The sequence below is a fragment of the Cibotium barometz genome, chromosome 31, assembly GCF_041138505.1.
Source record: "Cibotium barometz isolate CiBa-2024 chromosome 31, ASM4113850v1, whole genome shotgun sequence".
NCBI classification, from domain to species: domain Eukaryota; kingdom Viridiplantae; phylum Streptophyta; class Polypodiopsida; order Cyatheales; family Cibotiaceae; genus Cibotium; species Cibotium barometz.
This window is the reverse complement of record NC_141076.1, coordinates 20281747-20353835: the sequence shown is the minus strand read 5'-3', so window position 1 is coordinate 20353835 and position 72089 is coordinate 20281747. Positions and strand designations below refer to the sequence as shown.

Genomic DNA, 72089 nt, shown 5'->3' with positions numbered 1-72089 from the left:
GGGTTAGTAATTAGCTCCCTGTGCGGATTTTTAAAGTCTCTCGGTGCTTAAGAGGCATAGAAAATCCCATTCTTTCCCATACCATTGTTCCCAAACATGCTCTGATGGGGAACAAACTTTGTAAGCATGCAGGGGGGGACCCACCCCCACATGCTTGAAAAGTTTGGCTACCATTGGAGCATGTTTGCACTAGTCTTAATCCAGATTTTTCAAGTCTCTTGGTGCTTAAGAGCCCTTGAAAAATCCCGATCTTCCCCATACCATCATACACAAATATGCTCTGATGGGGACCAAAATTTGCAAGCATGTGCTGGGGGACACACCCCCACATCCTTGCAAAGTTTGGTCACCATTGGAGCATGTTTGGGTTAGAAATTAGCACCCACTACAGATTTTTCAAGTCTCTTGGTGCTTAAGAGGCCATGGAAAATCTCGCTTTTCTCCATACCATCGTACCCAAACATGATACTAGGGGACCAAACTTTGCAAGCATGTGGGGGGGACCCACCCCCACAAGCTTGAAAAGTTTGGGTTAGTAATTATTGCCCAGTGTGAATTTTTCAAGTCTCTTGGTGCTTAAGAGGCCATGGAAAATCCCGCTCTTTCCCATACCATCGTACCTAAACATGCTCCGATGCGGACCAAACTTTAGAAGCATGTGTGGGGGACCCACCCCCACATGCTTGAAAGTTTTGGTCACGCTCGGATCATGTTTGGGTTAGTAATTACCGCCCAGTGTGGATTCTTAAAGTCTCTTAGTGCTCAAGAGGCCATGGAAAATCCAACTCTTTCGCATACCATCGTACCCAAACATGCTCCAATGGGGACCAAACTTTGGAAGAATGTGGGGGGATCCCCCACATTCTTCCAAAGCATGTGGGGGGATCCCCCCCACATGCTTTCAAAGTTTGGTCACCATCGGAGCATATTTTTGGATTAGTAATTAGCACCGCCCAGTGCAGATTTTTCAAGTCTCACAGTGCTTGAGAGGCCATGGAAAATCCTGCTCTTTCCCATACCATCATACCTAAATAGGCTTCGATGGGATCCAAACTTTGCAAGCATGTGGAAGAGATCCACCCCCACATTCTTGCAAATTTTGGTCCCCAACCATCAGAGCATGTTTAAGTTAGTAATTAGCTCCCAGTGCGGATTTTTAAAGTCTCTCAATGCTTAAGAGGCCATGGAAAATCTTACTCTTTCCCATACCATCGTACCCAAAAACGTTTCAATGGGGCCCAAACTTTGGAAGTATGTGGGGGCGACCCACCCCCACATTCTCGCAAAGTTTGGTCCCCATCGGAGCATGTTTGGGTTAGTAATTAGCTCCCAGTGCGGATTTTTAAAGTCTCTCGGTGCTTAAGAGGCCATGGAAAATCCCGCTCTTTCCCATAGCATCATACCCAAAAATGCTCCAATGGGGAACAAACTTTTGCAAGCATGTGGGGGGGACCCACCCCCACATGCTTGAAAAGTTTGGTCACCATCGAAGCATTTTTGCATTAGTAATTAATGCCCAATCCGGATTTTTCAAGTCTCTTGGTGCTTAATAGCCCTTGGAAAATCCCGCTCTTCCTCATACCATCATACACAAACATGCTCCGATGGGGACCAAACATTGCAAGCATGTGCGGGGGGACACACTCCCACATCCTTGCAAATTTTGGTCACCACCATCGGAGCATGTTTGGGTTAGTAATTAGAGCCCAGTGCGGATTTTTCAAGTCTCTTGGTGCTTAAGAGGCCATGGAACATCCCACTTTTTCCCATACCATCATACGCAAACATGATACGATGGGGACCAAAATTTGAAAGCATGTGGAGGAACCAACTCCCAAAGGCTTGAAAATTTTGGTCCTTGTTGGAGCATGTTTGGGTTAGTAATTAGCACCTAGTGGGGATTTTTTAAGTCTCTTGGTGCTTAAGAGGCCACCATGGAAAATCCCGCTCTTTCCCATACCATCGTACCCAAACATGCTCCGATGGGGGTTAAACTTTGGAAGCATGTGGGGGGGGAAACCGACCCACACATGCTTGCAAAGTTTGGTCCCCATCCAAGCATGTTTAGCTTAGTAATTAGCGCCCAGTGGTGCGGATTTTTAAAGCCTCTCGGTGCTTAAGAGGCCATGGAAAATCCCGCTCTTTCCCATACCATCATACCCAAATATGCTCCGATGTGGAAAAAATTTTCACACCTGTGTTGGGTGGTGGGACCCATCCCCACATGTTTGCAAAGTTTGGTCACCATTAGAGCATGTTTCGGTTAGTAATTAGCGCCCACTGTGGATTTTTCAATGCTTGAGAGGCCATGGAAAATCCCGCTCTTTCCCATACCATCATACCCAAAAATGTTTCGATGGGGACCAAAAGAAAGCATGTGGGGGCATGCCACCCTGACATGCTTGCAAAGTTTGGTCCCCATTGGAGCATGTTTCGGTTAGTAATTAGCTCCCATTGTGGATTTTTAAAGTCTCTCGGTGCTTAAGAGGCCATGGAAAATCCCGCTCTTTCCCATATCATCATACCCAAACATTTTTCGATGGGGACCAAACTTTGCAAGCATGCGGGGGGGATCCACCCCCACATGCTTGTAAATTTTGGTCACAATAGAATCATGTTTGGGTTAGTAATTAGCACCCAGTGCGGATTTCTCAAGTCTCCTTGTGCTTAAGACGCCATGGAAAATCCCGCTCTTTCCCATACCATCATACCCAAACATGCTGCGATGGAGACCAAACTTTACAAGCATGTGGGGGGGACCCACCCCCACATGCTTGAAAATTTGATCCCTATTGGAGCATATTTGAGTTAGTAATTAGCGCCCAGTGTGGATTTTTAAAGTCTCTTGGTACTTAAGAGGCCATGAAAAATCCCTCTCTTTCCCATACCATCGTACCCAACCATGAGCAGATGGGGACCAAACTTTGCAAGAATGTGGGGGGGACCCACCCCCATATGCTTGCAAAGTCTGGTTACCATCAAAGCATGTTTAGGTTAGTAATTAGCTTCTAGTGTGGATTTTTCAAGTCTTGCGGTGCGTGAGAGAGGCCATGGAAAATCCCGCTGTTTCCCATACCATCATACCCAAACATGCTTCGATGGGAACCATACTTTACAAACATGTGGGGAGGATCCACCCCCACATTCTTCAAAAGTTTGGTCCCCATCGGAGCATGTTTGGGTTAGTAATTAGAGCCCAATGTGGATTTTTAAAGTCTCTTGGTAATTAAGAGGCCATGGAAAATCCTGCTCTTTCCCATACCATCGTACCCAAAAAAGCTCTAATGGGGAACAAACTTTGCATGCATGTGGGGAGACCCACCCTCACATGCTTGCAAAATTTGGTCACCATCGGAGTATGTTTGGGTTAGTAATTAGCGCCCAGTGTGGATTTTTAAAGTCTCAATGCTTGAGAGACCATGGAAAATCCCGCTCTTTCCCATACCATCGTACCCAAGAATGCTTCAATGGGGACCAAACTTTTGAAGCATGTGGGAGCAACCCACCCCACCTGCTTGCAAAGTTTGGTCTCCACCATCGGAGCATGTTTGGGTTAGTAATTAGCTCCCAGTGTGGATTTTTAAAGTCTCTCATTGCTTAAGAGGCCATGGAAAATCCCGTTCTTTCCCATACCATCATACCCAAACATGTTCTGATGGGGAACAAACTTTGCAAACATGCGCGGGGGACCCATCCCCACATGCTTGTAAAGTTTGGTTACCATCAGAGCATGTTTGCGTTAGTAATGAGTGCCCAATCCAGATTTTTCAAGTCTCTTGGTGCTTAACAGCCCTTGGAAAATCCTGCTCTTCCCCATACCATCATACACAAACATGCTCCGATGGGGACTAAACTTTGCAAGCATGTGGGGGGGGGACACACCCCCATATGCTTGCAAAGTTTGGTCACCATCAAAGCATGTTTGGGTTAGTAATTAGCGCTCAGTGTGGATTTTTCAATTCTCTTGGTGGTTAAGAGGCCATGGAAAATCTCGCTTTTCCCCAAACCATTGTACCCAAACATGATACAATGGGGAACAAACTTTGCAAGAATGTGGGGGGGACCCATGCCCACAAGCTTGAAAAGTTTGGTCACTGTCGGAGCATGTTTGGGTTAGTAATTAGCGCCCAGTGTGGACTTTTCAAGTCTCTTGCTGCTTAAGAGGCCATGGAAAATCCCGCTCTTTCCTATACCATCATACCAAAACATGCTCCAATGGGGACCAAACTTTAGAAGCATGTGTGGGGGACCCACCCCCACATGCTTGAAAGTTTTGGTCATGCTCGGAGCATGTTTGGGTTAGTAATTACCGCCCAGTGTGGATTGTTCAAGTCTCTTGGTGCTTAAGAGGCCATGGAAAATCCCGCTCTTTCCCATACCATCGTACTACCCACACATGCTCCGATGGGGACCAAACTTTGGAAGCATGTGTGGGGGACCCACCCCCACATGCTTGAAAATTTTGATCACCCTCAGAGCATGTTAGGGTTAGTAATTACTGCCCAGTGTGGATTCTTCAAGTCTCTTAGTGCTAAAGAGGCCATGGAGAATCCCGCTCTTTTCCCCATACCATTGTACCCAAACATGCTCTAATGTTGGGGAGGACCAACCTTTATAAGAATGTGGGGGGGACCCACCCCTACATGCTTTTCAAAGTTTAGTCACCATATCGGAGCATGTTTGGGTTAGTAATTAGTGCCCAGTGCGGAGTTTTCAAGTCTGTTGGTGCCTAGGAGGCCATGGAAAATCTCGCTCATTCCCATACCATCATACCCAAACATGCTCTGATGGGGACCAAAATGAGCAAGCATGTGAGGGGGACCCACCCCTGCATTCTTGCAAAGTTTGGACACCATTTGAGCATGTTTGGGTTAGTAATTAGCGTTTAGTGCGGATTCTTCAAGTCCCCAGATGCTTGAGAGGCCATTGAAAATTGTGCTCGTTCCCATACAATCGTACCCAAACATGCTCCAATGGGGACTAAACTTTGCAAGCATGTGGGGGGGGACACACCCCAACATGCTTGCAAATTTTGGTCACCATCAGAGCATGTTTGGGTTAGTAATTTTTCAATTCTCTTGGTGGTTAAGAGGCCATGGAAAATCCTGCTTTTCCCCAAACCATCGTACCCAAACATGATACAATGGGGAACAAACTTTGTAAGAATGTGGGGGGGACCCATGCCCACAAGCTTGAAAAGTTTGGTCACTGTCGGAGCATGTTTGGGTTAGTAATTAGTGCCCAGTGTGGACTTTTCAAGTCTCTTGCTGCTTAAGAGGCCATGGAAAATCCCGATCTTTCCTATACCATCGTACCAAAACATGCTCCAATGGGAACCAAACTTTACAAGCATGTGTGGGGGACCCACCCCCACATGCTTGAAAGTTTTGGTCATGCTCGGAGCATGTTTGGGTTAGTAATTACCGCCCAATGTGGATTGTTCAAGTCTCTTGGTGCTTAAGAGGCCATGGAAAATCCCGCTCTTTTGCATACCATCGTACCCAAACATGCTCCAATGGGGACCAAACTTTAGAAGCATGTGTGGGGGACCCACCCCCACATGCTTGAAAGTTTTGGTCATGCTCGGAGCATGTTTGGGTTAGTAATTACCGCCCAGTGTGGATTGTTCAAGTCTCTTGGTGCTTAAGAGGCCATGGAAAATCTCGCTCTTTCCCATACCATCGTACTACCCACACATGCTCCGATGGGGACCAAACTTTGGAAGCATGTGTGGGGGACCCACCCCCACATGCTTGAAAATTTTGATCACCCTCAGAGCATGTTAGGGTTAGTAATTACTGCCCAGTGTGGATTCTTCAAGTCTCTTAGTGCTAAAGAGGCCATGGAGAATCCCGCTCTTTTCCCCATACCATTGTACCCAAACATGCTCTAATGTTGGGGAGGACCAACCTTTATAAGAATGTGGGGGGGACCCACCCCTACATGCTTTTCAAAGTTTAGTCACCATATCGGAGCATGTTTGGGTTAGTAATTAGTGCCCAGTGTGGAGTTTTCAAGTCTGTTGGTGCCTAGGAGGCCATGGAAAATCTCGCTCATTCCCATACCATCATACCCAAACATGCTCTGATGGGGACCAAAATGAGCAAGCATGTGAGGGGGACCCACCCCTGCATTCTTGCAAAGTTTGGACACCATTTGAGCATGTTTGGGTTAGTAATTAGCGTTTAGTGCGGATTCTTCAAGTCCCCAGATGCTTGAGAGGCCATTGAAAATTGTGCTCGTTCCCATACAATCGTACCCAAACATGCTCCAATGGGGACTAAACTTTGCAAGCATGTGGGGGGGGACACACCCCAACATGCTTGCAAATTTTGGTCACCATCAGAGCATGTTTGGGTTAGTAATTTTTCAATTCTCTTGGTGGTTAAGAGGCCATGGAAAATCCTGCTTTTCCCCAAACCATCGTACCCAAACATGATACAATGGGGAACAAACTTTGTAAGAATGTGGGGGGGACCCATGCCCACAAGCTTGAAAAGTTTGGTCACTGTCGGAGCATGTTTGGGTTAGTAATTAGTGCCCAGTGTGGACTTTTCAAGTCTCTTGCTGCTTAAGAGGCCATGGAAAATCCCGATCTTTCCTATACCATCGTACCAAAACATGCTCCAATGGGAACCAAACTTTACAAGCATGTGTGGGGGACCCACCCCCACATGCTTGAAAGTTTTGGTCATGCTCGGAGCATGTTTGGGTTAGTAATTACCGCCCAATGTGGATTGTTCAAGTCTCTTGGTGCTTAAGAGGCCATGGAAAATCCCGCTCTTTTGCATACCATCGTACCCAAACATGCTCCAATGGGGACCAAAATTTGAAAGAATGTTGGGGGAGCCACCCCCACATGCTTGCAAAGTTTCATCACCATCAGAGCCTATTTTTGGATTAGTAATTAGCGCCCAGTGCAGATTTTTCAAGTCTTGTGGTGCTTTAGAGGCCATGGAAAATCCCACTCTTTCCCATACCATCATACCCAAGCATGCTCCGATTGGAACCAAACTTTGCAAGCATGTGGGGGGGGATCCACCCCCACAGTCTTGCAAAGTTTGGTCCCCATCAGAGCATGTTTGGGTTATTAATTAGCACCCAGTGTGGATTTTTAAAGTCTCTTGGTGCTTAAGAGGCCATGGAAAATCCTGCTCTTTTCCATACCATTGTACTTGAACATGCTTCCATGGGGAACAAACTTTGCATGCATGTGAGGGAGAACCACCTCCACATTCTTGCAAAGTTTGGTAGCCATTGGAGCATGTTCGACTTAGTAATTAACACCCAGTGTGGATTTTTCAAGTCTCTCAATGCTTGAGAGGCCATGGAAAATCCCGCTCTTTCTCCTACCATCATACCCAAAAATGCTTCCATGGAGACCAAACTTTGGAAGCATGTGGGGGCGACCCACCTCTACATGCTTGCAGAGTTTGGTCCCCATCATCGGAGCATGTTTGGGTTAGTAATTAGCTCCCAGTGTGGATTTTTAAAGTCTCTTGGTGCTTAAAAGGCCATGGAAAATCCTGCTCTTTCCCATACCATCATACCCAAACATGCTCCGATGTGGGGAACAAACTTTGCAAGCATGTGGGGGGGACCCACCTCCACATGCTTGAAAATTTTGGTCACCCCCATCATAGCATTTTTGCATTAGTAATTAGTGCCCAATCCGTATTTTTTAGTCTCTTGGTGCTTAAGAGCCCTTGGAAAATCCCGCTCTTCCCCATACCATCATACACAAACATGCTCCAAAGGGAACCACACTTTGCAAGCATGTGGTGGGGGACACCCCCATATCCTTGCAAAGTTTGGTCACCATCGAAGCATGTTTGGGTTAGTAATTAGCGCCTAGTTTGGATTTTTCAAGTCTCTTGCTGCTTAAGAGGCCATGGAAAATCTCGTTCTTTCCTATACCATCGTACCCAAACATGCTATGATGGGGACCAAACTTTGCAAGCATGTGGGAGGGACCCACCCCTACATGCTTGAAAATTTTGCTCACCGTCGGAGCATGTTTGGGTAAGTAATTAGCGCCCAGTGTAGATTTTTCATGTCTCTTGGTGCTTAAGAAGCCATGGAAAATCCCACTCTTTCCCATACCATCGTACCCAAACATGCTCCGATGGGGACCAAACTTTAGAAGAATGTGGGAGGGACCCTCATCCACATGCTTGAAAAGTTTGGTCCCCCATCATCGGAGCATGTTAGGGTTAGTAATTAGCGCCCAATGCCGATTTTAAAGCCTCTCGGTGCTTAAGAGGCCATGGAAAATCCTGCTCTTTCCCATACCATCATACCCAAACATACTCCGATGGGGAACAAACTTTGCATGCCTCTGGGAGGGGACCCACCCCCACATGCTTGCAAAGTTTGGTCATCACATCAGAGCATGTTTGGGTTAGTAATTAGCGCCCACCACCAGTGTGGATTTTTCAAGTCTCTCAATGCTTGAGAGGCCATGGAAACGGGGACGATTCCACCTTTTTTATTTTCTTTATGAATTTTCTAACAGGGTCAAGAGAACTAAACTATCCTTCACCTGATTAAACCAGAAAGAAGGAAAACTATTGCATACTTAACTTGAAGAAATCAACGCTTTCTTCCTAACTGAATCAGGCACAACCGTTGATCTAATCATTTGAGAAGTCTTCAGGTTTTTATTTAACTACTCGAGTTCTAAGCCTATTCCTATTATTCAATTTCATTATTAAAACTCCACTAATTCTAGCCTCCGGCCCATGGGCTATTAGCCACCACCCAATCATTGGAATCGGTAGTAGAACCAGACAATTACTCACCCACCCATAATTGAATGCCTTTCTTAACTTTTACTTTTCACTTTTACTTTCCAATACAGATATGCACACACTCCTCTTTAAAACTTTAACTTATAAAACAATCCATTGACATGATTACAGATGTCATAACTCAAAACTTCCATCCAATCCCTTGTTTCTAAAAAAAAAACAAAATCACTCTAGACTCTCCATTGAAACCAGCTAGTCAGCAACAACGAGATCTAGTAATAGATTACTATAATCATTTGTCCATCATACATATCTTCCACGACATACGCATGGGTGTCCTAGGCACCGCGAGCCGGTGCATCTCCTGTTCAGAACCCTCCACGATCCTCCTTAGGTCCTGGCACTTCACTCATCAGGGACCGTTTTGTCAGGCCTCGTCCATCATACTACCAGAAGCACACCATTTTAACTGTACCGAGGCTGGTCAAGACCTGGGCAGGCTTTGCCGCATGAGCTATCCTCCTTTGAACACTCCCCGCTACCTGTTGCATACCAAACTTCCCTTAAAAAAACACATATACCAAATGCTCTCTCCAGCATTCTGGCGTAAGACAGTCCTTTAAGAAAATAGGGTTTCTATCCAAGTTTTCAATTTGATTTTCTTTTGAATACAATGAGTACATCTTAAATCAGTATCCCCACCAAAACTTCTTGATCGTAAGTCTGAATTCCATAACAAAATTCCCTAAATTCTGTAACTTGATCCACAGATCAATTCAAAGGGTCTTAAACTTAGTTTTACGTTTGGCGGGAGATTTGAGTGTATTTTCCTAAACTGGTCACATCTTCTTTTCCTAAACTGGTCATATCTTCTTTCCTCAAAAAACTGACGAAGATTTTGGTCTTAGTCATAGTTAAGATTTTTCCTGAACTATCTTTCTCGAAAAGGGAGTGATATTTCAGTTATACTATTTTACTAAATTTCATTCATTGAATATTCACTTAACTGATTTCTAAATTAATTACAAATTTCGATGAAGAATAAATTATTCATTTATCTCAATATTTTGACTTCGATAGATTTTTTTAATTTTCTCTTTACAATCCGAGTGAATATAAAATGATAGAAATTTCTCTCTCAGATTTACTTATTCATTTATCAAATACTCATAGAAATTAAACATAGAATTAAAGAGAATTCTAATTTTGAAAAGAAATATCTTAATGCATCTATTTATGCATAAAAGTCAACGTCAATGGGAATAACACTTTTATATAAAAGAAAATCCTTTTATGCATCTATTTATACATAAAATCAATTTTAATAGGAATAACACTTCTAAAATAGAAAGAATTTCTTTATGCATCTATTTATGCATAAAAATCAATTTTTACAAGAATAACGCTTTTATAACAAAATTTTCTTTATGCATCTTTCTATGCGCATAAAATTTAAATTCAATGAAAATAACACTTTTATAATAATAAAAAATCCATTATGCATCTTTTTATGCATAGAAATCAAATTCAATGAAAACAACACTTTTATAATAAAAAAATTTTCAATATGCATCTTTCTATGCATAGAAATTAAATTCAATGAAAATAACACTTTTATAATAAAAAAAATCCAATATGCATCTTTCTATGCATAGAAATTAAATTCAATGAAAATAACACTTTTATAATAAAAAAAATTTCAATATGCATCTTTCTATGCATAGAAATTAAATTCAATGAAAATAACACTTTTATAATAAAGAAATTTCCATTATGCATCTTTCTATGCATAGAAATTATTTTTAATACATCATATTCATAGGTGAATATGTACATAGAGTAAATAAGAATATTTCTTTTAGAATGCACAAATGGTGGAAATTTCTCTTTTAGAATAATATAAAAATAAACTTTCTTTTCCATAAAATTCAAGAAAATGTTGCCATAACCTCCTTTGTATGGCTGACCATTTCTCAGTTTTTAACATTTTATTTTCTATTTAAATTAACCCCAATAAGATAAAAAGGACTCTAATCTACACAATTTTCAATTTCAAGAAAGTAAAAAATAAGAAAAGTTTAATCAATTTATTTGTTAATCATTCTAGGATAAAGAAAGACTGAATTGTAAAGAAGAGAAGGGGGTAGCCTTTTTATCAAGGCATAGCATTAGAATTCACTTTAATCAACTATTAAAAAAAATAAGGAAATCAGAAAACCATAGATTTAGAATTAAACTGTAGAAATTTTTAGCTTACATGGAGTTTGTAAGATTTCCTTTGGCTTGAGGGATTGAGGGTTCTACTCTTGTTTGGATCAAGAGTGGCCACCAATTACTTTGGAGAGGATTAATTCAAAAACAATTGAATTATAAGGAAAATTCAATGTAATTGGCTCTGGGTAGTAGGAGTAGAGTAACATTGCATTAACACTATTAAGCTTTTACAAAGAGGGGGGCTTCTATTTATAGGAAAAAGTGAGCCTCATACCAAGCAAACTGATTCTCGAATTTTCCAGATCAGTTTGGTCAATTTTTGACCATTTTTGGGTCAGTTCAGCAGCTTACTTTTTGGAACTAGACTTGAAATAGGAGAGAGGAGAGATGAAATATCTCATTTTATTGATTTAAAAAGGGGAGTAAGGATGAGAAAAAAGGCACCTCCTTCATGAGGGGGAGTCCCCACTTTGAGGTGTCAAAAATTAAGTTTTTTCAATGTTTCCTTTGGTCCTTAGTAGTCCACTCTTCATCTTATGTGAGCATTTATTCATTTTTGGGGGGTTTTTCTTTATTTCTCCAATTTATCTCCTCCCTACATTTGGATTAATTTTATTGGTCCCTCAGAACCTTAATCCAAAATTTTCAGAACATCTGGACCCTTAGGCTAAGGTCTTTTGAGCAAATTGTAATTTATTTCTAATGCGGCTTAGGAAATTCTTTTTAAACTTCTGTTTCAAGGGAATTTATTTTAATAAGAGAGGATATTTTTCAATCTAAAGATATCTAAAAATTTAATTATCTCTCTCTAGAATATTTTCTCTCTCTAGAGCAAAACAGTTATAGAAACAAGATCTTTTATTATTCTAAAAAGGGGATTGATTATAAGGGAAGATACTGGACATCTTGAGGGGCTAGGGAGGAATCTTACACCACTGAAGAATTCTACTTTCAAACACACCTACAAGGTTGCATCCAGAGCCTAAAGCAGAAGCAGTGCCAGAGCAAAAGAACCCCAAGAACTTGAAGAAGCTACATCGCTCCCAGTGCAAGTCATAGAAGTGCCATGTTAAGATGTCAAGCTCAACATGAGCTGACACTCACAAGGCACCTACATGACTGATCGACATTTATATCACTAGGGCGGGTTTGGTAGCTGGCACCGACATATCTTCGTTAGAGATTAAACTTGAAGATACTATGGATCCTACATCTCCTACGACGACGGTTGGACCGGCAACTACTACAATAGAAGTTGGTGCAATTCCTTCTTCGGTAGGTGCTTCTACTTTCTCTTTTCCGTCATATCCATTACCTTCTACGGATCCTTTTTCTCTTTCTTCTTTGTCCTTTATGCCTTCCTATCCACATGCTTCTATGCCCTCTATGGTATATCCCCCTACATCATCTATGCCTTTCATGGCAACTTCATCTACTATGATTCCTCCTTCTACTACTTCCACTACTACTCCTCTCCCCAGTCAATCATATCAGCCCTTTAACCCATTCACTTAATCTTTGAGCCTTCCAAGTCTTTCCGATTCACAAAAGCTTATCCCAAACAACTACCACACTTGGTCCTTGTTTATGTAACTTCTTTTGGAAAGCGTCGGGGTGTGGTCTATAATCACTTCTCCTCATATGGTGCCTTCTCAATATCAAACCTATATGGATGCACGGGCCAAAGCTTTACTTGTGCATGGCATGTCTACATCGGTTGTGTCTCAATTTCTTTCTACAAGGAGTACGGCTCAACAATTATGGCACGCTATAAAAATGCAATATGGAAGACTTTCAATAGTTAAGATGGCTAAGTTGGAAGAAGATTTGGATAAGCTTTCTATCTCCGAATCCGACAACATAGTGGAGAAGCTTGGAGAATTCAATCGAATTAATCAAGTGGCAACTTGAAGAGTTTGGTACATTGGTAAGCAATCCGGTCCACAAGCTACTTGGTAAATTACCGTCTTCTTTTGAATCGTTCAAAGATAACATCTTTCTTCGAGTTCCTTTCCCTTCCTTTGAAGAGACTATGGGTCTTCTTCATGATAAGTGCCTTACTCGCAAACAAAACAAAAAGGACTCAGCTTTTGTAAGCCAAGGCAAGGGCAAAGGCAAAGGCAAGGGGAATGATCAACGCAAAGGCTCTAATTCCAATGCTAAAGATTCTTCAACCAAAGGCGACAAGGACAAATCAAAGGATTCTTCCAAGGAGTGCACTTTCTGTGGTCGCAGTGGCTATACGGAGGATCGTTGTTTTGCTAAGAAGGCGGCATCCAAGAAGGTAAAAGCTGAACTTGAATCCAAATCTAAGGGTTCTTCTACATTAACATCTTCTCACGAGACAACGACAAAGACAAAGACAAGAAGGAAGATGGTAACGCCAAGTTTGCATATGTTGATATGTCTTCTACTTCTTCATGTGACACATCACTTGTGGTAATCAAAGATCTTGATACGCATACTGCGGATGAGTGGATTGCTGACAGTGGTGCTACCTCTCACATGACGAATAGTTCATCCTTATTGGAAAACCATAAGTCTATCTCTTCATCACTACACATTGGTGATGCTTCGTCTCTCCCTGTGATTGATATTGGTGATGTTTCTTTTGGAGATGCTATCTTACATGATGTTTTGCATGTGCCTAAGATGTCTGCCAACTTATTTTCTATCTCTAAGGCTACTTCTAAAGGTCTTGGGGTTTACTTTGATGATGAAGTGATTGAAATCATTGATAGACAATCACTTTCTTGTGTGGCACATGGTTATCAAAATGCTGGGCTTTATCAGATAAGCTCTTTTACAGCACGATTGCCACCACATGAGTCTCATCTTCATCAATTATTTGCTTCTCCTAAAGCACTTGTTTCTAATGAAGATAGTGATCTATGGCATTTCCGCTTTGGCCATGTTTCCCTTGCTACTTTGCAACATCTTGTCTCACATGACATGGTTATAGGTCTACCAAAGCTTCAGAAACCTCGCCATCACATTTGTTCTTCTTGTGATCAAGGAAAGCAACATTGGGCTTCTTTTCCAGAGAGGAGGCTACTCATAGGGCCACACGCATACTTGAGCTTATTCATGCTGATCTTGCAGGACCTATGGAAGTACAATCGCTTGGTGGAACCAAGTATTATATGCTTCTTGTGGATGACTTCTCTCGCAAATCATGGGTTTATTTCTTACCTAAGAAGTCTGATGCTCTTTCTCATTTCAAGCTTTGGCTTGCCCAAATGGAGAATCAAGCAAGTCAAAAGGTATCTTTTCTCAGGACTGACAATGGAGGTGAGTTTACAGCTTCAAAAGGCATACAACGACAAACCACCATACCCTACACTCCTTCGCAGAATGGTGTGGTTGAAAGAAAGAATAGAACGGTGAAGGAAATGGCCCTCTCCCTCTTACATCATGTGAAGCTACCTTCCTCCTTTTGGGGTGAGGCTATAGTGTGCGGATTTTTCAAGTCTCTTGATGCTTGAGAGGCCTTGGAAAATCTCACTCTTTACCATACCATAGTACCCAAACATACTCCGATGGTGACCACACTTTGCAAGCATGTGTAGGGGACTCACCCCCACATGGTTGTAAAATTTGGTCATCATTGGAGCATGTTTGGGTTAGTAATTAGCGCCTAGTGTGGATTTTTCAAGTCTTGCGATGTTTGAGAGGCCATGGAAAATCTCGCTCTTTTGCATACCATTGTACCTAGACATGCTCCGATGGGAACCAAACTTTGCAAGCATGTGGGGGGATCCATCCCCACATGCTTGCAAAGTTTGGTCCCCAAGCGGAGCATGTTTGGGTTAGTAATTAGTGCCCAGTGTTGATTTCTAAAGTCTCTTGGTGCTTGAGAGACCATGGAAAATCCCGCTCTTTCCCCATACCATCACACCCAAACATGCTCTGATGGAGAACAAACTTTGCAAGCATATTGGGGGGACCCACCCCCGCATGCTTGCAAAGTTTGGTCACCATCACAGCATGTTTGCAAAGCGGCCAACGTGGACTTTTCAAGTTTCTCGATGCTTGAGAGGCCATGGAAAATCCCGCTCTTTCCCATACCATCGTAACCAAACATGCTCCAATGGGGACTAAACTTTGCAAGCATGTGGGGGAGCCTACCCCCATATGCTTGCAAAGTTTTGTCCCCATTAGGGCCTGTTTGGGTTAGTAACTAGCGGCCAACGCGGATTTTTAAAGTCTCTTTTGGTGCTTAAGAGGCCATGGAAAATCCCGCTCTTTTCCATACCATCATACCCAAACATGCACCGATGGGACCAAACTTTGCAACCATGTGGGGGGGAGCCACTTTGCAAGCATGTGGAGCCACCTCCACATGCTTGCAAAGTTTGGTCACCATCGGAGTATGTTTGAGTTAGTAATTAGTGCCTAGTGCGGATTTTTCAAGTCTCTAGGTGCTTGAGAGACCATGGAAAATCCCGCTCTTTCCCATATCATCGTATGCAAACATGCTCTGATGGGGACCAAATTTTGTAAGGATTTGGGGGGCACCACACCCCCACATGTTTGCAAAGTTTGGTCCCCATCAGAGCATGTTTCGGTTAGTAATTAGTGTCCATTGCAGAGTTTTAAAGTCTCTTGGTGCTTAAGAGGCCATGGAAAATCCCGTTCTTTCCCATACCATCGTACCCAAACATTCTCTGATGGGGGGACTAGACTTTGCAAGCATGTGGGGGGGGGACCGACTGCCACATTCTTGCAAAGTTACCATGTTTGGGTTAGTAATTAGCGCCTAGTGTGGATTTTTCAAGTCTCTTGGTGCTTAAGAGGCCATTTAAAATCCCGCTCTTTTCCATACCATCGTACCCAAACAGATGGGGACCAAACTTTGCAATCATGTGGGGGGGATTTACCCCCACATGCTTGAAAAGTTTGGTCACCATCGCAGTATGTTTGGGTTAGCAATTAGCGCCCAGTGGTGCGGAGTTTTCAAGTCTCTCGGTGCTTGAGAGGCCATGGAAAATCCCGCTCTTTCCCATACCATCGTACCCAAACATGCTCCGATGGGGACCAAACTTTGCACGCATGTGGGGTGGACCACCTCGTCACGTTTGCAAAGTTTGGTGGTCCATCGGAGCATGTTTGGGTTTGTAATTAGCGCCTAGTGTGGATTTTTAAAGTCTCTTGGTACTTAAGAGGCCATGGAAAATTCCGTTCTTTCCCATACCATCGTACCCAAACATGCTCTTATGGGGAACAAAATTTGCAAGCATGTGGGGGGGACCCACCCCCATATATGCTCTCAAAGTTTGGTCACCATCGGAGCATGTTTGGGTTAGTAATTATATCTAGTGCGGATTTTTTAAGTTTCTCGATGCTTGAGAGGCCATGGAAAGTCCCGCTGTTTCCCATGCCATCATACCCAAACATCTGCTGGGGACCAAACTTTGCAAGCATGTGGGGAGGATCCACCTTCACATGCTTGCAAAGGTTGGTCCCCATCGGAGCATTTTTGGGCTAGTAATTAGCGCCTAGTGTGGATTTTTAAAGTCTCTTGGTGCTTAAGAGGCCACGAAAAATCCCGCTCTTTCCCATAGCATCATACCGAAATAGGCTCGGATGGGGAACAAACTTTGAAAGCATGTGGGGGGGTTACACCCCCACATGCTTGCAAAGTTTGGTCACCATCGGAATATATTTGGTTAGTAATTAGTGCCCAATGTGGATTTTTCAAGTCTCTCGATGCTTGAGAGGCCATGGAAAATCCCACTATTTCCTATACCGTTGTATCCAAACATGCTCCGATGGGGAACAGACTTTGGAAGCACGTGGGGAATTCCACCTCCACATTATTGCAAAGTTTGGTCACCATCAAAGCATGTTTGGGTTAGTAATTAGCGCCGAGTGTGGATTTTTAAAGTCTCTTGGTGCTTAAGAGGCCATTGAGAAATCATCATGGAGACGAAAACAATGTTGCACAAAATGTGCATCATGTGAACAATCATCACCGATATAGAAATGATACTCTTGAATAATGACACGGGCCTCAGGGATACTCGCTATCCCATCTACATGGGCCTTTGCATGTCGATAGCTAATGTGGACCACAATAGCAACCTGGTGAGTTAAGTAAGAGAGACGATTAGGACTCAAAAAATCAAATAAGTAATATAGCTCAAACACAAAACAAATATTATGAAATATAACCATTACCTGCTCCGAGAAGTAATACTCAGATTGTATCTCCTGAAAAGGTGTGAAGGTGCAGTTATCTGCAAAATCAACCATAGAGATGACCACACCAATAGGAAACTCTGCCAGGCATGCTTGGAACTGATGATCTTGCCACTTGGCACAATGACTGTGCAGTATATAGGGGTAGATATGCTCCCTAAATGTGGCTGTGAAGTGACAACGTGTTGTATGTTTGTCCATGAGCTACAACTTCCTGTACTACCCACCACTTTGGAGCTAGTGTGTCACTTACTCATAACATTGCCATGGCACTATCTCTTGGTCACTTGCATCAAGATCTACCATCTATAGATGTGCAAGTGAACCACATGATGTGCAATTTCTCTCCACATAAGGCATCCTATGGAACTGGGCATCCTCTGTGTGTGCACACAAAAGAGAGTGGATGAAATCACTGGGACTACGAGGCAACTCTCTATGCCCACTAAGAGAATGGAACACATCATAAAAAAGTTGAAACTCAACATGGTAGCGACAACATGTGTCACGCTGCTGTAGAGAGTACCTCACAAACCAAGGCTTACACCCCTCAAATGACCTTTGCCCAATTTTAAGCTCTCGATATGATTCCACAAACTAAGAACACAACTCTGTTTGGGTCATTTCAAGAAAGCAAGCACCGTGCTCAATGAACACTCCTCTTGTCACTCTCTTACGCAAAGCTTTCTTGAAAATTGGCGAGGCACGATAATTCTCCTCCCAAAAACTTTCTATCAAGGCTCTAGTGGTTTCATTTAGTAGGCGATCATGCCTTGCTACACGACCACTACTCGCCCACAAAGCACCAACCTCATTGGCATTAAACTTTGCCATCTAATAGATGCAACTCTCAGTGCGTGTGGTGCTATGGAAAGGATGCAAGATGTGGCACTCACCTTACCCCTCATTTGGGAGCTACTTATGGCTTCTGCAACAATAGCCCGTCGAGTAGCCAAAGCGTCCACAGAGAGTTCCTCTTCTTGTTAACTGTATAGGAACGATGAACACTTCATAACACCGCCATGCTAGCTCTCCTCTCTCTTCGACCTCCAATGTCAAAAAGCGCCATGCAGTTGGCCATGTTGGGCAGATCGATCAAAGCATCAATAAGCACACAGCAATGGAAGATTGCATGGGCACGACGATGCGCCCCTGACTTTGATAGTTCTTTCCTATATCCACACTATGGGCACCCAAAGGAGGGGGGGTGGGTTCTTGTGGAAGAGAAGGAAGGGCGGGTTCATGTGGATTATCTAAACTAAGGGGTAGTTGGGGGAAAGAGGGCGGAGGGAGAAGAAGTGAAAGAGGAGGAGCAAGGCTTGGATCATCACCAATGGAAGGTGTTGCTCCGTTGACGTGCTCTCCACTCTTTCTTTCTCTCATGAGCTACCCTTTTCCTCTCCTCCTCTTGAACTTGGTGGACAGGGGGATGTCTAGTCTTATCACATTCCGGACTCCTACAACTTTGAGAACCCATTCTCAAGGAAGCTAAGAGAGAAAAAATTATGAAGGCTCAATGATGGGATAGTACTAGAGATAAGTGTGGGATAGTACTAGAGATGTGTGATTATATAGAAAAAATAGGTTATCCACTTCAAATCTCATTGGATTTTCTATCTAAGGTTGATTGGATAATTAAGATAAACATAAAGATAAACTATTATCCACTTAAAAATTAATATTATTAATAATATTTATTAACAACTCTAAATATTTATCATTACTAGATATATAAATATATCTTTAAATTTATAATTATATAACTCTATTTTCTTTTATAATGTATTTTTTTCGAATTTTATTCAAAGGTTTATACTACATATAAAATATTTTTAAGAAAATTATTTTTTTAAACTAAATAACATGAACTTTAAAAATAATATTATTTATCTAATTTTAAAATATAATCCTTTAAAATTAGTGATTCTTTTATATTAATAAGTTATATATATTTTATTATTTAAAATTCTATATTTTATTTCTCTTAAAAACAAAACTAAATAAACTTTTTCAAAAATATGTTTTTGAAAAAAATCGAAAGGTGGGAAGGAGGTGCACTGTGTCACATGCGTGTATGACACGTGGCATTTTCTTGACATGTGGCACTATTGGCTAATGTGGTAATTCCATGATGTGGCATGCCATGTCACCAAGGGCGAGGTGGCATGCAAAGGTGGCAAGACGATGTGGCATTAATGATGACTAGGATGATGAGGTGGGGAGTCAACTAGGTTGACCATGTTGACATGGAGGGTGGAGGTGGCAAGGTGAGGTGGCAAAAAGCTGCTTATGTGGATCCTCTCAAAGCTAATGTGGACATAAAGTGGCATGCATATATAAGATTTGTGCCTACCCAAGCCTCACACATGGAATGATATTTCGGCTTTGAAGTTTACCAAGCCCAGATTTTGGAATGAAGGGATGTAATGCATGAAAAATATGAGTAATCACCATGTAAACATGATGCCTAAGTGTGTTTAGTCTCTCACCAAGAGAATGGAAATAGCCTTCCACAAGCCAAGAGAGAAGCCATGAGCTCCAAGAAACATAAGTTTCCATTTCTAAAAATGATCATCAAAAGTTACAACCATGGTCCAAGTCCCCTCTTTTATACATGGACTTGTCCCATTATTAACCCTATTGAATAAAGTTTCTACTTTATTACAAACCATCCCTTCCTAAAGATTTTGTCCTCAAAATCAATAACATGTACAATCTCAAAGTATGAGACTCTAATGTAATCAATGGGAAGTGGTTAAGAGTTCTCAAGTACATCCAAAGCACATATACAATGAAAATCCGGATGTATACAAGTCCACAAAGCTTCAAGCCCAAAGTGTATGAGTGGGACTGTTATGACAGCCCTTCTAGTCGATGAAGACCCTTGAAAATCCTTCATTTAGACTCCATATATTGGGCTGAAAATGATATGTACACTCAGCCATATGTAGCCCACATCATAATCTTTCATTAGGATACGCCATGAAGCTTGTTGGAGTAGAAAAATAGGCCCAATAGTAGACCTTCCCAAAGTTGTCCAGAAATTACAGCATGTATACTTCTTTGTGTTGAGTTTGAGAGAGTTGATGGATTTAGAGTTGATGAAGCTATGAGTGCTCCCGGAATCCACAAGAATATGTGCAACCCTCCCATTGATGGTCCCCACCAACCTTAGTGTGCTTGGGTTCTTGCAACCCGCCAACAACTCTTGTGAGATAGAGCATATGCAAGCTGAAATTTCTGCATTGGTAGGCATGTCTCCGTCCACAAGGCTTTCCTTAACTCCACCTCCCGGATCAAACGGAAACTCACCATCCTCCGTGATGAAAGAATGGTCTTCAAGTGACTCCTCATGTGCTTCTTCATTGCAATCCTCCCATTCCTCAATGTCATGAGAGTCATCCTTGTTCTCTTCCTCATCCATGAGGATCATAGTGGCCACAATCTTCTTTGATTTGCACACATGCCCGGGTGACCACCTCTCTTTGCACTTGAAACATAGCCCTTTGCTTCTCAACTCCTCAATCTTTGGATCATCCATTCTTTGAGTCTTCTTGAAGGGTTGAAAGGGCTTCTTCTTCATGAAGTCACTACCCTTTTTGGCATCAAATTGATGTATCTCATTCTTTGGCTGTCCACCCCCAAATGATGTAGGAGTTCTTGGATTAGAGGATGGTAATGTAGAGGTAGGACCTTTCCCAAAATTGTAAGAAGTAGTGGTTGGTTTGAGTGTGTCTTTGGTGAAGGTCATGGGCTGAGACCTCTTGTACTTTGGCTCATAGAGTTCGGCTAACCTCATAGCTTCTTTGAGAGAGCTAGGCCTTTGAGCCGACACATCCGCCTTGATGAAGTGTTCAAGCCCATGCACAAACTTTTTCATCTTCATGTCTTCACTCAAGCCTTCCACGTACATTGAAAGCTTCAAAAATCTCTTGATGTAACCTCTCACCATCATCCCCTTTTGAGAAAGCTCATACCATTCTTCATGGTATCGGTTAAGCAGTAAGGGTGAAATGAAGGCCAAGTTCATCTCCCGCTTCAATCCTTCCCAAGTTGATGGCGTGTTCCCTTGTTTGACCAAGTGCCTCCACCATTGATGAGCATAATCTTCAAGATGTAAGGAGGAAAATTGTACCATATCACGCTCACTTTTTGGGTAAAGTTGGAAATAGGTGTCAAGCTTGGTAGCCCACTCCTCCAATTCTTGCGGAGATGACCCGTCACCTTTGAACTTTGATAGTGAGACTTTGTCTTTGACATCCTTGGAAGATATGTGGGATGGGTTATCATGTTGGGTAGAGGGCTTGAATCTTTGCATCTTCGAGTATGACTCCATAAATTGTGCAAAGTCTTTGTAATCCCTCTTGATGATATTCGACAATTCCATCCACTTCTCGTGAGCATCCCTTTGTCTTTGGGCAAAGGACATTTGATTCCAATCGAGTGCAATCTCCTCATCATTCACAAACACCTCATCCTCTTCCCTTGAATGCATTGCCCTAGAAAAGGTAGGACCGTTTGATGCATTGAGGTGAGACAAACCCGAATGAAAAGAAGGAGGAAACATGTCCTTGACAAGAGGTCTCTGTGCATCCGCCATGAATCCCCGAGTGGATGCTCCCAATGGATCCTCTTGTACGGCCTTCATGGAATCCTCATTCAAGATGCCCTTGCCTTTTATTTGCTCATAGTCACCATAATTCCCATGCTTTTCTTGTGCTTGAGACTTCCCAAACTTGTCCTCCATCACACCAATCCGTGAGGATAATGTTTCAAAATGAGAATCAAGCTTGGAGTCTAAGGTCTCCAACCGTTGTACAAGCATTTGCATGAGGGTATCATGGTTAACCGCCGCTTGTGTCCCTTGAGAAATTTGATTATGTACATTGCCCCCATTGTCTTCATTGATGAATGCATCCCTTGCATCCATATTACCTTCCATGTCCTCATCACCAATGATCATTTCTTGCATAACATCCCCACCCTTGCGTGGTCTTCCCTTCGGCATAGTGAAGAAATGCAAGATGTTGGTAGAATGCCCAAATGATGTCGGAATTGGACAAAAGAAGGTTCTATGGGTAGGTAATGGTGTCTACTATCCTCCCAAATGAACACAGTAAGAATTAGGTGTGGGCAAGTACTCTCTGTTTTAGGGTTTGTGCGGGACAGCTGAAAGTAGTAATTTGGCTCTAAAACGCAAAATATACGTCGGAATTAGGATTTTGACAGCTCTATAGAAAGATAACGGAAGATAGAACCTACCCCTAAAAGCATTTTGATTCAGTCAAAGTGGAAGTATATTCTGTTTGACTTTGACTAGAAAGTCAACATGACTACTTTGACCGAGATTGTGATATTCGATTAAGGGGTTCTATGGCTCATTTGAAAACTCTCAAGGAGTAGAATAGAGTCGTGTAATCACTCGGACCTAATCCCAAAAACCCTAGGACTGAATTAGGGTTTTGTAAAATCCCAAAAATTTCCAAAATTCGGTCCCAAAGCTCAATCCGGCTACAAATGATTGGTGTTTCTCCCCTTGGTAGTTGTGAATAACTCTTCAAGTGTATCCATGGGGTAAATCTCCAATCAATAAGCTTGTTTTGGCTCCCTTGTTGGAAAAATTCCGCCAGAGTCTCCTTTGTAATTGGAACCAAATCTCAAACGAAAATGCAACTTCTCAAATCACAATGCAATACTCTTTGTATCCCACAATGTCATGAAAGATCATATGCACTCTTTGTCCATCAAAGCATTTGCAATATCCACACAATATGACGGAAAAGGGGCCCCATTGCCCAAATGCATCCATAAAGTCGATGGTGAGGATTGTTAAGGATGCGCGTTGAAGCTTGCCGATCTCCCGGCCAAGCTCTTCTCACCCCTTCACCGAGTTTTCCTCCAAGGTGAAGGTTGAGGCCATTTCTTCACACCGGTGTACCTAATCCCCCTTTGTACCGCTTTACCAAGCAATCACGGCACAAAGAGTTCAAGCCATTCTCCCCTTGGCCTCTCCAACCAATGCCAAGGTACCCTCACACATTGCTAGATTCTATAGAAACTTGAAGTGGTAGCAATGGTGAGTGTAGGTACAAAATGATGTGGATAATATCAAATGATAGAACAAGTTTGTTGGCTTACAAGTATTGAGCATGACTCATGCCCTTTTACAATTTAGAAGTCATCAATAAAGCATGGACTCATGCCTCAATCCATCATCCAAAAGCTCCAACACAAACCAACAATTCACAATGCCCTCACCATGGCATTTGCATAAGCATTTGTTAACCACAATCAAGGCATTTGCAATTGCATTCCAACAATCCCTTTCACATCATATTGACAAATGCATGCTTCCAAAACTTATGCTCTCTTATGCCCATGTGTAAAACATAGCATTGGCATGGCTATGTATAGCATCCATAGTGTCCATATGGCATCAAGATGAGCATGAGAGACTCCAAAAACATTGCATAAGCTTGCTATTCCATCAATGGCATGCCAAATGAGACATAATGAAGAAAATCCCCCAAAATGTGATCTATGAATTGGCCAAGCTCATGTGGAATCAATTCCTTTCACCATTGCCATCAATAATGCATGGAGAAGCAATATTGGCATGTGAATGGTCAAGCTTTAATGGTTAATTTCTGAAAATTAGGGGAGTTTGAATGTGTCCAACCCTAATCCATTCCCAAGCTCCACCAAATGCTTCAAACTTGCAAGAAATTGATCAAACCACTCACCAATGTCATCCGGAAAGCTTCAATGTAGAAAATGTTGAAGAAGCCTCTTGTTGAAGAAAAACGTAGCCTTTTTTTGCTCCCTGATTTGCAGCCAAAGAACACCATTTCTCCCTCTCCATTGGCCATGAAATGCTCCCCAAAATCTCACCAAAAAGGGCTAAAACACTTAGCAATCCTTCATGAAGCTTGTGGCTAAGCTTCATAGCTTGGAGGAGGCATGGAAGAGGCGACGAAAATCAGCGAAAATCAGCCCCAAAATTCAACGTGGAAGTGAAAATTCAGCCCCATTGCTAGTCTCCATGCTCATTGAGAGAAGAAATCACCATAATATGATGCTTGCAGTCATCTATGTTGAGTAGAACTTGGCAATGAAAGCTCAACTTTCAGCCATGGAGAAAGGTTCACAAGCTCCCAAATCTTGAGAAAAAATTTGCAAGAAAGAGGCTCAAATGAAAGATCTCAAGAAGCTCTACAAAAACCCTAAGGTTTGGCATCAAAACGGGTAAAGGAAGAGCATCCCATGGCTATGGAAAGCTTGAGGAAGAAGAAGATGATTACTAAACGTGATTAGCAAAAAAGTTAATTGCAATTAGTCACTTGCCCTAAGTTTTGGCCCGACTGCCCCAAATTTTTGGTCCACAGGCCCAAAATTTGGTCCAGAGGCCCAAAATTTGGTCCAAAAATGGCAAAATTGACCAAAATCACTCAAAATTCAAGCAATTTCCATGAAATGCTCACGATATCCATGAGATTAAGCAAGATTAGAGAAGATTTGTCAAGAATCACTCAAGGATTACAAGAAAATGAGAAAAAAAAAATTAAAAGAAACTCAAATTTTCAAGCAAATTTTCCCAACAACCCATGCATGCCCATGATCAAAATCAAGAGCTCTGATACCAATTGGAATGAAGGGATGTAATGCATGAAAAATATGAGTAATCACCATGTAAACATGATGCCTAAGTGTGTTTAGTCTCTCACCAAGAGAATGGAAATAGCCTTCCACAAGCCAAGAGAGAAGCCATGAGCTCCAAGAAACATAAGTTTCCATTTCCAAAAATGATCATCAAAAGTTACAACCATGGTCCAAGTCCCCTCTTTTATACATGGACTTGTCCCATTATTAACCCTATTGAATAAAGTTCCTACTTTATTACAGATTTCCAAACCTAACTAGGATTGGTTTTAAACTTGAAAACGGGAGAGTGGACCACAATATGGGAATTTTCACTTGGGAGGATTGAAAATGGACCTTCCCATACTCAAATTAAGCAAATTTTTTTAATAAATTCATGGCAAAGATTCAATATTTGATTTTCTAGAATTAAATTACAATTCATTTAATGGGCCTTTAACAATTATAACAAATTTTCCAAAGTAAAACTACAAAAATCCAACCGTTAGATTTGTAATTTTACCTTAGACCCACATTATAGTAATCTTTCCCAATCTAATAATCACTAGATCCATACAAATTGAGCATTTCAAATGGTAGATGTGGTGGGAGGACAAAATAGTATGTTTTTAAACAATTCTAATGCATTTTAAATAATATAGAAAATAGTAGAACACATCAAAAATTACTTGATAAATCAAGTTAAGCTCTATGTTATTTGAATTTGTGATATGCAAAGTGGGAACATCATATGAGTAATAATGTAAAAGTTATAGGCAATTTACTCACATTCAGTGTACTTGTCAAAACCTTCGATAGGGCCTATATACAATTTTGGTTCCCGAAGAAAAGGAGATTTGCAATTATTGGATATTCGATGAGATTATAGTTTTTGGATGCCCAACTTTGCATATGATGTTTCATTAGAAGACCTTGAAGTGAAACTCCTTGACTGCTAACTAGGAGAGATTGGCTATCTTGAAAAAATGCATGTTAACCTCATCTTGCAACCACCACTACAAGAGAATCATTGTTTTTTAACGCTTAGTTTTCACGACTGGTCCCGTCGTCGATATGTGCGTCAAAATAGACGTCGAAATATGCGTGGAAAAAGGCGTCGAAATACTCGTGGGAAAAGTAGTCGGAATAAGTGTCGAAATAACAATCTAAATTTTGTTTTTAAAAAAAATTTGAATTTATATATAATATTTGCTAGTTCCCATCCTGGGGTGTGTTTTAGCCTTCTATTTCTACCTTTGCAAGCATATGTGTCTATGAGAGAGAGAGAGAGAGAGCGAGAGAGCTAGAGAGAGAGAGATGATTAGAGAGAAAGAGATAGATAAAAAGAGAGAGAGAGAGAGGGGGGGAGCCGAGGGAGAGAGGAGGGTATAACTTCCATCACGCTCTTTGAAGGAGAAAAAATGCTAGCTCCTCCTCCTCATCACTAAGGTGCAATTAAGAAAGTGCTCTATTTTACAATGAAATTAAAGTTCATCATCAACTTGCTCATCCTCAGTGAGATCCATGGCTCCAAATAAATCTATTTCTAGAAATACTCCATCATTGTTGTCAATTGGTGGAACTGGTTGTCTTGTAGTAGTAGAAGGTAATTCATCCATGTTGTCATCCTCTTCTAGCTCTAGCATGAGAGTTGTCGATGCATCATGATCATACTACTCAGCTTGAATCTCTTCTTCTTTTGGATTATCTCTAGTGTCTGTTTCTCGTTCAAGATGAATTTGCTCAATGAGTACACCTTCATCCAATCCTAATCCCGTGTGAGCCTCACCTACTTCCTCAACTAGTATGTCTTCTTCTTGTTCTTCTTATTGTTCAATAGGTGCTAGTGGTGTATGCTCAACCATCACATGATCTGGGGAGAGTTCCTCATAGCATCTGGCAAACAGTCAACTGCTATTTTCACCTCTTTAAATATTTGTTTTCCACGTTGATTTATTTGGATCACAAACACCCATTTATGAGGTCTTCCATAAAGATGACTTGCTCACAGTGCTCTGGTAGCACAAATGTGTCCCTTTGGTCAGTCCATATCTTTGTGTGGTCTACTTGAAGAAATCCACACTTGTCTTTGTGTACAGTTACTTGCACCCCTTGAGTTACCAACTTGAACCATTTCACATTAAAAATGAACATATCAAACTTTCTGAATCTAACCTTGATAATATCTTGGATTGTTCCACAACAATCTAGCATGTCTACTTCAGTATTGCCATCACTTGCACTTGAACGACTTTCTTGCATGGAATTAGCCTTCACACCACAATCAAATGTTGTTCTCCTTTTATCTATTCCTTCTACTCAAAAGTGACGTCCGCGTGGCCAAATTGCCCCAAACTTACGATATTGCAAGCATAATAAATAAGTACTTTTATTGTATAAATTCACGAAAGCATAACATAAAAGACAATGTGTAGATATCTCTAACTCACATACATGGAAATCACAACCATATGCAAGCTCCTCCTCCTCATCACTTATTGATTCATTGCGTTTAGCTTGTAGTATGGTTTGCTCGAGCCATTTATTAGAAGGAAAGTCTAGAAGAAGTGCAAGTTCTATTGGGTGGCACGGTAGTGTGCGGGTTGTTCGACTCCTTTTAAAACCTCAAATGAGCTTGGTCCCTTTCAGCCTTCACCAAGTTATATCTCTTGATCCATTCTATCGTGTAAGGCATTTATCATGTCATCCATGTCATGTTCTAGTATTTGCTCGAATCTGCCTCAAGTTCCTTGGGTTGTTGGATCACCTTGTTTGTGGCTACTCTTGTTGGTCTCCATCGTTCAGTCGAAATCAGAGTCGAAATGTCAGTCGAAATAATCATCGAAAAGAACGTCAAAAAATGCGTGGTAAAATTACTTTTTCGACTCTTGTTTCAACGCTTATTTCGGCGCCTATTTCGACATTTGCACTTCGACGCGTATTTCGACGTTTAGGGGATTTTAAGCTTAGTTCTAAAGCGTCGAAAAAAGCGTGGATTAATGGCCCCGCATCTTGTAGTGCACCTGTTTATTTTTTAATGCATATTTTCTACTAATTCTACTCATGGTTTTTAGGGATTTTGATTTGGGCTCTATGTTCCTTTGAGTTTGATCACACAAGAAACCCATGAGAAAAGTCATGGGTATAACATGTGATATGCTTTGGAAAAGTGACCCCAATCACCTAACATTTTGGAATATATTGACTATCTTCATCTTAGACCAAGTCAACCCTATAAATATACACCTTTATCCCTTCACCGAAAGTAATTTATCACCAATATAACATGGTTATAAATCTCATGTAAGTACATAACCATTGATAAAAAAGGTACAAACTTCTTTTCTCTACACATTCAATTAGCCTTTCAATTCATTTGCTAAATCTTATGAAAACTATAAAAGCATACTTAAGACATATTTAGGAATTTTGGGAATTATTTAAGTCCCATTTTTTGTCATGGTACTACAAAACTTAGTATTTTTGTGTAGTTTGAGAATCAATATTATTGTGTGTCCCATTAAAATATATCACTTGACACGTATTTATTGGGGCGTGTGTATTCTAAGGCATAGGTACATTCATCAATTGCAACAACATTTGAAGCATGAGCAAAGAATGGCACTAAGCTTAGTTTGTATTATACAACATTCTTCATGCAAAAAAGTTCCTTAAATCAATAGCTCGACATTAAGGTTAAAGAATTGGCAATATCAACACTCGAAAAACTCTAAAATGCTCAAACATAAATTTTAGAATTGAAGGTACCTCAAAAGAGTGTGATGTTTAGAAACACCAAGATACAAAATAAAATCCAATTCATGTATTAATATAACTGCAAATATTTTACAATCCTTAGAAAAGATAAAAATCCACTACAAATATTATTTCAAGAGGATCAATGACTACAAATACATCCTTAAACATTGCATTTTCTCATGTATTGCTTCAATACATACAAGGTTTCTCTATCACAAGCTGCTTTATTTACCAATGTGTTGCAAGTATACTCTCGTTTGTTATTTGCATAGATCCAACCAAGTAACCATGCAGTGATTGTTCTCTGCAGAAAACTTTCAAGCTTCTCTGCTGATTGACTCTCTAGTTTTGGAAAAATCAAGTATGTTCTAGGCATATTCCACATTACTTTGTAGAGGGCTTCGTAAAAAATTCGGGTATTATTTCCATCCAAGTCATGAAAAAGTCTCCATGCTACATCCAAGTTCTTGTGGTAAACAAATTGATATCCTATTAGAAGATCTGTCTTTTGGCATGCTACCTGCCCTGCTATGACATTAAATTTTTGATAGTGTTGTGGGAAGCATAACTCAATAATACGACGAGTCCTCTGCAATTTATTAGTGCTCCAAATCCACACCTCAAACCATTGCATGTAGAAATCAAGGAAAGTGAATGCGTCTTTGCGAATGAAATGCCAAATATTTGTACTCTCCTCAATGAGATGTATATGTTTTCCCCAATCTAGATATACATCACCATGTTGCATCTCAATGGTCTGAAGTAAAATACCATTGAGCTAAAGGATTAATACTTTTCTTTGTTTCCTTGTATTATCTAAGGGTGGTGGAATCCTTTTGTTTCTAGGTTGTAAATGAAAACTATATGGTTCAAAATTTCCTGTTAAAAAAGAATCGCATGATCAATGGAAGAGTCAATATTTTAAATACCACATTGTATACAAACAACACCTATTTCATCCATGACATATATAGTCTTAAACCTTAAGTAGATAGATTATTCAATACAAAAGAAAATATTGTTTTTCAATACAAATCTTATACAAAGAGATCCAACCACAAAGATAAAAGAGAGACTCTTTTTACAAGGTTGAATAACAACCAATTGATAAGATATATTGGTGTACAAATTTGGTTCATATTCAAATATTAGAACCCATTTAGGTACATTGCTTTGGCTAAAATCATTTCTATCTCTTTCTTAACACATTTCCACCACTCTTGATGAATATGAACATCCATGTCATTGTGTCAAAGCACACGTTTAGCCCTCACTGATCTTTTTCTTCTACCTGCAACAACAAATTTGCTAGATTAGATTAACATTTGAGGATAGTTTACTTAATAACTGATAAAACTAGACTGATTCCTACCCATAAGCTTAAGTAAGCTTTTTGTAGCTTTGATATGTATGCTTTTGCTGCAACTCCGCTAATAAAATGACCACGATCATATCCCAAGCGAGTAGCATAAGCAATAGCAAGTTGGTTACTCAAATTTTTATTTTTGTGAGATAGTCTTATCAAGTTCAGTTGGTTTGAAGATAATAGTGGCACACCAAACTTGGATGCCAACATAGCTGGATCCTTACTTAAGGAGTGTACTACTTTCTTGCCCATACTTGCTTGAACATAGTCTAACTTGTTATTGTACAATGGCAGCTGTGAAGATGCAGAAGATGAGCTTTCCACTTCAATTGACTTGTTGTAAAGCTCTTCCCTTAGAACTTGGGCATTGAATAAGCACCATTCGTCCATTATGTCTTGAAACTTTGTAAATAGGTCATGCACCTATGTGATTGGAGATTGTCCTAGCCGATTGAGTGAAATAACAGATCTAATATCATCTGTATTATTTAGATTTAAAAGGTATGGTAGAAGGTCATTGCAAAGTAGGTAGTCAAGATTTCCTTGGAAACTTTCAGGATATAAGCAGTCAATAGCAGAATCATCCTTTGTCTTTCTTTTCTTTGCGAGTCCTTCTGCATGTTGCTCCTATGAACCTCTTGTGAGTCCTTCTGCATGTTGCTCCTATGAACCTCTTGTTGATGCATTTACCTCAAGGACATTTGGCAAACTAATGGTGGTGGCAACCTTCTCTCCATGCTTAAAAGAGCTAGTACTGGCACCTCTGGATGCTGCAAGTGCACTCTTAACTATGGCTCTCCCTGTCTTCTCCACAACTTTCTTAGTTGGAATCCTTGTTGATTTCTGTCTAGATATGAACTTCTTTGGTAAGCTCAAGGTCCGTTTTGCATGTCTCACTGCCTTCACTAGGTCTTCCACACAATCCACACCTGATTCTTCTTGATTAGTAAAGCTAGAGATCTTCAATCCTAACTTTACAATAGAATTTTCTTTTCCCAGTTTGCTTCCATTCATATCTGCTACATGAAAACTGCCCAATGATAAGCAAAACTTGTTTGCCTTTGTGGTCTCTCCAATGGGTAGTACATTACATGTAAATCATGGCATTGCTGTTGCATCCAAGGATGTCACAAAGGCAAGAGGCTCGAATCGGCTCGAACAGGCTATCACAAGGGTGTCACAAGGGTGTCATAAGGGCAAGAGGCTCGAACTTAAGTTCTAGCCTCTTGCCCTTGGTTGCCACATGGATGTCACGAGGGCAAGAGGCTCAAACTTAAGTTCCAGCCTCTTGCCCTTAGTAGCCACAAGGATCGTCCAGGCATATCCAAAGACAAGCCTTGTGACATCCTTGTGGCTACCAAAGGCAAGAGGCTCGAACTTAAGTTCGAGCGAGCCTCTTGCCCTTGGGATCATCTTAGATGATGCCTAGATGAGCCTCCTTATGGCTACCAAGGGCAAGAGGCTCGAACTTAAGTTTGAGCCTCTTGCCCTTGGTAGCCACAAGGATGCTACCAAGGGCAAGAGGCTCGAACTTAATTGCAAGCCTCTTGCTTTGGGCTCATCTTAGATGATGTGTAGACAAGCCTTGTGACATCCTTGTGGCTACCAAAGACAAGAGGCTCGAACTTAAGTTCGAGCCTCTTCCCCTTGGTAGCCATAAGCGTGTCACAAGGGCAAGAGGCTCGAACAGGCTGGAACTTAAGTTCGAGCCTCTTGCCCTTGGTCGCCACAAGGATGTCACAAGGGCAAGAGGCTCAAACTTAAGTTTGAGCCTCTTGCTCTAAGTAGCCACAACAACAATTGTCTAGGCATATCCTAAGACAAGCCTTGTGACAACCTAGGGCAAGAAGTTTGAGCCTCTTGCCCTTGGGCTCGTCTTAGATGATGCCTACATGAGCCTTGGTAGCCACAAGAATGGCTACCAAGGCTCATCTAGGCAGGGCAAGAGGCTTGAACTTAAGTTCGAGCCTCTTGCCCTTGGTTGCCATAAGCATATCCCTAGACGAGCCTTGTGACACCCTAGGGCAAGAGGCTCGAACTTAACTTCGAGCCTCTTGCCCTTGGTCGCCAGAAGCGTGTCACAAGAGGCTCGAACTTAAGTTCGAGCCTCTTGCCCTTAGTAGACACAAGGATTGTCCAGGCATATCCTAAGACGAGCCTTGTGACACACTTGTGGTGGCTACAAAGGGTAAGAGGCTCAAACTTAAGTTCGAGCCTCTTGCCCTTGGTAGCCACAAGCGTGTCACAAGGGCAAGAGGCTCGATCAGGCTCGAACTTAAGTTCGAGCCTCTTGACCTTGGTCGCCACAAGCATATCCCTAGACGAGCCTTGTGACACCCTAGGGCAAGAGGCTCGGTTGAAACTTAGGTTCGAGCCTCTTGCGCTTGGGCTCGTCTTAGATGATGCCTAGATGAGCCTTGGTAGCCATCCTTGTGGATACCAAGGCTCATCTAGGCATCATCCTTGTGGGGCGACCAAGGGCAAGAGGCTCAAACTTAAGTTCGAGCCTCTTGCCCTTGGTCGCCACAAGCGTGTCACAAGGGCAAGAGGCTCGAACTTAAGTTCAAGCCTCTTGCCGTTAGTAACCACAAGGATTGTCCAGGCATATCCTAAGATGAGCCTTGTGATACCCCTGTGGCTACGAAGGGTAAGAGGCTCAAACTTAAGTTCGAGCCTCTTGCCCTTGGTAGCCACAAGCGTGTCACAAGGGTAAGAGGCTCGAACAGGCTCAAACTTAAGTTCGAGACTCTTACCCTTGGTTGCCACAAGCATATCCCTAGACAAGCCTTGTGACACCTTAAGGCAAGAGGCTCAAACTTAAGTTCAAGCCTCTTGCCCTTGGTTGCCATAAGCATATCCCTAGACGAGCCTTGTGACACCGTAGGGCAAGAGGCTCGAACTTAAGTTCGAGCCTCTTGCCCTTGGTCGCCACAAGCATGTCACAAGAGGCTCGAACTTAAGTTCGAGCCTCTTGCCCTTAGTAGACACAAGGATTGTCCAGGCATATCCTAAGACGAGCCTTGTGACACACTTGTGGCTACAAAGGGTAAGAGGCTCAAACTTAAGTTCGAGCCTCTTGCCCTTGGTAGCCACAAGCGTGTCACAAGGGTAAGAGGCTCGAACAGGCTCGAACTTAAGTTCGAGCCTCTTGACCTTGGTTGCCACAAGCATATCCCTAGACAAACCTTGTGACACCCTAGGGCAAAAGGCTCGGCTCAAACTTAAGTTCGAGCCTCTTGCTCTTGGTAGATGATGCCTAGATGAGCCTTGGTAGCCATCCTTGTGGCTACCAAGGCTCATCTAGGCATCGTCCTTGTGGCGACCAAGGGCAAGAAGCTCGTACTTAAGTTTGATCCTCTTGCCATTGGTCGCCACAAGCGTGTCACAAGGGCAAGACGCTCGAACTTAAGTTCGAGCCTCTTGCCCTTAGTAGCCACAAGGATCGTCCAGGCATATCCTAAGATGAGCCTTGTGACACCCTTGTGGCTACGAAGGGTGAGAGGCTCGAACTTAAGTTCGAGCCTCATGCCCTTGGTCGCCACAAGCATATCCCTAGACAAGTCTTATGACACCCTAGGGCAAGAGGCTCGAACTTAAGTTCGAGCCTCTTGCCCTTGGGCTCGTCTTAGATGATGCCTAGATGAGCCTTGGTAGCCATCCTTATGGCTACCAAGGCTCATCTAGGCATCATCCTTGTGGCAACCAAGGGCAAGAGGCTCGAACTTAAGTTCGAGCCTCTTGTCGTTAGTAGCCACAAGGATCGTCCAAACATATCCTAAGATGAGCCTTGTGATACCCTTGTGGCTATAAAGGGTAAGAGGCTTGAACTTAAGTTCGAGCCTCTTGCCCTTGGTAGCCACAAGCGTGTCAAAAGGGCAAGAGGCTCGAACAGGCTCAAACTTAAGTTCGAGCCTCTTGCCCTTGGTTGCCACAAGCATATCCCTAGACAAGCCTTGTGACACCTTAAGGCAAGAGGCTCGAACTTAAGTTCGAGCCTCTTACCCTTGGTTGCCACAGCATATCCCTAGACGAGCCTTGTGACACCCTAGGGCAAGAGGCTCGAACTTAAGTTCGAGCCTCTTGCCCTTGGTCGCCACAAGCATATCCCTAGACAAGAAGCCTTGTGACACCCTAGGGCAAGAGGCTCGAACTTAAGTTTGAGCCTCTTGCCCTTGGGCTCGTCTCAGTCAGATGATGCCTAGATGAGCCTTGGTAGCCACAAGGGTGGCTACCAAGGCTCATCTACGCATCATCTGCAAGGGCAAGAGGCTCGAACTTAAGTTCGAGCCTCTTGCCCTAGGGTGTCACAAGGCTTGTCTAGGGATGAGGTTTGTCTTGCACAAAAAGGGGGTTTATAGGGAGAGAGATAGATAGAGACACAGGTTTCTGTTTAGGGTAGACTATGTATACCACAAGCGCAGCAGGTTATTACTGATGTCCACAAGCATAGAAGAGGTTTCAGTTTAGGATTTCCTATCCACAAGCGCAGAGGAGCCGCACAGCGTGCAACAAAGCCGCAGTAGTCGCGTGCAGAAAGTCTTCGAAGGTATCCTGTGTTTGATGGTCGCAAGCAGAAAGATACGCGCACAAAAGAGCTCCATATGGCATCTCAGAGAAAGCTCTCGATAGGGCCAAATTTACCACATGGGCCGACTTAATATGGGCTGCCGTTTTTAAAAAATATGGGCCGTCGGCTTAGGGCCGGCGGACCGGTGTGAACAGAACCCCACATAGAGGGGGAAGTGGCAAGTTTGAAATTCGAATTTCAAACTCTCTTCACTGTGCGGTCATGGCGGCCTCCTCTCTGCGGTAATTCTCTCTGCGCAGCAGCTCGTTCGAGCTTGAAACCTGCCCGCAGTAGCTCGTCTGAGCTTGAAACCTACCCGCGCTCGCTCTGTATGAGAGCCATACTCTCCGAGCATAAAACCTATGCTATGGCGCAGCTGCTCGGGTCCGCAGCAGCTCGTTCGAGCTTGAAACCTGCCCGTAGTAGCTCGTCTGAGCTTGAAACCTGCCCGCGCTCGCTCTGTATGAGAGCCATAAAACCTATGCTATGGCACAGGTGCTCGTGTCCGCAACAGCTCTGAAACTTGCCCGCGCGGTCGCTCTGTATGAGAGCCATACTCTCTGAGCATAAAACCTATGCTATGGCGCAGCTTGGCCGAGCATGAAACCTATGCTATGGCGCAGCTTGGCCGAGCATGAAACCTATGCTATGGCACAGCTGCTTGGGTCATGGCATAGCTTCCCTCCCTCCCTCCTCATACCCACCTAAGTAGGGTTTAGCCTCGAACTCAAGTTCGAGGCTCCTCTCTTTCTTCTCTTAAGTTCAAGATTCCTCTCTCCCTTCTCACACCCACCTAAGTAGGGCTTAGCTTTGAACTCAAGTTCGAGGCTCCTCTCTCCCTTCTCTTGAGTTCCAGGCTCTTCTCTCCCTGCTCCTCTCTCCCTTCTCTTGAGTTTGAAGCTCCTCTCTCCCTTCTCTCTCCCTTCTCTTGAGTTTGAAGCTCCTCTCTCCCTTCTCACACCCACCTAAGTAGGGCTCAGAGTTTGAGGCTCCTCTCTCCCTTCTCTTGAGTTCGAGGCTCCTCTCTCCCTGCTCCTCTCTCCCTTCTCTTGAGTTCGAAGCTCCTCTCTCCCTTCTCACACCCACTTAAGTAGGGCTCAGGTTTGAGGCTCCTCTCTCCCTTCTCTTGAGTTCGAGGCTCTTCTGTCCCTTCTCATACCCACCTAAGTAGGGCTCAAGCTTGAACTCAAGTTGGAGGCTCCTCTCTCCCTTCTCACACTCACCTAAGTAGGGCTCAGCCTCGAATTCAAGTTCGAGCCTCAAACTCAAGTTCGAGCCTTAAACTTGAGTTTGAGGCATGCCTATTAAGCACCCCTTTTGAGGCTTGCCTATTAAGCACCCCTCTCTCTCTACTCTCATGGACCCACCTCCAGATTCTCCTCAGGACTGCCCTCCCCTCTCACTTGCAAAGCTGGCCTTCAATCATAAGCCTACACTCTCTCCATGTGCTCCTTCCTTGCCTCTTCACCTACCCATTCTATCCATGGCGAAGGATCCCTCTCGGTAGAGAGAGAACCTCTGATGTATGTAGAGAGAGGGGGATGATCCCTCGGTAGCATGGAGAGAAAGGGGAGATACCTTTCTTCAAATTGTGCTTGCACACAGGTAGCATGCAGATATTGGGTCCCAGAGTTTTCTCTGTGAGCTTATTTGTAATCAATTTCAAGAAGCTGGGTGGTGCTTTTGGAGGAGGAGAGAATTAGGGGGGAGTAGATAGGGGTCTAGCTATTAAAAAGGGATTTTAGATAGAAGAATACCAAGTGGATGGGAGGGGATAGGAGGACAAAAGGTAGACATCTAGGCTCAAACTTGAGTTCGAGCCACCATGGGTTGATTTCTAGCACCTAGCATATGCAAGCAAGGCTTGAACTTAAGTTCGAGCCTCATGCCAACCTCCATGGGTTGGCCTAATGCAACTTAGCTTCAATTGAATGCTATGCAAGTATTTTGCATGTAAGTTTAGTTTGGTTGTGAATAGATTAACAAACAATTTTATTTACATCTCTTTATTTTCTCAGGAGCTGCAAGGTCATCAACAACCAAAATAAGGTGATTCAATGTTTCTTGTTGATGGTTCTACAAGGAAGGCTCGAGGGGTTATTCATTCCATAGATGCATCTCAAAGGTGTGGTTTCGAATTGACTGGTGCAACATGTGTGGCAATACATGTACTAGAAAGTTTTGATGATGCATTCTTCATTCCATTCATCACAATGGATGCAAGAACTATGTCTCAAGCAGTTGGAAGCATCATCAAATGGCCATTGAATGATATTGTTATGGAACAAAGGCAGCACTAATACAACATATGAGACTTTGGAGGATTTTCTTGCTGGTGAGAAAGATGGCTTGATAGATAGGGAGAGTTGGAAAGAGAAAAAAGTCATCCTTTGGGCTGACAATAGATCTGCAAAACTTGGTAATGGAGGAGTATTACTAGTCCATCCATATGAGGCTATAAATTGCACCGAGCTAGGTGAGAGTAGCTTGGGTGTCATCGTGGAAGGATCTTTGGATCCAATTGCAAGTGATATTTCAAGTTTGAGTCTGGTTAGTTGGCCTATTAGACAACTCACATTTGAGAATGGTAAACCCTTAATAAAAGACACAGGATCTTCTTCTACCATTCAGGGTATTCGAGATCTCCTCATGGAAGAAATGCGAGATCCCCTTGACAACCTAGATGATGACATAGATAACAACACTGAAAATAGTTTTGAAGGAGGTACTACTAGTACAGAACAAGGTGTTTTTCTTCACAATCAAAATGACAGAGAGCAAGATGCCATGGCCAGTGACTATGATATCATTGATGGAACAAACAAAAAAGGGAGCTATGTTCATAGAGTTAGGCCTAGAAAAACGTCAGAGAAGGCTCATGCATTTAACAAGCAATGTGATGTTGCAAATATTCTAAAAGTTGCAACGATTGATTGTTGTGAGAAGCGATGCTGCCAGATTGGAGATAGATCCAAAATCATGCAAGCCAGGGCAAACTTTTGGGGACAAAGCTACACTAGTCGATGCACATTTGTATTAGATTGCATGGGCATGTCTTATAGGCAAGGTCAAGATGAGGAATGCTTTAAGTTCAAATTTGATGGAAAGAAGGTTTGTAATAAAGCATGGTATGTAATGCATGGACTAGGGAAGTCAACGTTTTACAGATTGAGAAAGAAGTTCTTGGATGGCGCATGTAGTGGCAGTCATGGAAACACTGGAATAATAAGGAAGAGCATGACACATGTTGAGATGGCAAAATCACTCATACAAGGCTTCATAGATAATAATGCAGATCAGATGCACACATGTTGCAACAAATGAGCTGCAGAAATCTATATTATGCTTGGAGGAGCTCTTCAGAAATGAATCCAACCAAGTTCTTGTGCATTATACATGACAAGATGGACCAGAGTAAGACTGCTATACCACAAATCAAACTAGTTCCAAAATCTCTTAATGGAGTTGAGAGGCTTCCAATATCCTTGACAAGAATGCTCACTCATGGACATGGCCAAACAACATATGGTCACTTTGCATTGGGGTTATGGCCACTGGGGTTATGGCCAAGTGATCCCAACTTCACAATTGCATCTCTCTCAAAATGTCTAAGAAACTTAGAAAGAGGAGATAAACACATATTTGGTGACTTGAGCAGCTCAGAGAACTCAAATGCAGAACTACAAACAGATCGTTTTGATTGTGTTTTGTCTACCACTGCCCTCTATCACCATATGAAAGTGCTTAAGGAGGAAAATAGGTACTGCAACCAACAAAGTGCTCCAGATGAAGAGACGAACATGACAATTGTGGATACTGAGAATATTGTGTCTAGACAGGGAAATGAGGCAAAGACTAATCTAACCACGAATGTGGACACCGAGAATGCTGTGTCTAGAAAGGGAAATAATTGTCCAAGGATGCAATCAATCTTGCCTACTAATGCACATGTACAGGATGAAGGCGATGCCTCTGGGTTTGCCAAGAACATTATTATTGCAGCTTGACAATTGTGGTTCAGAAAATAAGAATCGATACGTATTTGCCTATCTATCACTATTGGTTGCACGAAGAGTATTTGACACAGTGCAGCTTGGTTTTCTTATGGTTGGTCACACTCATGAAGACATTGATGCGTTGTTCAGTCATTTTTCTGAGAAGCTAAGAAAACAATCCGTTTTCACATTTCCACATTTGATGAAGATCTTCAATGAGTGTGTTCTTTTCAACATTGTAATCAACATTGTAATCTTCAAGAAATCTCATTCAATATAAATGGTGTTCTTTTCAATTTTGTCACGGGCTAAGTCTCTTTTGTTACTTCCATTTTATGGTGGAAGCATGAGTTCGTGGACAAAAAAACTACTTTGTTACACCAAAGTTAACGTATAAACATATCCAATTTATAAAATTGCTATCATGTTATTTATCAATGGATTGGGCTTAAAGAGAAGAATATAAATCTATAATTTCTGCAAAAATCCAAGTTTATTTGCAAAAATTTTACAAGTCCCCACTTCCTTCTTGTGTGCACTGGTGGTGGGTGAAACTTTCAACTCATGTTACAAGCTCACATGGATTGAGCTTAAAGAGAAGAATATAAATCTACAATTTCTCCAAAAATCCAAGTTTATTTGCAAAAATTTTGCGCGTCCCCACTTCCTTCTTGTGTGCAATAACCTAGCACGACAATCTCATATCAAGTCCATGAGACACAAAGAATTGTCCCAAATTTGTGAAATTTTCCCTATTTTCCTAAATATGTGTTACTTAATAGAATAGACTTTATAGCTCAAATTAAGTAAAAGGTGTTGGGAACAAGGTACAACAAGATTATCAAAACATTATAGGTAAAATGTTCATGTGAAGGTTATTAATAGCTTGCTTTAATCCTTGTTTAGTGCTTATATAGCTTGTTATAATCCTTGATGACGATGAGTAATCACTTAAGTTGCTATGCCATTAATAACAAAATGGCCTAACTAATTTTGTCTTTTATGTGAACTTACTGGCAAGATTAGTGAGACAAGTTTTTTATTTATTAAGGATTTTAAATATAGGCTTCTATGTGATTTGAATAGCTAGGTTTGAGCTGAGTAATATGAGGAAGTAGCCAAAATGTTCCCTTTTGAATGGTGATTTTTGGATGATCTATTTAGTATTTTTGATTAAGTAACCACATCTTGTGGTTTGATTTATTGTTCTAACTAACTATTGTTCATACGCTTGCACAAGTGAAGCGAAAAATGAGGACTAGTAAGGACATCTAGAAGTACACTCCGTGACTTAGATATTGAGAGATGTGCATAGTAGAAGGTTGATGTGGATGAGGAATTGTGAACGTCTAATCTCATAACGTGTCGTGTGAACACTCGTACGATTTGGGCTTTCATGGCCAAGCAATAACATGTCTTTAATTGTTTTTCCTTTCATAACTTTGCTTGTTATGGTGTGTTTCCTTCTTCCTTTTGTGTTTGCTCATTGTAAGATTCTTCAAATTTCCCCATGATTGCTACCTTCATCATACTCTTCAAATTTCTCATGATTGACTCTTCAAGTTTCCCATGATTGCTACATTTATCATATTCAACATTGAGGAAGTCCCATGTTCCAAATTACAAGGGGCGAGTATGGGCATATATTTAAGTGCACACATTCCCATGTTTGAGTGAGTCTTCACACGTGAAAGGTTGAATGAACATGATAAATGGGATTATACGCACGTGATTATGGGATGATAGATGGTGCTTAAAAAAGGAGCGGATGTTAGGAGGTGGTCCGTGGCATCCATGCACTTAGGTCTAATAATAACAATCACAAAGATGGTTGAAGCTAAGCTAAGCTAATAATAATCAGCGTTGAATTATTCTGGGACATAAGGCGATAATAGATGGCCATAAGGCGAAACCATCTACGTGGTTCTGAACACTCTCTCTAAACATCTTGTCCTTCATTCTTTGATTTTGGAATTTCATAATATAAAATTGGATAGGCACGCCGTCTTTTCAAGTATGTGTGTGGATGCAAACTAATGATTCTTGAAGTCTATTACTTGAATGCTGCTTCTATCTTCAACGCACTTTATATTTAATTACATTTCCTGGCTTGATTTGAGCGCTCGGCTTTTCAATTGTGTATTAAGAACTCTAGGGCTTCCTTGGTCAGCCCTACCCCTACTTAAGAACAGCATCTGGCAGCTTTTAGGGTTAAAATTGCTACTGCAATTGATTGTCTAATTGTCATACAACCCTAAATCGACACTCCTTAATACATTAATCCCCACGTTAAGGTGCAAGGCTATCATGATTATGGAAAGCTTTCCCGCACCGTGTGACGACCATCTACAGCAGCCATGGCTGCCGCCTGGCTTTCGGTTTCATCCAACGGACGAGGAGCTGGTCACCTTCTATCTCTCCAAGAAGATCGAGGACGCCCACTTCGCAGTTCCAGAGATTGCAGAGGCAGACCTTAACAAGAACGAGCCTTGGGAGCTCCCCCGTAAGATTAGTTTGCCAGCATCGATTCCACTTAATAATAAAATAATTGGCAATCTAGAGAGGAAGTAAAAGACTGTGATTAACTAAGATTAACGTCTAAGAATGTAGACTGTGAATAAAACTAGGTGGTGGTAGTAATGTTCAAGATTAACAGGTTAGTTTTCTGTTTGTATGGTTGATAGGGAGAGCTACGATGGGGGAGAAGGAGTGATATTTCTACAGCGTACGTGACCGGAAATATCCCATGAGCAGGCGCGCCAACCGGGCCACTCAGGCGGGCTACTGGAAGGCCACCGGCAAAGACCGCGAGGTGATCGACACTAAGAGTAGTCCTGGTGGGCGCCTGCTGGTGGGCTTGAAGAAAACGTTGGTTTTCTACATGGGCCGGGCGCCCAAGGGCCAGAAAACCAACTGGGTCATGCACGAGTACATGAAGATGGACACTGACGTGAAGGTGAAACGCCTATTTCCATTGCACAAATAATAATTGACTCCCTTAATAATCAAAAAGTTAAAATACGTCAAAACAATGTGAGCGCATTCCCTACTTGACTCCAAACGAGGTTCCTTCCTCTACACTTCATGAGTTATTGTATTGTCTAAGTAATGGTCTTACATAGAAGGTCAAAGAAGGGAATAAATCTTAATCATTGAAATCCCTTTAAGCATTTTAGAGACTCGAGAAACCTATGTTTTTACTTTTTATACGCAACCATGTGATTAGTTCATTAGACCACCCCATCTTGAACACACAAAATATATTAATAGAAAAAAAACCTTTGTAAAGGGCCTGTGTGTGTGTTTGAGAGAGAGAGAGAGAGAGAGAGAGAGAGAGAGAGAGAGAGAGGGGGGGGGGGGAGAGATTCAATTAATGTTTGTGGATACCAAATATGGTCAATAGAACCAACTTACAAAGTTCATCAATAGTGGCCTCGAAACATAGAATAGGAGGGAAAAAAACAAAATGAAATTTCTTTTGAAAGGATTTGGGTATTATGTAAGTCATCTCATAGCTTGGGAGTTCGAAATTCTTGTATTATGGCTCTGCCCTCTTAGTAGATTTTCCCCACTCACCTAGCGTGTGGGCTACTTGAAATCTCTCTAGCTTTATTCCACTTCACTAAAATTTTGACTTCCTCAGATATACTGACAGAGATGTAGCTTTAATTTTGTTGTTTTACCATTTGAGGATGTTGAGACAAACCTTTTTGCTCCCGAGTTTCTTGCCTTTTGTGGTTCGTTGTTTTGCATGGTCTAAATGTTTCATGCAAGCTGGGAGTAGCGTTGAGGATGGTGTTCTATCTAGTGAGTGTGTCTTCCTCCTTGTAGAAGCCCTCAAGGGGCCCCACTGACATGGTTTGATGTTTTGCATGGTCTAAATCTTTCATGCAAGCTGGGAGTATCCTTAATGAGGATGGCCTTATATCTAGTGAGACCCCTATATTTGTGTGTGTCTTCCTCCTTGTAGAAGCCCTCAAGGAGCCCCATTAACATGGGGTAGGAGGGATCCTCATTGGATTCTTTTCTATTCCTTGAGTTTGAATATGTTGTGTTTGTAGATTTTCTTCTTAAGGCTTTAGTCATAGAGAAAGAGGAGGAGGAGGAGGAGGAGAGTTAGAACGATATTTTTTTCTGGAGATATTACAAGAAATAAAATTTTCATTGTTTTCTAAATAAATTTGTAACCCACAACATTTTTCCTAGTTTTCTTTTTGAGATATTTGCTAAGAACAATTAGACATGAATTTACATAAAGGTCAGACTTTCTTTTGTAAATGCACATGGTAAAAGATCCACTTTTTTTGAGATGTTACATTCGGATTAGACTGATGAGCACACAAGTTACTTACTTAGGAAGATTCAAATTCTAAACCATCTTATAGTTGTTAATTAACCTTTGAAGAGCATAATTTGAAAGAGATGCGCCAACTCAGAAGGATAGCATGCATGGTCTTATTCATATGGGGTCCACCTAGGTGTAGCTTATTGCAATTGTTGGCAATGCCAAGAGTTTTATGGTTATCTAAACTCCTCTATGTATTATGAATACTCTTAAAATAGTTAACTGAGAAGGAAACACTCGTGATCGTAGTCATATGGGGTCTGCGCGCCAGGCATAGCTCATCATTAGTGACAATGCCAAGAGCTTAGAGCTTGATGGTTATCCAAACTCCTCTATGTTTATGGATGAAGCTACTTTCATGCAATATTTTTTGCAACATTTTAGCACTTAGATGATCAAATTTATATTTAAATTTTAGAAATTTAGAAAAATATTGACACATAATACACCATCTTGAAAAGAATCCATTAATTTCTTAGACCTAATATGAAAAACCTAAATTACCAATCATAACTTGTCTATATGCTTTCATTAATGTACATAGGAATGTATACAATATGAATTATAAAATTGCTAAGCTTTTCCTTGCCTTTGTAAATTCAGCTCACATTTTTTGCTAATAGTGCACAAAAATATAAGATTGTATAGCTTTGTGTACATACATAATAAGGTACCTATAAAAGTTTCTATGTCCTAAGTTTCCCTTGCATCTATGCATAAAGTTATATAACATACCCAAAGTCAAGAAAAAGAGGCCATGATTTTTCTTACAATGCCTAACAAGACCTTAAACACAAGCATCCAATTTAGAAAGTTAATTGCAAGTAATATATGTGGAACATGTAATGTGAGCTTTGTGTATGTAGTATTTTTTCCATTATTTCAAAATAGATATTCACTTAGCTTAAATTTAACATTTTGTCATATTATAATATCACATGCTTTGGTATATAATAATAATCCCAATTTTAAATCAAAATGTCTATATGCTATTATATGCCTTGGGATCAAATCTAACTCAATATAGTGCATGTGATATAGAAATCTAGGAGGCTTGGTAGCATAATCAATGTTCTAATGTTCTTGCAGGTTAATGAATGGGTTCTTTGTAGAGTGTTCTTTAAGAGTAATCAAGGAAAGAAGGTAGTGCCACCGAAAATCCAAGATATGTTCCATGATTATAACTATACAATTGATATTGGTTTTCCTACCCTCTTAGAAAGGCAAGTCTCAAATAACCCTTCATTCTCCCCTATTACTATTATTCCAACTAGCATTACATCCTTAGATTTCCTTGATGTGATTTCTTCTCATGAGAATATGCTCAAGGATTCTCCTAACTGCTACAACCACAAATGTAAACTCCAACATTTTGGAAACATACCCTCTATTAGCTTTACCCAAGAGAAGTTTGTAGGCACCAATCCTATTCATGTTATAAAAGATCTTCTTACCAACAAATCACCACCACAACAAAAGGAGCAACTTCATTGCCAAACATTTGGCCAACAAAGAAGCATTGAGACCAAGAATCCATGTAATCCCTCACAAGATATACTCATTGACTATGAATTTAGTGCTCCCTCAACTTTCTCCTTTCACATTGGTCTTGAAAGCACACCATGGTTGTGAGCTCATCTCTTCTTGAATAGGAGTTGAAGAAATTGAGCATGGCTGAATAGGTGGTCACTTTTATGATGTATTGGCTATAATAAATATAATTCTCCATTCGTGTATTAGGAGATGTGATTGCAACCCTTTTGACTTCATGTTGGCTTGCACAATAAAGAACACAACAAGTATTTGACCTGATCATGCAAAGTTTTTCATTAGTAAGGTATTGCAGTAAGTATAAGTAGTACTATATTAATGCAATAAATAAATTCATTGCTATGACATGGTATTGAGATAAATATAATTAATATAATACTAATATAATGGTATTGTAATAAATATAAGCAGTACAATACTAATGCAATGGTATTGTAATAAATATAAGCAGTACAATATTAATGCAATAGTATTGTAATAATATAATTAGTACAATACTAATGCAATGGTATTGTAATAATATAAGTAGTACAATATTAATGCAATGGTATTGTAATAATATAATTAGTACAATATTAATGCAATGGTATTGTAATAATATAAGTAGTACAATATTAATGCAACGGTATTGTAATAATATAATTAGTACATTACTAATGCAATGGTATTGTGATAAATATAAGTAAAATAATATTAATACGATGGATATATTCATAGTTATAGCATGTTGAAGTTTTTAATGAAGCTCTTTAATTCAAGTTCACGATTTAGTTTTCTATCTTTTCTTTGAGGGAACTTTTATTTCTTTATACTCAAACTATTGTGGACGTGTAATGAAAAATTAGTTGAGACTTAAATTATAGTATTCTTGAATAGAAATGAGAAAAATGGTTTCACACACAAGTAAGAACTTGATTTCTAACAATCCCCCCTCAAGGGATTACCTCATACTATGTCTAGGATAAATCTAGGCTCATAGTTTCTCATGCTAGTTTTCTTGTTCAAGGATAAATCACATGGCTCTTAGTCTCATAGGCTAGTCATGGGTCCCAAGGGTAGAGTACACATAGGATCAAGTCATAGATTCACAACATACAACAGCACACAATACAACTGAAAACAACACAAACTTGGACTTTTGAAAGCCCATACATATAAAGACAACACACATAAATTTGACACACACATTTCTGCAATGTGGCACGACATTTTTTTATCATCCCCCCTTGATTCCAACTTGGCCTACTCATTTGGTGGCTCAAAGGTTGAATCATTACATGAAACAGATATTTCATCTCTTTCCCTCCTCGAGAAAAATAAGAATTTTTTCAAAAATCAAGGCTTTTTTAATCTGATTATATAGGAAGATATAGTAACTGTAGCCATATTTAGTAGTGATGTGTGTGAATACGCTAGGACTAGCAAGGTCATTTTTTTCCTCTTTAGGGAGTTTTTTTTCCCGCGTGCTGGTATACAACCATCTTGAGGTATACTTATCATCTTTGTATATAGCACACATTCATTATCTATCTATCATCTCATTGTGTGCTCCCTTAAGCTTCTCTAGAATTGATTGTGTTTGGCTCAGGCACCTTATTTGCTAATTTGGGTATTGGCGAGTCCTCAAACACTACCATCTTCACTTCTAACAGTCAAAGCGCTATGGCAAAATGAGGAATCCTATTTTTCATGCTCGCACAAAGCACATTGAGGTGGACTATCCACTATCATTATGTCAGGGAGAGATGCTCTATAGGGGAAATCAACTTAGCTTATGTGCAAACAGAGGACAACTTGGCAGATTTGTTCACGAAGGTTCTCCCACGAGAGAAGTTTGAAGCTTCTCACAAAGCTTTAAATTTACTTCCCTTTGGGTATAAGATCTGCATGCTACACATCACTGGGTCTTTGGCCTACAACCGTCACCCACAAATGTTACATGTTTAACACGATTATTATTATAAGCGATGATGTGCAATAGTATGTCGCCATTGGCTTTCCCATGCAACATCTGCGTGTCCCACGCATTACTAGCATGTAAATCCCATGTATTAATGTGTACACATCCCATGTGTACGTTCCATGTGTTGCCACGTGTAAATTTACAAGCTATGACTCATGGTTGGTGGAGGAAAATTCAAAAGGACAAGGCAATCCCAACTACTTGGGAGGAGTTTAAAGATATGTTTATTTAGAATTTTATGCCACCATATGAGCACAATATGGCACTTGATACTTGGTTTTTTATCTCTCAAAAGAAAATCACAGTTCTCAAGAGTATGCATACAAGTATCGAGAGGTGCTTATGACAATACCCGAAAATTTACCAGATTTCTTACAGGTTCATAAGTTTGCCTTGGCATTAAATGATAAAATTTGACCATTAGTATGCCGAGAGAAGTGTCAAACCTTAGCTATAGAGATGGCTTTAGTTTATGAAGATGGTCAAAAAAGAGTCAAAGTCAAATAGTGGGTCAAGGTTCAACGTCTCATTTTATGCGACCTACTTATGAAGCTCTTAAAAACCATTCTAAGGAGGATCAAACACTAGCTCCATTGCATAGTTGAATAGAAATGAAGAAGATGAAGTTAAGCTACTAATCAAGAAGTAATTAGCATAATGATGAGCATAATGACAACATAAGTGAGGGGCAATAAAATGTGTTGATTTCAATAGATGAGAGCCTCTTTATATAGGCTGAAGTACATGAGGATTAAGCTCAAGATTAGGTGTTAATCATCATCTAAATCATCTCCACCTTCCCTCCTAGATTCAAGCACCTAAAAGTGACCACTAACCCTAGAATCTTGCTAATCACACCAATGCTACCTAATCAAGGGATCACAACCCCTTTGGCTGATGTTGAGCTCCTAAATGACTCTTTTACATCATGGTAAGATTGCATAATAACCTTTGTATCCATTTGCCCATAATCTATGACTTTAGTGCATAGTGCTAGTTACAAGGTATGTGCCCTACACATCATTTTAGTGAAGGTGTTTGCCATATTTTTTAACACCCCTCCTCAAACACTGAATCCACTCAATGATGCAGTTGGTCATGCTGACTCTCATGAGCCTAATTAACCACCCAATGCTCAGTGATAGCATGCATGAGCGTGGTCTGACTAGCAATGCCATACATAGGTTATGCCAATGTGAACTCAGAGGCTTTAGTCATGCGTACAAAAGAGGTATGGGACGACTTTAGAAGAGTGTGACAAGACGTGGCTACATGTATGAGTGAAGAGGACACCCATGTGTATAGGGCATGCCCTTGCTTTTAGCACTTTAGAATAAATGATTTGATCTAATCATAGATAGGGCCTCATGATGGTGGCCCTTGTCTTCATCTTTTTCTTCTTCTTGGTCTTCTTCCTGCTGCACTTCTTCCATGATGTAGACTCGTTGCATCTTCTTCTTGGCAAAACAATTCTTCTCTACATGGCCAGGTTTGTGACAAAAGTCACAAATGAGATTGTTGTTGTTGTAGCCCTTGTTGTACTTGCCTTTGTTCTTGCCATACCTACTAGATCCTGCATAATAAGCATTTTCAGTAGACAAGGTTGATGACGATGGAGACTCCATTTGCTTGGTCTTTAGTTTTCTCTCCTCCTCAAGAAGAGATGCTTCAATGTCCACAAGCTTTGATATTGGCATATTGGTCAAGGTGGTGACCACATGGTCATATTCTTCAGGTAAAGATTTAAGTAATACACCAATGGAGACATCTTCATCCATCTTAAGACCTATTCCTGAAAGTTGTGTTAATAGGCCTTTCATGTAGTTCAAATGTGAGGCTAGGGATGTGCCAGACTTCATTTCTAGCTTAAAAAATTCAATGAGCAAACCAAACTTTGAACTTTTAGATCGAGCCCCAAATAGAGTTGTGAGTTGGTCCCAAACTTCCTTGGAAGTTTCGCATCCATCCACATGATGAATGTAAGTGTCATCAAGCTCCAATGTGATGATGGCACGAGCTTTGTCATCTCTTACTTCCCAACAAGGAACATCAGCAAGAGTCCTTGGCTTCTTCTCATTCCCATTTACTATGTTGAAGAGCCCCTTCTTCATGAGCATTAACTTGCGGGTTTGCCATGTGTGAAAACCATGACCTTTAAAGCGATGGAGAATCCTTGGTAGCCATTATGATATGGAATGAAGGGGGTCTTACCTCTGATGATTGAGGCAGTGTCTACCCTTTTAAAAGAGAGATTAAGACCAAAGAATAGTGCTAAATCAAGTTATTTAGCATATGCTTTCCAAAAGATAAAACCAGAAAATATATTGATTTGTGGGAAGCAAGGGAGACACCTAATCAAGGGGCAAATTAAGTGTGAAGTAATAAGGGGATGTAGCAAGTCCCTAATGACATGTATGAACCACTTATTGCACCAAATGATAAGGATTATGATAGATTAATCATTGATTAGTGGAGTTGAATATTCTGCTCACTATGCAGAGAAATGAGCTCACTTGGAGTCAATATTTGAAGGAGTTGCACAAAGAATAAGCTAAAAATCTTCAAGGGCATTGAATAGCAGTATGTCTAGATGATTTTAGAGCCCACAAACACTTGCTTAAGCAACTTAATCAATGAGTAATCTCAAATTTACCAAAGTACCATTTCTGGCTATGGCAGTTCTGGACAGCACCCTGGTTTTTTGCTTGGTGTGTGAAGCACAATCAATCATTTGCAAAACCCTCTTAGGAGGAGTAAGTTTAGGTTCCAATGAAGCCACACCTAAGAGGAATTAGACCAATTTGATGTGTGTGAGCTGCAACAATATTTTTGGTGGTCGCCTATCAAGAACGTGCCTGTTTTGGGGAAAACGAAGTTGCCGACGACGTGGAGCTATGAATGGTGCAATTGAGGTGCCATGCCCCTTAGCAATATTGCTGGTGAAGTGCCCACAAAAAGGATTTTGGCAACGGTTACGTGGTTTGTGAGCACCAAGGCCTCCACTCAGCTGCTATTCTAGATCCTATTTTCTAGGAAACCCATAAAAGCTAATGAAACCCTAATTTTCACTAATCTCTTGCTAAGCAAATAAGATGGGGCTTGATTCTAAATGCATGGGCTAGTCCTAGCTCTGATACCATGTTAAAAACCATTCTAAGGAGGATCAAACACTAGCTCCATTGCATAGTTGAATAGAAATGAAAAAGATGAAGTTAAGCTACTAATCAAGAAGTAATTAGCATAATGATGAGCATAATGACAACATAAGTGAGGGGCAATAAAATGTGTTGATTTCAATAGATGAGAGCCTCTTTATATAGGCTGAAGTACATGAGGATTAAGCTCAAGATTAGGTGTTAATCATCATCTAAATCATCTCCACCTTCCCTCCTAGATTCAAGCACCTAAAAGTGACCACCAACCCTAGAATCTTGCTAATCACACCAATGCTACCTAATCAAGGGATCACGACCCCTTTGGCTGATGTTGAGCTCCTAAATGACTCTTTTACATCATGGTAAGATTGCATAATAACCTTTGTATCCATTTGCCCATAATCTATGACTTTAGTGCATAGTGCTAGTTACAAGGTATGTGCCCTACACATCATTTTAGTGAAGGTGTTTGCCATATTTTTTAACAGAAGCTTCCAGGTAAACTACTGGACAAAAGGGAAAGGCATCTATGTCTAGTGTACATTCGTCTACAAAAACTCTTTTAGGAGTTAAGAGAAAGATGTCAATGAAGAATGATTGCAGATCTTCTCTCACTCTCAAGCAAGTTGAGAAAGCAAAAAATGAAGGCTTATGCTTTGCTTTTATGGACAAACATCAAAGGCGTGATTGTCCATTGAAGAAGAAACACATAGCTTCAAATATGATCACACTGAGCCTATAGATTCAAATCATGGGGATGATCTCGAGGAGGATTTTATTGGATTATGCTCTAGATCACACATCCAAACATTCTACTAGGATACTCTCAGTGTCAATTGAGAAACGGGTACCCATGGCTACATATATATTCTTATCTTTAGAGGCTAGTCGCACTTATAAGTTTCTAGTTACAAAACTTATCGTCATGAAGGGTTCAGTTGTTGAAGGGAACCAGTGAAGGTACTCTTCGACATGGGCTCTAGTAATGTGATTAGTTCTCAACCTCGTTAAAGTTAAAAACTAAACCATCATCATATCACTATACAGTTGAGCTAGCAGATGGCAAAGGAATAGAGGTATGGGATTAATAGGTTGTAGGTCTTGGTCTCACAATTGAATCCTACTTTGAGGAGATAAACTTTGATATTACTTGACTAGCATGTTTTGATGTTGTGCTAGGGAAAGATTGGCAGACACAAAAGAAGCCTCTCATCGACTTCGCAATGCATGTCTATCAATTGATGCATGAGGGGAGGATGCATCACATAAAAGGTGAGCCTGATCTATGTAAGAATGCATTGATTACTGCTACACAAATGCTAAGAATATCTTGTAAGTCTCTTTTTTTTAGGTTGGGTTTAAAAAGTTCCAAGTGTTATGGACACACATGAAAGTGGAACTCCAACTTGCAATGCCACAAAATATTTGCAAGAGAAAATTCTGACAGAATGTTTTCATATCTGACCTTCCCTCTTCTTTGCCTCCGCAGAGAAATGTCGAGCATTGAATAGACCTTGTACCTGGTGTAAATGTGGTCAATAGACCTTCATACCGAATGAGTTTGGTCCAGAAGAACAAGGTGTCAACGGTGATTGGGGAGTACCTAGTGAAAGGACTCATTTGCCAAGTTTCTCACGGTTCACTTCTCCAATTTTTCTAGTTAAGAAGAAAGACGGTTCTTATTGAATGTGTATCAATTATAGAGCCTTAAATAAACTTACTATAAAACATCAATATCCGATGCCAAGGATCAATGATTTAATAGACGCTCTAGGTGCAGCTAAGGTCTTCAATAAGATAGATTTAAAAAGTGGATACCATCAGATTCATATTAAAGATAAAGATGAATCTAAGGCTACTTTTCGCACTTGTTTGGGTCATTATAAGTACCTTGTAATGCCATTTGGGCTTACTAATGCGCCAGCCACATTTATGGTGTTAATGAATGATGTAAAGGAAAATACTTTTCCTGATCACTTTGTCATTCTCTGACATAAGCTCTCAAAATATCCTCCAAGACTTGGTTGAATCTCTCAGTCCGACCCATCAGTTTATGGATGATCACCTACTCATGTAGAGTTACATGCCAAGTTTACTAAAAACATGTTTCCAAAAATTACCTATAAACCATGGATCAGTATTTGACACTATAGATTCTGGCAAGCCACATAATCTAAACACATTGGCAAGAAATAATTCCACAACCTTGTTTATAATAGGTACAACATGTTCCGTCTTAGATAGTCTATCCACAATAACAAAGATAGCATTATAACCTTTCCTGGTTTTGGGCAAACCCATAATGAAATCCATGGAAATACTCTACCATTTCCTCTTTAGAATAGGCAATGGATGTAACAATCCGGGCGACTTCACATGCTCAAATTTAGTAACATGATACTGTAAACAATGTCACGTAATGATTAACATGTTTCTTTGACTCTGGCCCACCAATAGAAATGTCTAATGAGCTAAATTGTTTTCTTTATTCCCGGATGTCCAACACATGGACTATCATGACATTCTCGCATCACTAATACCCTCAAATTATCTGAGTTCGGAATGCATACCTTGCCATTTCTCTTGAGAATTCCATTCTCAATGGTAAATCTACATTTACTAGACAATAAATGAGGCGAAACTGATTCCTCATCTACTTGGCTAGCCTTATTCCATAATAATTGAACATATGGATCCATCTTTTGAGTTTCACGTATTCTCTTCTGATACATTATACAAGACAATTCTCTTTTCCTCGTCTATACAAGATTTCTATGTGAAACTCTTGCATTAATTCGGCCCATCTTGCTTAACAGCCTCTTAAATCCAGGTGGTTACAAAAATACTTATGTGTATCATGATCCATGTATACCTTAAACTCATATCCATACAAGTAATGCCTCCACACCTTTTGTGTATGTATAACTGCATACAATTCAAGCTCATGTGTGGGCCACTTGCATTGCGAACTATTGAGGTTCTTACTTTTAAAAGCCACTGGTCAGCCTTCTTGGCTCAACATAGCTCCTATGGCAAAGCTACTAGCATCTATATCAACGACAAAAGGTAATGACGGATCCATGATCTTCAAGATAGTTGCAGTTGCAATCGCTTGCTTTAAGTTATCAAAACTTTTTTGCTGAATGTCGGTCCAAACCAAATGTTAGACCTCCATGTGAGACAACCAAGGTCTTTATATCTAGCCACATGCAAAAAACTTGAGAGAGAAGAAGATGAACTCAAGAATAGCCTAAAGACATGATTCATTAACATCATAAATGTGGTTGGTCTCTACATAAGTAAGCCCAAATGGCATGACAAGGTAGTCATAATGAAAAAAATGAGTACAGAAAGCAGTCTTAGATACATCTTTGTCTTTAATACGAATCTGATGGTATCCACTTTTTAAATCTATCTTACAAGACCTTAGCTCCACCTAGAGCATCTATCAAATCATCGATCCTTGGCATTGGATATTGATGTTTTATAGTAAGCTTATTTAAGGCTCTGTAATCGACACACATTCGATAAGAACCATCTTTCTCCTTAACTAGCAAAATCGAAAAAGCAAAAATGGTGAGAAACTAGGGCGAATGAGTCCTTTCACTAGGTACTCGTCAATCACATTCGACACACGTTGTTCTCCTCGACCACACTCATCTGTTATGGAGGTCTATTGACGGCAGTTGCACCATGCACAAGCTCTATTCAATGCTCCACATTTCTATGCGGAGGCAAAGAAGAGGGCATGTCAGATTTGAAAACATCAAAAAATTCCATCAGAATTTTCTCTTATTGCAAAGATTTTGTGGGATTACAAGTTGGAGTTCCACTTTCATGCATGTCTATAGCACTTGGAACCTTTTGAACCCAACCTAAAAGGAGAGACTTTACAAGATATTCTTAGCATTTTTGTAGTGCACTAATACATTCTTGGGTAGATCTAGCTCATGTTTTATATGATGCGTCTTCTCGTGCCATTCTTTTTCTAGTGCAACATTAAAACATGCTAGTCAAGTAATATCAAAGTTGAGCTCCTCAAAGTAGGATTGAATGGTGAGACCAAGGCCTACAACTTGTTAATCCCATCAAAGGCCTACAACCTGGTTACAAATCCCACCTGGAGTGATGATGTGAACAAGAGGTGACTTGGCACGAGAAGTACAGAGATATGCCAGGCTCTTTGGACTGTGAGATAGGGAGCTCAGACTAGTCCCCAATATTACAACCCTTACATGTGGCAACGCGTGAGATGCATACACATTAATGCACGGGATTTACACACTAGTAATAAATGAGACACGTGGATGTTGCATGAAAAAACCAAAACCAGCATGCTATTGCATATCATCACTTATAATAATAAGTGTAAACTGGCATGTGCAGCATGTAGATCTTACATTTGGTATCAGATGGCTATGGGGGAAGCTTTGCAGCAGATTTGAGCTTTTCTTGAAGCTTGCAAAAGCGTGGAGTTGCTATAGTCTGTCCGTCTGCCGAAAATTCATCGACGTCCGTTCTCTTCCGTTCGCCTCGCTGCAGTTTCGTCAATGCTACCGTCGTCGTCGATTTGTTGGTCGTTTTCGTCACCCTGCTTCCGTTTCATTGCCGTTTCCATTGCTGTGGCCATTGCCTCTTAGCTGTGGTGGCCAATCAGGACTCTACTCTGCAAGATGTGCAGTCGCCAATGCCGTCAATGTTGATGCTGCTGGTTGTCACACAAAAGCAAAGTTTCTTCTACTACTCTTATCTCCATCGCCAAGCCGCCATCGCCTTCGTCTGTCACAGCCAGCACAGCCCAAAAAAAGGAATAAAAAAGCCCATGATTTTTTAAATAAAAAAAGAAGGCTTATAAGTTCTTCTTTCAAAGGTTTAGAGGGAGTTCACACGGGGGGATATGAGCAAAAAGACTCTCCTCTCCGTACAGTGGTCTGTTTCTCGCAGCACTTAGCCCGAACTACATCGCAGAAGCTCTACATGGCTTCCGTCTTCATTGACTTCCACATTCATAACTACTGGGGGGGACTCACTTATCTCTACTCTTTATATTTTTCATCGTTTAGTGCTTCTTGCATATTATTCATTAATTCCGACTACTTTGCCTGACAATCACCCGAGTCTATCCCTCTTCGCCAACAAATGCATGATTTGCGGGAACAAATAAATTATTTATGAATGATATTTGCACCATGATAGCACCTATAGTACCTCAGTCTGCCAACTTCAGATACCCATCCTTTGGGTAATCGTAAGGGTACTCCGAAAAAGGGATTAAAGCCAAAACTTGCATTGAAAGATTTGAAACCACCATACACTGGCACTTTACCTTCTTGCATGGCTGATGCAGTAGATCTGTGGCTTTCTAGGTGGGAGCAATGATTTACTTTATGTGATATCATGGATGAGCATATTAGAATCCACACACTGCATATAATTTACTGGGTGTGGCTCCTGAAGAGGTTAAAGGCAATCGAGGAGCACGAAGCCAGGTACCAAGCATTGGAAAATAGTAATTTGGTTCTCAGCCAAACTATTGTGCAAAGAATTAAAGAGAATACGGATTTGAAAGTGCAGTTGGAGCAGGCTAAAGAACAACTTCAGAAGGAAGTCACCCATAACCAAGAGCTAGCAGTTATACAATTTTTTAAAAGTAGGAGGCTTCACATTAGGGGCCTAAAAAGGGAGTACAAGAAGGAAGTTTGCTCTCCGAAGAGCTAAAAAACTTAGATGAGGCTATAAAATTTGTAAATTTTTTTGACAATACCATGGGTAATGGTAATTGTAAAGAAAACCATAAAAATATTTTATAAAAACCTCATGAAGAGAATTTTGGCTCTAAAAAAGAAAGGGTTTTTTCTTTAAAAAGGAAGAACCTTCAAAAAAGCAAAAATCCAGCCCTAGTATGTTTCTAAAAAAGCAAGATTTTGAGAGAGCGGTTAAAGAAAAACTTTGTTTCTCTTGTCTTGAGCCGGGACATGATAAAAGGAATTATCCTAAGTCCCAAGGATAAGAACTTATTGGGAATGGTAATGATAAACTTAAAGGAAAAGCAGTGCACTCTTGAATTATTTTCATGATGGAAAAGACTTTTGAGAAGCTATTGCATAATACACTAACATTTGAGCATAAAGGAAAATTTATTACATTGCAAGGAGAGCACAATGTACCATCTCATGCCCAACAGGTAGTACAGGAGCTCAAGCACACTTCCCTACCCAAGGAAGAAGAGCTATAAGGCCAAATCCAAACACTATCCTTAACTCTGAAGGAAGCAGAAAACAGAGTGATCCAACCAGAAAGAGAACAAAACAACAAAGCCAATGTAGAGAAGATTAGAGTGCTTAATGACACCATCAATGTAGAGAATGATGGCTGCACACCAAGAAGCAATGGCACAAGTCACCCAACGGCTATAATACAGTCAAAAATTGGCTGCAGAAAGACTTCAAGGAATCTCGTTTCCAAGAAAACAAAGTCAACAACAAGAACCAACAGATGAGATGCGCCTCCTCCTTGAGTGAGCCTCGGAGATAGGTCATCTGCCAATAACTCCTCGGACCCCTCCTTAAACTCTTACTCTAATTTTGTCTACACTAACCCTCTCATTGCTTGAATATGATATAAACATGTGTCTAAGGACCTAAGACTAGGAGAACTAACACTCATGAAGAGAAATACCGAATGTGATGCTGATTCCACTATCATTATGGGAATTTTTCAGGGGGACGTAGTATTAACTAATCCTCAGGATATTTACTTTTATCCCTTGCACCCAATTGTGCTAAACCTTCGTAGTTGGTGTCGGATGCTCTAGAACTCTGAAATTTTGGACAACAGCATCGACAAGTTAGACCTATTTGTTCCAAATAATACTCTTGACACACCGAACAACTACGAGGTTGTAGCCCAGAGTTATCAATGTATTATAAGCCATGGGTGGCTAGAATTATACAATACTCACCAGCACTTAAACTTATGTGAATATTCTTTATATCACCCTTTTGGTATTCTAAAACTCTATCATAACATCTACAAGAATCTAGAGGCAATGTTAACAAACGTCCTTTACACTTTTGATAATACACATATTGAATATCCTAACACAAGTTCTGAGGATATCACTGAGCTCCAAGATTTTATGAAACTCCACAAACCTAGCCACCCACCCCCAACCTCAAGCCATGGTCAGGAAGAGACATCAAGTTCATTATCTAACCCTACATACCCCGTGTATTCTAATGTAGCCAGTAAATTACTTAATCCGTATCCTAATGCTCCACCTACTGACAAGTCTCAAGCAGACTACATTTTTTCAACTCTCCCTTCTCAACCTTTAGAATTTCCCACTAACACTCTCGCCCCCGAGGAGGTACCGGCACCTAGCCTGTCTCCCCCACGAGGGAAAAACTCATGAGAGGTAAGTCACACTCTCCTACAAGACACCATTGAATCTTTTACTGATGATACTATTCTAGAGTCTTGTCCTAGTGTAGAATATAAACGATTCATAAGAGCTGGGAATCTAGTGCTAAAGCCAAAACTTATGTTCAAGGTGTTAATGCAAATAACATCATTTAAACCAACTCGGTGGATTTTACCAGAAGCTTACTTGGATGTCACACCAACAAAGCAACCTTATGTACCATACCCTCTCCAAGCACCTTGCCTGGAATTAGAAGAACTGCTACCTTTGGTTGGAGAGAGCACTTTATGGTCTAACGTGGAACGACACACCAAGTTAGCAAATCCACAATTGGCTGACCTGTTGGAAATCACGATGGTAAGATTTATGATCAGTTATTGCTTCCGCAGGTGGAGGAAGGCTCACCCAGTCCACACAAGAGGAGGGTATACAATAATTATCACAGATGATGCAAACCCCAAGCTGGAAGATTTTGGCATACAACCAGACTGGAGAAAAGAGTTCCTCACAATCCTAGAATATAGCCATGAATATATGTGTGCGCCACCAACTCATTAAGTTGATCCCTTGTACATGCCACTAAAGAGAAGATGGACACCTTTAGAGTTTCAAGAGGCCAAGCAGTAGGATTCACATGTCTGCTATAACTTCCCCATCTTCATGCCAGCCACATTTACATACATGAGAGAATAAAGGAAGCAGATGCTAAATTGGATACATGCATGGCGCCGTATCCCGGACTCGGCAATAGTGGCCAATGTTTAATCCTTAAAATTTCTCGTGGTCCTGATCGATCAACCAAAGTAATGGTATGATGGGTATGATGCTGAGTAGTTGTAGTTTGACATGAATCGAGGACCCTCTGACAGGCATGATGTTGTTTTATCATCGCCTAAGGTGTTTTCCTGCCTAGGACATGGTCGACACACCAGGTTCTAGAGATCACACTCCACATTTCGAAGAAGAACCCTAAAAAAGCTTCAATCATGCTATAACTTCTATCGTCCAAGTTCAGTGACCAGGTACTTTGACCTTGGTAACAGGTTCTGAGGACAAAACCTACATTAGGTAGGGGGGATGTTAATCCCATTTTGGATTAACAAATATGCTCCTCCATTTGAGGACATTAATAAGTGTCATGCAAAGGCACTATAAAAGTTATACATTATGAGATATTGGCCACCCAAGGCCTTAGTTAAGTAATTTTTGGGCGCCCATGTGTGAATAAGGGCCAATTGTATATAAGGAATTTTCTCATAATGAATGGAAACAATCCCCCCTTTGTGTGCTATTGAGAACTCTTGTTTGTGTCTTGTGAGAGAGATTGAGAGAGAGCATTCTAGCACTTGTGCCTCTTCTATACTTGCATGTTGCATGCTTGTATTGTGAAGAGTGAGAGAGAGTGATTGCCTTATGTGATGGTGCGAGAAACTCTCTACAGTGAGACAGTGTGGAGGTGGAGGATTGGAGCATCTCAAGTGAGCTTGGAGGCCTCAAGGGACAGCATTGGTACATTTCCTACGACAGTTGTGTTTTATTGCTCTTTCCTAAGTAGGTGAATGCATTGAGTTCCCTCTTGGAGGTGTGGTATCCCATAACACCTTGGAGAGTAAGAAACTTAATGATGCATAGACTAGGTACCTAGTTCAGGAGAAAGAGTTGTATGCGATCATTAATGCTTTAAAGGCATGGAGACAGTATCTCTACGGATCTCAATTTATGGTCTTGACAGATCACTAGTCTTTGCAGTACATTTGTGATCAACCAGACTTGAAGGCAGATCGACTGAGTTGATGCAGGACTTTGATTTCATGATTAAATATAGGAAAGATAGCTTGAATCGCATTGCTAATGTGTTGAGTCAAATTGGTGAAGTTAATGAACTTAGCTTCACGGAAAGTTTTTCTAACTTGTATGATTCACTTAGGGAAAAAAGCAGTACATATATTTTATTTGGAAAGTATTGGAATTTGGTAGAATCAAGGTCCAATTCTGAGGTAGATCAAAACCAGGTGAATCAAGGAAAAGCCAACCAATTTTTTATTTAGAATGGTCTCTTATTTCTAAATGATAAGTTTTGCATGCCAGATGTGTCCGAAATTAGACTCGGGATCCTCTTTGAGTGCCATGATGCACCATCGGCAGGACATTCTGGCATACAACGAACCTTGGCTTTGGTTAGAAGGACATTTTACTAGCCAAAAATGAAAGATTTTATTCAGAGTTATGTGGTCAAATGTCATCAATGTAAGATAAACAAGGCTGAACGCCTTAAATCTGTTAGGTTACTACATCCTTTGGATATTCTGTCTCAAAAGTGTGAAAGTATTTCCATGGATTTCATTGCAAGGCTTCCACGTATGAGTAGGGGTCACGATGCCATTTGGGTAGTTGTGGATAGATTGATAAAGATGGCTAGGTTTTTACCCACAAAGACAAAAGTCAAAGCATTGAAATTGGCTTACCAATTTGTTGAGCAGTTGTTTAGACTGTATGGTCTACCTTCTGATATTGTGAGAGATTAGGACTCTAAGTTCACCGCTCATTTTTGGCAGGAAGTTTTCAAGAAATTGGAAACTACTTTGAGTATGAGTTCCTCTGAGCACCTGCAGTCTGATGGGAACACATAGCATGTGAATCAAATTTTAGAGGATATGCTTCGTGCGTATATCTCTAGAAAACCATTGAGTAGGGAAAAGTATCTTCCAATGATGGAATTTGCCTATAACAGTTATAAGCATACAGCTACTGGTTATAGTCCGTTCATGATTATGTATGAGTATCAACCCAAGGCACCTCTTAATCTTGGTCTTGAGGACATTGAGCTTGATGCATCGAGGGATTTTTTGTGTGATATGCAAGAAATGCTGACCCAAGCTCAGGATTCTATCAGGAGTGCTCAGAATAGAGCATAGTTTTTTGCTGATAGGGGATGCTCACCTCGGTCTTTTGAGCCAGGAGCGTAGGTTTATTTGAAAGTTCCTAAATATTCTCAGACTTTATCAACAGGAAATTGCTCAAAATTATCTCCTAGATATTGTGGTCCATTCCAAGTTATACGTCGGATTGGCATGGTTGCGTATGAGCTAAAACTACCTCCACATGTTAGAGTTCATCGAGTCTTTCATGTCAGCAAACTGAAAGAGAAGCTGGGAGGTGAGGATAAGACAATTACTCTTTAAGAACTCATTGAGGTTGAGGATTTATCCTATGTGAAAGAGAAGCTGGGAGGTGAGGATAACACAATTACTCTTTAAGAACTAATTGAGGTCGAGGATTTATCCTATGTTCCACATGAACCTGAAAAGGTACCTAAAAGAGAAGCTGGGAGGTGAGGATAACACAGTTACTCATTGAGGTCGAGGATTTATCCTATGTTCCACATGAACCTGAAAAGGTACTTGAATTCAAGGAAAGGAAACTTCGTAAATTGCTTAATCCCTAAGGTTAAAACTAAGTGGAACGATAGGCAAATCGATGATTCGACTTTGGAGTCAGTTGAGAACGTTCAGCGTAGGTTTTCTTCTTTCCATTGTAAGTGGAACGATAGGCAAATCGATGATTCGACTTTGGAGTCAGTTGAGAACGTTCAGCGTAGGTTTTCTTCTTTCCATTGCAAGAGTGCAATGTTTTGAGAGTGGGAAAGTATGTCATGTGTACGTTATATTATGTGCATATACTAGGAGGCTAACCCACCCTAGGCATGTGAGCATGGGAGCACGGGACACATTCTCTAGTGGGGCAAGGGTTAGACCTAACCTTGGATTGAGGTTAGGGTCAGGCAACCAAGGGTCACACATGGAAATGGAGAGTCAAGAGTCACTCGAGATCTCTCCTATATAATAGGGGCATGGGGTTCTCTCAAGGGATGTTCTCTTGTGTAGAGCATAGTATCTACTCTCTTGCCATTTCATACTAGAGCTATGTGCTACTGGATTGAAGGCATACCTCTTGGTGGTATGGGACACCAAGGTTAGGTATATGGTTCTTCATTATTTGATGTGTGCACCCTTGGGCTCAGGGGTGGTCGGGTGGATGAGTATATGCATGGATTATGTGTGTTTATGCATAGTGATTAGCTAGAGTAGGGTTTTAACAGTGCATCTTCTCCAAGTCTCTTACATACACCGAGTACAAAAGCATGACAACCAGCTAGTCCTAAGTGCTTGGCTATTACAGTAGTCATATATGTTCACACAATGAATGGAGCATCTCGCTGAGGCACAGGTTCAGAATCCCACCTACTAGTATGGTCCAGGCCTTAATCTCCAAGAAGACTTTCCTTACTTATCTTTCCTATATGAAGGGTAACTATGATGGGCCTATGTCCCTCAAAAAAGTACCCACATTTGTTGCACATTTGAGAGGAAAACCATTTTTCTTAAGCTACTCGTATGTGTAACTACTCTCTTAACAACAGTACCTACCCCATCATTCTCCCCCTTGCCATGGCTTGAGCTAAAGAAGCTCCATTTTATCTCCAATCCTATGAGCATTTCAAATCTTGCAACAAAAAAATAGAATAGTTGCTTTGCTTTAAATTGAGAAGTTGCTCCATCTAACCACACCCAATGAAGCTTTAGTGTAAACCCTTGATCTTTCAACCATCTACTATCATGTAACAAGAAGCAGTGTTGAACAAAGAGTGTATCAACCACCTCATCATTAAAAAAATGAAATGAATAATCTTTTGACCCATGATATGTGCACAAAAATTGTGAATTGGTTTGAATACCAATGCACTAATTGAATTTCATTTTTCTCTTTGTGAGTAATTTAGTGCATTGGTTTTGCACTGATTAAATTTCATTTTTCTCTTTGAATGAGTAATTCTCAACAACAAAGTCAAGCACAGACACCACTACATTATCATGAAACCTCAGTGCACACTCCTTGAATTGTTAAGCTTACCATCTATAATGAAGTTATGCTTGATGATCTTTAGAATGTATGTCTAGAACATCTGAAGAAAATTCTTGCAAAGTAGCTACCTACACAAAAGATATTTTTTTCTTTATTCTTCCCCTTTTTCATCAAAGCCCAATTCCACATCCTTGAAAACCTTCAAAAAAAACTTATAGTTTCTTCCCAGCCGCCTCATATGGGCATAAGGACATTATTTTCATGGTATTCCATCAAAAATGGTGAAAATATACCATTCCAATCATAGAAGGGTCCCAACCCACTAGGCCACAAGGCCTTACCGTAATGGACATGAGTATGGACAAGCTAGAAAAGAACCTGGTAAATCAATTAGGCTAGCAGGGCAGGGTCAGAGCCCAAGGGGAACCTCAAGGCTAGCTCCAACCAACCTCTCAACAATAAGGACACCCACACCTATTCCTACAAAGAGAAATGGTTTGATGTGCAATTTACCACTAAAATCATACAAGTAGAGTGTACTAAGATCCACATTTTTGCATATGTGAATGGTGGCTCTAGTAGGTTCTAGCTACGAAGATTCACATTCTAAAAGCAATGTTGACATATAGAGGGCATGTAAAGAATACTAAATAACAACTATTTAACTAGTACATGTACAAAACCTATGGTTCATCAAGAAGATGTATCGGATGCTTTACAAAGGTGTTTCTACCTAACCTCTTACAACATACATATTTCTTGTTGCAAGATACCCACATCTCAGTAGTCCAAAATGCAAACACAATGTCCTTCACCCCTTGTGTAAGGGTGCTTGTATAGTTTTGTCTTAAGCATGTTTATAGGGGCAACAATCCATCCTTTTCAATGGATAGGCAAGATTTATGTGGATCACCAAAACCTTTCAGGCCTTTGCAATGTTCAAATTCCACAATTCATTTGATCCATTTGAGTTCACCAACATCATGAGATCATTGGAAGATTTTGGTGGTTACTTCACTAGGGTTAAGCTATTGCGGATACTGGAAGATCTTGGCTATTTCACTAGGGAAAAGGTATTGCAGATATTGGACACAATTGTTGTTTGAACATTAAGTTGTTGTCTTGATTCTTGCACATCCCCTTGAAAGAGGGATGAAGGAGGAGCTACTAAAAGAGAGATTAAGAGGGAGTTACTGAAAGATTTCCTTTCTTGTGGTTGAGTCAATTCCCCTTGTCCACCATTGGTTATAATAGCATGCCACATCATTGTAGTTCTTGTGTCTTCTCTGCTCATCAACTACAACATTCTCCTCAAGCATAAGTGAATGAAAAATCTTTACTTTTGGGCATTTATCCCTTTCTCAAATCCTCATAGTCCTTGATGATTGATGACTATTTGAAGAACTTGTGTAGGTTCAGTTGCCAATATGGGAGGATTGAATGTGCCAGGCTTGTTTGAACTGCATTGCAGTCACTTCATATGCAAGGGTCATCTCCATGCTCCATAGAGACTTGTAAATAAAAATAACATCGAAGATAAAAACTCCAAGGCTTCAATAGCTACGGCTATTAAAAATTTAAAGAATTTATCTAATGTGAATATGATGTATATAGAATGCATTTTTCCAATGTAATAGAAGTAGCAAATTTATCAAATATATGAATGCAAGGCTACAAGGCTTGTTTAAGTATAACATTGTATATATCAATGTTAAAAACTATAAATTAGTAATAGTATCACTAATAAGAACCCTTTTTAAGAAGGCTTTAAGGGCTTTGATGCCCTATATAGGCTATAATTTTTAACCATCCCATTAGGAACTCAATGGAGTCTTCTTGGGCCCTTTAATTTGCCATGAGGTTATGGAAACGTTTAACTTTTTGACAAATAGGAGCCCGCCATGTAAGCAAAAACCATTGGTTTGTAAGAGAGGTGTAAGAGTGGTCAAAGGGTGCACTTTTTTCCCCAAAAAGGGGGGGGGGGGGCAATTTTACAATTTTCAGACCTCCATAACTTCTACATCAAGCTCCGATCTGAGCGGAGATTACAGATCCGTGATCTACGCATCAAGAGCTTTCCATAGATATGTTACATGATATGGTTTTATCTGCTAGATTTTAAATTCCATTTTTCCCCCCAAATTCAAATTCGAATAAAGTAGCCGTTTTGAAGCTTCAAATTAGAAAACGTTTCTTCTTAAGAGAAAAGGTTTGACTCCCTTAAACTGCCAAATAAAAGGGCCCAAGAAGACTCCATTGAGTTCCTAATGAAACATGTCAAGTAGCTAAGACAAATTGACAAAAGTTCCAAACCCTCTTCAAGATACCAAAACAAGTAGAGAAAAAAACTCATTGATTAGAGGAGTGCAACAAGCACTATTCAGAAATTGTAATAAGTAAAGAGAAAACACTGCGTATTATAACATGCAATAAGAAGTAGTAATGGTCTCTTGCACATTGAACAAACAACACATACATAGATAGGGAAAGGTGGACTACTTCATTGTTAGCCTTAACACACACAAGCACATGTATACAAAGAGGTATTTGCATAATGGTTCATGGTGTGTGTTTGTGAGAGAGAGAGAGAGAGAGAGAGAGAGAGAGAGAGAGAGGAAAAATTTCTATTGTTTCTACTTGCTTAGTGATAGAGGTTGACCTTAGGAGTAAACACTATGAACACGCGCACGCACGTACACACACACAAAGGCCCTACACCTTCTTGGAGGAGAAAGTATGGGGTAGGGAAGGAGAATCATGAGAGAGAGAGAGAGAGAGAGAGAGAGAGAGAGAGAGAGTGATGGACCAACATGTGCACCACATGAGAATGGGAGGAGAGAGAGAGAGAGAGAGAGAGAGAGAGAGAGAGAGAGGCAAGCGCGACATATACATAAGCTACATAGTGAGGGGGTTTGGGAGTTAAAACTCAAATTCAAACTACCAAATAACAAGTGCTACTCAACCAGCCAAATAACAATGTCACACGAACACTGATTTTCAATCCACCTCACCATGCTTATACCCTTGTGGCTTCTCTTTGAGCAATCTCCTTTCCTATGAGTAGAGAATCACTGTCTGCCAAGGTTTGGTAGGTTTATAGGGGAAATTTAATAATAAAAATTCATGGTTTACTTGCATTTTATCCTGAGATGTAACTTCTCCTAAGCTAGTATCCATGCTATCGTGCTTTTGTCATCTATGGTTAGGATAGTGTGGCTCTTATAAATCTCCCTATATGGGTCTTCATGCATTAACTCCTCTATGGAGGGTGCTCTAGATTTTGTATCATTCAAAGCACTTTCCTCCAAGGGTAGAATATATCCTTCTAAACTCTCTTGTCATTTGTACATGAAAGGAGTCTTAACTAAGGCTTCCAATTTGGTTCAAGTTCGGTTCCTCAATGGTGACTACAAGAATTTGGGTATTTTCCAATTCTATGTGAAACTTTTATTTGTTACACATAGAAATGTACATTTGCAGTGTGTATAAATATCTATTTAGGAACACACAAACCTAAGTCTAGGAACATACATGTGTAAGCTTGGGAATGTGCATGCCAAATAAATTAGGTTTTACTTAATGGTGTATGTTTTTTGAATTTTGTTTTAATATGATGATTTACTTATTCCTAACCTTCCTCATAATATGCTCAATGCATTCTAATTGTGTTTACACAATTATTGATAGCTTGATTAAATCCTAAATTCCTTTAAGAATAAATTAAAATAACAACACAAAAAAAACAAATCTTGACACCCTTGAATCTTAATCTTGAAGGAATGCTCCAAAGTCTCCATAATGCTCCAAAACTCCATCAAAACACCCAAAAAAACAAAAGAAAACAAGTTAGATCAAACTTGGACTTACATTTTAATCGAGCAATGACAAAACACCAAACACTAAGTATAACTACAGAGTCCTAAGTTAGGGTGCCTTCCTAGCAAATGACACCAAAGATGTTCCCCGATTTGGGAAAACTTGAGCCTTTCATAAAAGAGAGGAAATGAGGAATGCAATAGTCTATGCGGGTTTGCACCCTTAGTCATTTGTGGTCAAACAATCGTGTCTTGTGTGGAGAATCTAGGGTCCTCAGTCTTAACTCCCTTGCTATCACCATGAAGGAGCTTAACACTTGGGTGAAGAGCAAAGAGGGAGAGAGGTATAGAAAGCTCTATCTTCAATATTTATGTGAGTGTAAGAATGGGTCAGAGATGCAAATAGAGAAGGTGAGGGAGAAGGAGAAGGGACCAAGCAACATCATTGTACACACTCACCACATAATCCAAACAAGCAAGCATGTATCAAAGAGATCAAGAAAGAAAACATAAAATCAAGCATCAACACAAGAGCAAAAAAGCTAGACTCGATTGTGATAGTGGGATTATGTGTGTTCTCACCGGCCAAATTTCATATATACAAGCCTCATATTTACAATGTCCAAATGTCCATGGAATTTTTGCAGGTCCAAAAGCTAGAAATAGGCTCAGCTTAGTAAATAAATATTATCTAGCATCATGAAGTGCTTTACATGCTACCACATGATATAGAAAAAAGCATGTAGTTGTGCACATGGAGTGATGTTAACCATTGTGGCTAACATTACACCATAAAAATTCCAAGCCTCATGTCAAGGAAACACCAAGAAGGTTCTCAATCAATTGATAAAAAGCTCCTATATAACAGTGCATGGTTAGCTAGTTTCAAAGTTCATTTTGAAAGCTTGAGATTCTTAACTTAAACAACATAATAAAGGGATTAATATATAAAATAAAAAATTATATTCAATGTTTATCTTCCAAGCATCATGCCAATTACTTATGAGGCTTGTGAGGTGTATGTTCATCACCAAAGGCCCCAAATACATAGAATTTACAAAAATTATAGAACTATAATATAGGATTTTCACATTTAACGAGGCCTCACTCATCAAGATCATCAAACAATGTGAATTCACACAAAACTACACAAAACAGAGCATTACGGTCAATAACTTGAAAAGGAAAATTTATGCCATATAGCAAAGAATCTCTGTGAATCTTTGATTAGGAGAGAAGTAGTTTGATGGGAACCACACTCCATGGCAAAGCTCAAATCTCCCAACCACCCTCGAGCTTTCTAACTTGCACTTACACTGGCACTCTCACTCATATTAATCGCCCCTCTACAAACTAGGTTTAATCAAATTACATGAAATCGTTGAAGATCTATGTAATGTTGCTAATCATAATCTAATCAAAATCTACACGAGAACTTAAAATATGGTAAAAATGACCTTATTTGATCTTCTTCTTCAAAAAACATGCACAACACAACCAATATTAGCTAAGTGCTCTTGCAAGAGTGTCCCACAACCTTACTTGGAGAGGTTAAAGGAGAGGCTCATGAAAAATCAGCATGTCTCTTTTTTTTGAACAGTGGAAAAATGGCCCAATTCAAGAGCATATATCTCCCAAATAGTGAGGAGTTGAAAATGTCCCTCAAGATAACTTATGTAGCCCTCTAAATTTTGCACATTTTTTCTCTCTAGGTCTTTATGGAAAAACCTTTGTCTTCAATCCCAAAACTCACTTGCAAAATTGTAGCACAACAAATAATGTAAATAATAAGCTTTAGTATGATGTGTACTAGTTTGGATGGAAACTTTGGGCACATAAACAAATGAGTCTACTCAAATTCTGTTCTACAAAAGTTTTTTAGTCTAAAATATCTACAAGTCTCTTATACAGACTTTCTTCTAATTTTGACTAACTATCAAAAATAAGAGAAATCACTCTTGGGCCCTAAAAGTGAAAGTTCTTATTGTTTTAAAAATTATCGAGATAATATCTTAAACTTACATTCTATGTTGGGAATCAAGGTCTTACTTGTGTGTGAAACCAATCTTATGAGAGGAAATATGTATGTGTGTGAACCACATCTTAGAGAGGTTATAAGAATATCTAGATATTTGTGTGTGATGACATAAGCAATCATATCAAGAGAAGAGTACCTTTGTACTTATAAAGGTACATGTACTTCATTGAAAAAAAATATAACTAATGCAAGTTACATCATTGTGAGTCATGTTGTACTTTATCTCTCTAGTTTATGTTTCTCTCTCATTGTATGCCTATTGTGACACCCATAGCCATGTTTGACTTTAAACCTTCATAGCTTGGAGCTTTTCCTTCCATAGCTCAAGCTCTAAGAACTAACATTTGATATCAGAGCTTTGTTGACTTTTGTGTACCATAGCCCAACCTCTACTAATTGTGTGTCTGTACTGCTCCATATATTATACCCACTAGTACTAGTAATGTTGACAAGCTGTTATGCGTGACACTTAGTTGCTTCCCCTTGTTGTATATAACCACCTATCAATTGTTGCACCCTCTCTTCTCCTATTTCATGTACAAAAAATAGCCTCCTATGCTATTGATACTTCTATTCATGTTGCTGCCAAAATTTCGACGAGCTTTCTACTCTGCTGATGCTGCATGTTGTGCACGGTCCTGCTAATGAAGTTGTTGCCTCATGATAAGGTTTGACACTTCTCTCGGTATACTAATGGTCGAAGTTTATCATTTAAACCCAAGGCAAACTTATGAACCTATAAGTAATCTGGTAAAATTTGAGGTATTTTCGTAAGCACATCTCGATACTTGTCTGAATACTCCTGAACTGTAAGATTCTTTTTTTAGATAAAACCCAAGTATCAAGTGCTCTACTCTGCTCATCTGGTGGCGCAAAATTCTGAATAAACATATCTTTAAACTCCTCCCAAGTATTTAGAATTGCCTTGTCCTTTTGAATGTTCCTCCACTAACAAAAGAGAAGAAAAATTCTAGAGAGAGGTAATTGAATATTGAGATATTTTTAGATATAAAAATTCTATAAATATCAAAAATATATTTTCCTAAAATAAAAGTTCAAAATAAATTCTCCAAGGTGCATTAGGAATCAATTAAAAATGATATAAGTGACCTTAGCCTAAGGGACAAGATTTTCAAAAAAAATTGGATTATGGTCCAATTAAGGTTCCTTTGGGGGACAATAGCATTATTCCAAGTGTTGGGATGAGATAAATCCAATGAATAAAAGAAAATACCCAAAAATGAGTAAATGCTCACATAAGATGAAGAGTTGACTGAGTACAAGGTTTATTAGTTAAAAATTAAGAGATATTATTTAAAAAATGAGATATTTTGGAGGAATGATGAATTTTTTACACCTTGGTAAAATAAGGAGAGGGGTACCTTTGAGGTAGGCACCTCCTTCACATGTGTAGGAGGGTTTTCAATTCAAAAATATTAAGATATTTTTATATCTCCTCTCTCCTAGATCAAACTGGATCAAAATGGGAGCTAAACTGGTCCAAATCTTGTCTAAATTTAGCCAAACTGAAGCTGAAAAATTCTAGAACTTAGTTGGACTCAGTTAGTGGCCTCCATCACCTATAAATAGACCCTCATTCTTTTGTATTCTCATTTATAAAGAACTATACCATGCCAGTATTACATTAAAATACTCATATTTTCTATTATCCCTTAAAAATCCTCTACTTTTGGAGAGATTGGAGCTTCTTTCTCTCTTCAACAATTCTTGGAGCTTTCCTCTCAACACACTAAACCAATTGGTTGGTTGGGGGCTTCCTTCTAAGATAAAGAAGCAAGCAAAATCTAGAGGTAAGAAGTAATTTCATAGTTTTAATATTCTCAAAAGGTTTTACTTCTCAACCCCTCTCAAGCTTGAGAAGTTTCAAATTAATTGCTTTCAATGCAAATCAAGCTTTCTTTAAGAATTCTAATGATTAATCACAAAAAAGTTAGTCTTTATGCTTAATTAGGATGCTTTTTATGTATATATCTCTCTCCCAAAAGAATAGTCATTCCTATGACTAATTCTTTATTCAAATGGATGCTTCTCATTGATAAATTCTCAATTCAAAAATCAAACTCTATGCTAGTTAAACTAGAGGTTAAGAAAATGACTTTTTTATGCTAATAAAATTATGGCAAACTTATGATTTAATTCCATGAATTGGATTTAAGTCTAAAGATAGTTATTCTATCATAATTGTATTACAAAGTCTTATTCTTTCTAGAAATATTAAAAATTATCAGTAATAGCAGCGAAGCTATGGTAAAATTTTTAGAAATTAATACATAACTCATTTTTATGCATAATGTGAAAAGAGGACTTCTGTTAACCCATGGCGGACATGGCGACGTACTATATTTTACGTCATTAATTTAAATATTCTGAGTCATGGGCCGGGCTTGTCGGCACCATATGTTAAGGATGAAGGGATTGGGTGATCGCCGATGAGAGGCGCACCTTGGATATCAGTAGGATAAGGGTTAGGGTCGGCCGGCCATGTATGGGCGTCCAAGTGTGAACGGCCAAGTCACCTATAAGAGTCAAATGTAACCCTAAAATCCTCATTCTCATGTGTTGTGAATACAAGAGTGCTCTTGCCTTATCTCTTTAGTTTCCTTCTCCTGCGTTTGTGTGAGAGAGAGAGAGAGAGTGAGAGAGCGATCGAGCACTGTGTAGCGGCACGGCGGCGGCGGAGAGGCGGTAGAGCGACGACGGCGGCTCCTCCTTCACGGCTGCGACGTGGGAATCCTTCAAGGCGGCGGTTGAGCGGTGAGTGACACACCCTTTGGCATTCTGTTTGAGCTTCCTTCCCTGGTTGTATGCTTGCAGCCATTCGTGGCTCGCATACGGTGTCCGGCAAGTCCCCAGCTACGACCTGTGCGGCAAAAGCGCACATTTTTGGCGCCGCTGCCGGGGAGTTGCCCTACACCAAGCTCCAGTTTGCAGCTCGGCTGCTGCGTGAAGTTTAATCTGCACTGTAGGAAAGCGACTGTGTGTTTGTTGTTGAGGTGTTTCTGTGTTTTGCAATCTCTGTTTCTACAATTTGTCTTCTGCATTTCGGTTTCTTTTGTTATTTTTCCGCTCCGCGTGTGGGCGTACGATCGGTTATCTGGTTTTCTGCGTGTGAGGGGGTTTCTGAATCCCCAGATCTGTGCTGTGTGCACGAACTGCGCTGCGGCCAAGGCTAGAAAACTTATCCAAAAAAAAATAAAAAATAAAAATTCTAAAAAATAAAAATTAAATTTTATTTTGAAAGAGAGAACCAAACGTGTGGAGAGGAAAGATTTTCTAATCAGAGAAAAAGAATTTTTGAAAGGAAAGAACCCCAATTGACCCACGACCCCGACCCCGACCCCGCCGACCCCGGCCCCCCGGCCCCGGCCTCGGTCTCGGTCTCGGTCGGTCTTTTGATATATATATATAGGAGAGTGAGCCTCCATAGCTTTCTCTCAAGTGAGAGCTTATGGGAAGTCGTGCCCTATATGTAGCCCACTCTCCAAGGAGTAAAGTGAGCATGTGGGATAAAGCCCTCACCCTTTCCTCCACAAGCAAATAGGCTTTTGCCCCTTCCCCCCAAAGGAAACGGACTATTTTGAGGACTACAGGAGCTCTAGATAGGCGAACACGGTGCTATAAAGCACACTAGGACCCTTTAAACGATACGCTTGTTTCGAGTTATCACACGCCCTAGTCCAAGTTCGACCGTAAGTAAGGGGGTCAAAAACGAGTTAAAAACAATCTAAAAACAAGTAAAAACGAGGTGCAAAATACCCAAGAAACCACTTGTGTGGGCTTCAAGGGTAGTTACCAACGCACGTAGGGTACCCACGTCACATGCATTTACGTTCTGGTCGGGTGCTAGAGCCTAAACCACTAGAAAGCGTTTCAGTCTACGCAGGCTCACACCATCCCTCCACGTTGGCATCTTGGCCTTCGGCTGGAACCCAAGGGAGTGCAACCCAAGATCCACGAATAGTGGATAGTGAGTCGTCCTCTGACTCAGAAGCCATGGAAGGACACCCTACCAAGAACCCTGAGGAGACCAGCCAAAACATGCCAGTGTGGGCCCCACAACCCGGATCTAGCATGTTTAGTCGTCTAATAGAGACCTTTAGTAGAGCTACACGCTCTGAACATGCGACAAGCGAAGTAAATGAGGAAGGAGGGGTAGTAGATTCGCCATTCACATCTTATGTAGACCCTACCCTCCCAAAGAGTGTCCATGTGGATATTCTACCCACTTCGTTTAATGAGGGCCCTACTGAGCTACCACATTCCGATGCTCTTCCTAAAGTAGAGGTCCCTAGAAGCCAATCCATAAGAAGTGACATTGCGTCCACTTCAAGAGAACCGTTTGGCACACCAAGTCTAGATGGGATATTTCTCAATGAAAATTGGGAATATGATCTACACACAGAGACTCTAATGGACCTATACACG

The 72089-nt window shown here is 40.4% G+C and overlaps 1 protein-coding gene across 1 annotated transcript; it reads left to right on the top strand.

The window, feature by feature from the left end:
* Nucleotides 1-40749: 40749 nt before the first annotated feature.
* On the top strand, nucleotides 40750-41735 carry LOC147620590 (NAC domain-containing protein 4-like). Its single transcript, XM_086825443.1, has 2 exons — nucleotides 40750-40993; nucleotides 41175-41735. Exons 1-2 carry the CDS (start codon nucleotides 40798-40800, stop codon nucleotides 41201-41203), a joined length of 225 nt encoding a protein of 74 aa, XP_086681569.1. The 5' UTR covers nucleotides 40750-40797; the 3' UTR covers nucleotides 41204-41735.
* The last annotated feature ends 30354 nt before the right edge of the window (nucleotides 41736-72089 follow it).

What these genes read in the sequence shown, in the direction of transcription:
- LOC147620590 (XM_086825443.1), top strand. Translation starts at nt 40,798, where the DNA reads ATGATTATGGAAAGCTTTCCCGCACCGTGTGACGACCATCTACAGCAG. An exon ending in CGAGCCTTGGGAGCTCCCCC is followed by an intron (nt 40,994 to 41,174) that starts GTAAGATTAGTT and finishes TATGGTTGATAG; the next exon opens with GGAGAGCTACGATGGGGGAG.